The following is a 72,089-nucleotide window of genomic DNA, read 5'->3' as shown; positions in this document are numbered from 1 at the left end:
CATACTCACTACTAACTTTATTCAATGTAACTTTTTATTTTATTATTGCTGTAACTTCAAAACAGGAAATACTGACTTTATTCTTACTTAGATAACTAGACTAAATACAGTGCTAATTTTTTTTGCTTATATTAGTTTTCCAATAGTAGCAAAATAAGTATTAAGTTTGTTTAATAAACTTTTTAGTGTAATAAAAATAGTTAATTTATTTCTAGCTTTTTAGCTTTTGTGGTAAATAAATATTGGTGTTGCATTTATTAATCTCTGAGTTATAGCTCTATTTTTAATATGGTTTTCAAGCCTGTTATGAAAGCTTTCTGAATATTGTATAAATGTTTTTTTTTGTTCTTAAACTCAATTAATTAAGTTACTTAAGCAAAGATTATTGTATAATTTATGACTTTACTTTCAACATTTAAAACTTCTAGCTAATGATTTGTTAAAACAGACCCTAGCGAAGCCATTTCGCTAGAGAATATAATAAAAATTATATAGTACTTTTCTTTATTAAACTGTTAGCACTGTTTAAGTTAACACAGTTCGTTAGAGTTTTGTAAAAAATAAAAACTAAAAGAAAAGAATAAAAGGTAAAATAGATGAATAAATGTATTTACTAAAATAAAATCCATAATCACTGTAGATAAAAATTTATTTCACACACAAGCTAGATAAAAATGAAACTTTTTCTATTGAACTAATAAATATAGTTAATAAACTTAAACATCATTTACTTACTTTAAGTAGATGAAATATAGTATTACTCTTAATTTATATAGCTTTAAACATCTTAAACTGCAAGCAACGCAATAAAAAATGTACAGCATTTCGTAGTACTTTAGTTTAAATTTAATAATTAAATTAATGAAATAAACAATAATTTCGGCGAAAATCTACAGAGCTTAAGCCTAGACTTTTGTATGTCTTGCGTGAGACAAGCTCAAGTTAACACAAGGTTTGGTCATACCAAATTGATCATCAGACTACAAGCCTTTGATATACTTAGATCGGTTTTGTCCTTATAACTTATCATTCAGCCACAAGCAAAAATCTTGCGGTCATCAAACTACAAACAGCGTATGATGATAAAGTAAATATACAACCGTTTGCTTTAATTGATTAGTAACGTTAGAATTGTATTTTGCCGTAACGTTTAATTTTTGTCAACTATGCAAGACATTTGGTACGCTAGTATTGAATACAATCAACAAAAACACCAAGTCTACAGAGCCTAACCTAAGCCTAAGATCGATACCAGAAAACGGTTGCTCCATGTTTTAACATGATAAGCCGTTTGTAGATTAATGACTGCAAGTTTTTCGGTTGTGGCTGACTGATGAGTTCAAGTATGGACAAAACTGGTCTCAGTCTACCGAAGGCTTGTGGTCGGATAATCGAGTTGATATGATCAAACCTCATGTTAAATTGATAAATTATTAATAAGTACTTATTAATTTACTCCATTTTTACAGTTTATTATAGTTTCACATGTAATATATCTACTATCAAACAATTATCTATAGTGTTTGTTGCTTTTATTTTAGTAAATACACATATACACCTACTTTACCATCTGTTCTTTTCTTCAAGTACTTATTATTTTGTACAGAACTCCGTGGAACTGTGTTAACTTGTTTAACACAGAGTAACTTTTGTCAGTTCAATAAAGAAAAGTACTGTGCAAATCGTTTTTATTGTTTTTATCTTATTGATTTTAATATTCCGTTTTTTGGTTTTTAATAGTTAAGTTTCAGCTCTAGCTTAGCTTTTGATAATTATTTTTTCGGAATATTTTATCAATTGTTTTTTTTCTCTCAAGTATTCTTTTAATGCGAGCTGTTATAAAAAAAGCTTTACTTAATTTACCTTGTTTTTAACTTATACTTTTTTTTCATATTTTTAAGTTCTTAAAACTTTTAGGTTCGAAGATATAAGCTTTAGAATCTATATCATTAAGAACTGCTAGTTTTATCCCATACTAAGTTTTGTAGACTTTGAGTTAAAACTTTATATACTTAACAGAAGCGTTTCTAACATTAAAATTCAATCAGAGATCAATTGATTAGACGCTGATTTAGTTTCTATTATTAGTGTTTAAAATTTAATTAAAAAAAATTTTAGGCTTTAACAATGAAAAGTGCCATTCAAAATTAATTTATTGTAAGCACAACTTTATTCAAGTCAAATTAGAAATGTTCACTAATCTTAAATCGAAAAACAGATTAAAATGAATAAAATTTAGAGAAAAAAAATACTAAGTTTAACTTTTGGTTGCTTTAATTTCACAGAAAGTACTTGTATTTAACTCTACGACTCCCGTTAACTAAGACTTTTTAATTATATAAATAGTTGGATTTCAACTTGAATATATATTTTTAAGCACAGTCTGCAAGTTTAAAACCAGGCTTAGATTTCGTTTCTGTTGCTAAAGTTTTCCAGATAGTCTCTTAAAATTTTTGCAATTGGTGAGTTTGTGCTTGGAATATTTGTTTGCTTGTATTTATTAAAAGTAGTTTTGGTTTTCAGGCCTAAAGTTGTTATAAGTTTTAAATGTTGCTGATCTCTTCTCTCGTTGGTGGGCTCTTGATCCTGTTTGTAAAAAAATAACTGTTAATTTGTATTGACTAGTAAGCAGTATATAAAAAGACATTCCATTCGTAAAACTATATATATTTCACGCTATTTCGATTAGTGATTACAAAAAATTAAACGAAAAGACAATTTTGAACTAGTGATAATCATAACAAACACACCTAAATAGAAAAATTTGAACTTTATAAACAAAAAGCTTAACCAATATACCAACTATGATCAAAGCTATTTCTTTACAAAAAAAACATCTAAAAAACATAAAGTAAATAAAACAATATAATATTAAAGTCTTTTGGCCTGAAAACGGTAGGTTTTCTGTTTTAAGTACAGATAGTCTTTATATTAACAAATTCAAAAATGTTAAAACAACTTTTTTTATTTTAGTATGTCTAAATTCAAGTTTTCTGCATAACTTTAACTATTCACTAAGTGTTCAGCAATATATCAGCATTTTTATAGATTTTTTTTCTCAGAGTGACTCAGAAGCTTATTCACTCAAGTAGGTATATTTTCCTTGACCTTTTTCTTAAGCTGTCTTGTTGTTAGACCAATATAAATATTGTCACAATAGCAATTAAATTGGTATATAACCAAGTTTTTATAAAATATACCTATATATATATATCAGTCTAAATATAAGTTCAAAAATAGGCAAACAATTCTTAAACCTGATTACTACATCATTTGACGAAAACCACCCATTCCATAAAATATTCAACCGAAACACAATCAAAATATCTTACAGTTGCACAAATAATTTCAGAAGTAAAATAATAGCTCACAACAACAAAATATTAAACAAAAGCAATATAGACGATAAAAGCACCATAAAAGATAAACTTTGTAGTTGCCGTAAAGAACCTTGCCCTTTAAATAACGAATGCCTAGTGTCAAATATAATTTATAAAGCAACAGTAACATCAAATAAAACAACAAAGCAGTATATAGGGTCGACAGGAAATACCTTTAAACAAAGATACAGAAACCACAAATCATCATTCAACAATATTAACAAAAGACACACAACAGAACTAGCGAATTACATATGGAACTTAAAAGATAACAATACAGACTACAAAATTAAATGGGAAATATTAAACAGGACAAAATTAAAATTCAATACTAAATTCGGCTGCAAACTTTGTAACTTAGAAAAAATAGAAATCGAAAAATCAGATAAGAACGTAACACTAAACAAGAAAAGCGAAAGACAAAACATATGCATCCATTATCAAAAATACTTTTTTAACAAAATTAAAACCAACTAAATATTAAAACAAAATAAAATCGAAGCGGCAAACACGAGTATTTTATAGCATTTTATAACATCTTCCCCAACAGCCTAAAAAATTTTTCTAATAGCTTAAAACATTTTTCCAAAATAACCTTTTTAAACTTTCCTAAAAAGCATAGAATAACATTTACGGCGTATTTCAAATTCAACTAATCGTATAATAAACTGTACCATTACTACGTCATAATTACTATAAAAAATTCTAAAATCGAAATTTCTGTTCACTATTATAATAAACTACAACTCACTGACGATCACATGAAATTTTACATTTCAATGTGTGAAACAGCTGTTTGAATTATAGTTTTTATATAATTAAATAAATATATACCTATATATATATTTGGACTTTGTTTTTAGATTTAGAGATATAAAAAGGATTTGAGGTAAAAACTACTCTAGGTTTGAAAGAAAAAATGTAGTACCTAATAGCTGTTTAACATTTTTCTCCAAACTAGCAGATCCATATTTACACATGGTTTTTTTAACGTAAATACATATTTTCCGATTCAATTTGCTTACCTTGTTTAAAATTACTTAATTGAGATTCATGGTTGTACTTACCATCTCTGATAAATAAACATTATTCTACAATAATATCTTTAAGTAACAATTTATCCTTCATAGAATTTAAGTTAGGCAAATAAATCAAACATTTATGATGACACAGAGTCCTAATTAGGTTGATTTCGCGTTTCAAACCACAAAGAGTCTTGAAATTAAAATAATTTCCAGTGAAAGTTTATTTTCTAAAAACATTCGTCAAAAATTTAGTATTACGTCTTTTTACTAATACATTAAAATAAGATAAATCAATATTATGTTCTTTTTCAATAGTAAACTTTTTTGAATCATGCTGTTTATCTAATAGTTTATAGAATAATTGTGTAACCAACAAAAGTTATTCCGAAAATTTAAACTTAGACAAAATTAAAATAATTAAAAGTTGTTGTAACATTTTTAACTTAATTAAAATGAAGGCTATGTGTTATCTAAAATAAAAATATATTATTTGAAGGAAAAAAGGAATCTGATTATGGTGTTGATATATTATTTGATAACTTTTAAGGTAATTTTTTAGTGTTTATATTTTATATTTAATTAAACTTGATAATAATTAGTATATTGATTCTTTTTTTGTGTCATAAATTTGGTTTGTGTAAATAAAGTATGTTTATTATTATTATTGCTCTTTAAGTTAATAATTGCCATTTTATTTATTGCTCTGTAATTACTGATGAACATATTGCAATAGTTTATTGAACGACAAAAAATACGCTCAAAAGGTTTGTTCAAAGAACCTGGTGTACAAAAAACTTTTCGGTTATCGAGTCGTACACCAGAACAGTTTAACGTTATGCCCAGGACATATATAGCTTGACATAAATAATAGTTTATTATTATAAATATCTTTTTTTATAACTTAAAAAATATAAACTGGAATTTAAATGTTTGCCTTAACAATAGGTGCTTGTTTATTTTGTTTGTGGCGATTACACCTGTATTATAGTATTATTCTTATCTGCGTTGAAGTTTATTGATGACTATTTGTTTAAATTCGAGTCTTTAGTATTATTTTGAAGCTTTTTTGATAGTATTTTTTTAAATCTTTATGTGTTACTTTAAGTTTAGGTAGTGTTTTTTAACTTTGTATGTTTTACTTAAGAATCTTCGTCTTTTGTCCTTGTTCACTTTATGTCAGGCATAGTAGTGAAGGCTGAATTATTAATCTGATAAATCATTACTATGGATTTGTAAAATGGATGAAGTAAAAATACATCAACTTACTGTTTATATTTGTTTTGCTGTTTGTAATAAATATGAAAGCTGAAATATGAAGTTTTGAAATCTTATGTTTTTTATTTCAAAAAATACTAATTGCAAAGTTAATTAATTAACACAGCTAACTTTTGCAAATTTTTTCAACATTTGCACTAGAATATGTTTAAGATATGTGTTATATCTAAATGTTGATGACAAGTATTTTTATTTTTCAAGTTGCTTGGTGGTGTAGGGGTCCTAATGATGGATTTTAAAACTTTCACAGTTGAACCTTGCAAGAACAAGACCCAGTGGTCTACACTTACACAAAAAATAGCTTGTCTTATTGTAAACTTTTTGTTTTTTATTATTTAGTCAACTGAAAAATACGTAGAGTGGTGCTGCTGACTGCATTTTAAAACCAATTGTTAGGATTTTACTTTTACTTCTATACTAATCCATAATAGTTATAAATTTATATGATTATCAAAAGAAAAAAAAAAATTACCAAGTAGTGGTAAAATTACTATAAATGACATTTTTTTCTTTTACATATTAATAAACAATCATGAGTATAATCATAAACTTTAAAGCATTATGAAATCTAATAAAATATAAGGTCTAAAAAAGTAGAAATGTTTATTAAAAATTTGAGCTCTTCAGTAATAATTTAAGCTGACTTAAATAGATTTTTTTTATATTGAAGTGTCTTAAATGGCAAAACGTTGTTTTGTAAATAGAATATTTTAAGCAAAATATCATTGCTTGCTTAGACCACAACAAATCCTTTATTAAAAAGCTGTGGGATTAAAATATGTGTTTAAATTACAAGTTTGTAAGTTGATGCATAGTATTTTGACATAATTTGATGTTATTAATGATAGCTTTACACTTGCTAGTTCTATTTATTCCTACTCAATACAATGTTTTCAAAATAATTAAATTTTGTAACTGAAAGAATTGGAATAAGACTACTAAAACACTGTTGGGTCCCAAGTTTTGGTCCATTGTGTTGTAAGACTTTAGACACATATGAGTAAATAACTATAGATAATTTTTTAAAATTAATTGCTAAAAAGTGTGAACAGATTGTTTGTGTTTGTTTTATGTTCTTTAGTTTGCTGCATTTTATGTACACCAGACTGTGTTTAGTCTTTTTTGTCATTTAATTAATAGAAAACATTTGCTTGGAAGATAAAGCATTAAAATTCATTTTTTCTTTATTGGTTTTAATGTTTTCTGAATTTAATGTTGTTAGTGATTTAAAATAAAGTGCCACCAAAATTTTTTTGTTAAAAAGAAATATTTTTTTCTTGTTCTATTAAATAACTAAGTTTAATTCTAGAAGTGATAGGTGAAATAAAGAACCTATGAGATTTCTTGTTTTTTACAAGCATGTGGTGTATGACTCAAAGACTGAGAGGTTTTTGTTAAGGGCATAGGGGGGGGGGGGGGGTGAACATCCTTTTTTGGTTTTTGATCTTATTTTATATAGTTTTTACTAAGCTACAAGATGCTTTTTACAGATTAAAAAAATTCAAAATAATTTTTGAGATATAGCCGGTCAAAGTCGGAGGCAACAATAGGATCCTTATAGGAGGCGCAAACTAAAACGGCTAATAACTAGAAATCACTAAAAATCTATCTCCTCCTACGTTTTTTGAGATAACTACCTCAAATTTTCAGGAAATGTTCCTTGCAGTATTTAGAAAATTCTGTCCGAACAGAATTTAAGAAAATTTAAAAATAAAAATTTTATAACAAAAAAAAAAACAAAAAAAACAGTTTATATTATCTGTGAAAAGCATTTTGTAGCTTACTAAAAACTATATAAAATAAGATCAAAAACCAAAAAAGGGTGTTAACCCCCCTATGCCCTTAACCATGTCTTTTGAATAAATTTTTTAGGGTATTTATTTTATTTACGTTAGTTTTTAAAAAACTTATTATTTTATTTTACAAAATTTTATCTTAGTTATTAGACACTTTTGAAAGCTAAAAAATAAAGTAACTTTTGATACAAGCAAATAAAGTTAGTAAGTATAAATTTTATTATGAAAGGATCAAAACAAATTTACCAAAAAAAAAAACCATTACACTTAAATTCTATCTTCTGATAATTTTTAAGCAATCAATTTTTTCATTAAGTTAATTACTAATACTTGAATTTTTAGAATTCATAATCTTTTTTAAAAGTAGTTATTATTTTTACAACAATCAATTTTTTTTGTTTTTATCAATAAAATTTTACTTTTCTGATTTTCAAGTTCCAACATTAAAAATCTTCTAAACTAAATAAAGAGTTTTTTTTAACTATAACGACTCTTGCTAAAAAATGATTGAGAAAATTTTTTTTGAGTGATTTTTTTTTAGTGATTTTTTTTTAATTTTTGATATACCTTGACTCATTTGTTGCGTCAAACGCATCATTGACACAGAAATTAATAGTCAAATCAGTTATGCTCCAGGCACAGTTGCTCATCTGACTGCTAGGGTTTTAGAAATTTAAGCATTTTTACCAAGGCTAATTTTAATTGAGCCGGTTTATGTAGTTCTCTGCTATGTGGTAGTTAAACATTGTCATTTGTCTAAAATGCTGGAGAATTAAATCTTTCACCTACAATTCCTCTTTTGTATCATCAGAATTGATTAGTATTAAAAGATTATTATCAAGGAAGTGCTGAGATGCACCGATCTTGCCAACATGCAGTTTACCTTTATTCTTGCTTCTTTGTTTTAGTCATGTTCCAAGGATAAGAAAAGAGCAAATCTTACATTTTCTGTTATAACGCTAGTTGGTCAGTAGTAAAGGCAACCAGTAGTAAAGGCAACGCTATTTGTCTAGCAAATCGCTATCTACCATATACAAAAGACTGAGAGAAAAAAGAGTAGCAATATTTAAAGAAACTAAAGCAGACAAAGATATTTTATATCAATATGAACTTTACTTTGTTTATTTTTATTTATTTGTTATCTTCTTGCATTAAATTGTTTGTAATTGTCTTTACTATTGTGTATTCTGTACGTAAATAATCTTTTAATGAATAGTGTGCATAGCTTGTTTCAGCAAATAACTGGCATATTGTGTTGAAAGCCTTTCATAATTAAGTCATAATTTTTGTTTAGAATTTCCTAAACGTTTTTTATTCTATAATTTTTTTTGCTGCTTATAAATGTGTGTGAGTAACATTTGTATTAACTTTTTAACAAAGTTTTCAAATTACTTGGTATTTTTGTTTCTTGCACGTTTATTTTGGTTATGTTTAAATAACTGTTTATGTACATGAACTACTTATTAATATGTTAAGTACCAAATTTATATTATATGTGTTTTAGGATGCTTATAAATATAGTGACCTTTTAGTTTTCAGCTCAAAAAGTGTTTAACATTTAGCAAATACCATTAAAACACATTGTGCACAATTTAAGACAACTTAAGGAATTATTTGAAGACCACTGTGGAACAGTAAAAGAGAGTGAAATATTCGACCACCTACTTAGTTGCACTCACTGTCAAAACTCTGACATTGTACAAAACGAAAAAGCTTTGAATTAATGTAAGCAGAGCAAACTCTACAACCTTGAATCAATATTTTTTCGGAAGAAAGGCCTAAGTTAAACATGCAAATAAAATTAAATAGAAATGCAAAACTATTATAACATACTAATTAACTTATCTTTACCTAAGTTTTTTTTGCTACATTCTAAAAATTCTGTTTGTTCAAATCCTATACTCATATGTCATAATACTCTGAACTTATTTTTAAAACTGTCTACTAACTAAATTTAAAAAATTCATTTATCACTTGAAAATCAAACTTTGTGTTGTGAAATAAAATGAATAGATTAAAAACATATATATGTACCAGTATTTTTAAAATCATACTTTTCCAATAAATTATTTAAAAGCCCTTCAAGTGGGCTCTGTAGAAGGTGTTAAAGTTTGAACAATAACCTTATTTTATATATATATATTATATTTCAACGCTCCATTGTGCAAAAGTGTGGCAACACGGGTTGGGAAGCGCTTCCTAGAGATTGTGGACAAGAACTTTACTGAAAACCATCCATATTGTAAAGTTTTTAACAGGAAGACACTAAAAGTGTCCTACTCCTGCATGCCAAACATGAAACAACTTATATTATCTTAGCAGTACAAAGAGAGGCGAATGTGTGACTGCAAAAAACAAGAATGCCCGGTAAATGGAAGTTGCCTGATGGAAAATGTTATATATAAAGCGACAGTCATAACTGATAACCAGACCAAGTTTTATGTAGGGTTGACTGGACTATCGTTCAAGAATCGCTACACAAAGCACAAGTACAGCTTCAAACACGAAAAACATAAAAATACGACAACTTTATCGCAGTACATTTGGAAATTAAAAAATGACGAAGTTAATTTCAAAATTCAGTGGGAAATATTAACAAGAACGAAAAATAAATACAGTTTAAAAAACGGATGTAAATTGTGCAATGCGGAAAAAATCGAAATTTTAAAAGTTAAGAAATCTGAATCTTTAAACAAAAGAAACGAATTACAAACTGGATGCATACATTATAGAAAGCAATTTATCTAAAAACTCTGTTAATAATTTTGTCTAAAATCAACTATCTATTATTACGTAATACCTAATTTTGTATAATTTTATTGCTGTACTTACAAGTTTGCTTTTCATTGAATAAAACTTGGCTGAGGACGCGTATTAAACGCAGAAACAGCTGTACCAAGCAAAAGTTTATTTTGTGTATGTTATTTCTATATATATATATATATATAACTGTTCAAAATATAGATTTAATTGCTTGCTAACAAAAGATCCTAGTGAAACAAGTTCACTGGAATATAAATAAAAACAAATTATACAGTAATCTTCCTTTAACAGTCGGATTTAAAATTAAGTATTTTCTTTTAATTTTAATGAAAACATGTATATACCTACTTTATTATATGCTTCTATTCTTACATTACAGTAATAATTTTTTTACAGAACCCAGTTGAAGTGTGTTGATTCGTTAACACACAGAAACATAAGTTGGTACAATAAAGTAAGATTATTGTATAATTTGTTTTTATATATATATGTATATTTTAATTGCAAATGGCATATAAAAAGATTTAAAGAAAGTTTTATGGAGACACTTCTTAATTTGAATAAAAATGTAAATTTAACATTTTTTTTTATAGAAAAATACATAGATAAGAAGTTCCTTGACAAAACTTTCTTAAAATCGTCTTAAATTGTACACAATGTGCTTTTGTGATAATTACAACATGTAAAAATTCAGCTAAAAACTTTAAGGTTGCTTTTTCGGGTCCCTTACAGCTTTCATTGGGTTGGTTTTCAGAAAATCAAAATTGACTAGGATGAAAGTTTCTTCAAATCACCTAAAATTTTGCACAGGGCGTCTTTGTGGTATTTACCAAATGTAAAAACTTTTGAGCTAAAAACTAAACGATTGTTTTTTTTATAAGTAACCTTAATGTTTATACTCTTTCATTTTATTTATATCTATGAGTCACATATATATCGTTAACTTTCACAATAACTTAGTTGGTAACACAATAGTTTGTTGGTAAACCATTTTCAATAATGTACAATTAAAAAAATAATATGTTGTTTGTATTTAAAGTTTGGATAAATATTCATTACAATATTTGTGCTCAGTAAACTAGTTTATACAAACTTGACCAACAAAATTGAATTATTATTTTATATATTTCTACAATATCTATCAGAGCTGAACAGCACCTTTAAATAGGTAATTTCTAAATTTATTTTAAAATGTTTGCTTAGGAATTTCGTTTTTTAACAAAACTAGGAATTTTGATGCTAGTTGGTTAAAACTTTTCTTATACTTATAATAATATGCAAATTGAATATAAGATCCCAAATAATATTTTTGATATATTTTTTGTGTTCAGTGTTAGCTTTAACTTGTAAAATTTAGCTACTATATCTTCACTTGTACATAAAATAATGAAAATAGATGATTAAAAACAATTTTAGTTTTTGTGAACCTACATAATACAGAAAATGTTTGTTTTATTTTTCAGAAAGAATAAAAAGTTGTATAATAAAAAGTTGTATTTTTTTGTGTAGTAATGTCTGTGCAAAAGTTAAGTTTTTAAGTATGGTTCAGGTCTAGCTCGCAAAATTTTCTTAAGATTTTAGTATAGTATTTATTTAATGTAGAAATTGAGATTTATGGAATTTTTTGGTAATAAGTTAGTGCAAAAGAAAACTAACTTTTAATTGTGAGCAATTACATTGTACATAGCTGTAAATGTAAACCAACCGGCTAGTTTAAGGTAAGTAAGCATGAAGTTGAGAGATAAAAAAGAAGAAGGTAATAACGTCACTAACACAAATCATTTCTATTAGAAATTTGGGGTAGTTTGAAGTCGTTTAACTTTTTTTTTCCAGCTAAAAGTAAAGCGTAATATATTTTATACTAATAAAAGTTCAAAAGATTAAAGTGTAGTTTTATGTTTACAGTTATAATAGTTTATTTTGTTGTGGTACGTGACTTAAAAGCATATAGTGTAAAATTACTTGCATTTTGCGCGCCTACATGAAAAAATTGACAAAAACTTCTTTCACTTTAATTATCTGTTAACTCAATATTTTTATACATTTTTATTCTTAAAATATTTTTGATGAAAAACTTAATAACAGTTTTATCATTAAAAAACGTTTTAGTTTTTTTCTTTTTAAAAGCACTGTAATAAATAAAGTCTGTGTTATAATAGTCTAAAGTCTTAAGTTTAAGCTTTTTATAAAAAATAACTTTTGATTTTCAGTTTTTTATCTTTATCTGACAAAAAGAGTGAAGCAGTAGAAAAAAAATATTTTTAACTTTTAAACTATTCTAAAATTTTCATTAAATTTTATTTATTTACTAGATCATGGTATATTACTTTTAGATACATTAATTATTTTTTTTAAAAGCATGTCAATAGCGTTTAACATGTAATATTGTTAGTACTTTAATACATTAATTTTAAGCTTTAAGTATCTAAACCAATATTTGGTTAACTTTAATTGATAAAATTCATTTCTTTAAAACTATTTTACTGATGTTACAAAACAGTAGTAGGAGATTGATTTTTTGTGCATTTTAAACTTTTGAGAAAATGAGCTATATTAAGCTAAATAAAAGATTGAATTTTTCTTAAAAATAATTATAGTTGATACTACGTTTTTATATAACTACCCTAAAGATAATACTTTTACTCACTTTACTCTAAAAGCTAAATTAAGTAAATGTATTTTTTTTGCATAACATTTATTTAGTTTTTGTTTTTTAAGAATTTATAAAATTAAATGAATTAATTCTTATAGTAAAAAAATATTTTTTGAGCCGTACCACTTTTATTATTTGAGAGAAATGTTTATTCTCTTTTTTGCTCAATACTTTGCTCACACCTGTTTTTATCTTTTTTATAGTTCGTCATAGGTTTTGCAACATAACTCTTTAGTTTTTCTTTTCATTCTCTTTTATAAAATTTATGCGTTTAACAAAAATGTCTACTTTCATTCACTGCAAAACTTGACACAGTTAAGATTAGATTTAAAGTAAAACTCTAGCTTAAGTTCAGTGCTAATAGTTTTTAAAAGAGTGTATCAAATTAGTATAAACAGTTATGCCTTTAATATTTATCACTTTAATTAATTATTTTTTTCAATATTTAAAAACCTAGTCTTGATTAAAAAAACAAAAAAAAAACAAAAAAGCTATAAAATAGCCTTAAAATAGTTGTCTAATGAAACACAAACCAAAACACACTAATTTCAAAGCTTTCGTCATTTATTTAGAACATTTTCAGTGCAAAAATACGGCTGTAAAACAAAAATTAAAATATAAACATAAGATTTAAAAATATATATTAAAAAATGTTTTTAATTGATAAAATGACATCTATTTATTAACAACAAACAAAAGACTTAAATAATCTTTTTTTTACTAAATAAAACTACTAAATAAATTACTTTTTACTTTTTATTTTATTTTTATTAAAAAAAAAAAGTTTTTTGTTTGCTGTTTATAAATAGATGTCATTTTATCAAATAAAAACATTTTACTATATATATTTTTAAATTTTATGTTTATATTTTAATTTTTGTTTTACAGCCGTATTTTTGCACTGAAAATGTTCTAAATAAAGGACGAAAGCTTTGCAATTAGTGTGTTTTGGTTTGTGTTTCATTAGACAACTATTTTAAGGCTATTTTATAGCTTTTTTGTTTTTGAAAATTTTACTATAGCTTTGTCTGAAACAGTAGTTAATTGGATTTGTTTTTTGGACCACAGAGTACGGCTTATCTGTTTTCTAGCCTTGATTAATTATCTATTCCTATCAAATAAACTGTTTTCGTGCACTTTAAATCAATAAATTAAATGTAATAGACTAACTTAAACAATGATTCTCTATATTTTAAAGAGTTGATTCAAGTTAATATGTTTCAAGTCAAAAAGTTTTTTAGTCTAGTTTTATTATTTATAAATATTAAAATAATGTTTTGTTTTTTTATCTAAGTTTTAGATTAACTTAGTAAAAAAAAAAGTATAATATATATTTTTTAAATATTTAGATATACTAGCCTTTAAAATAGACTGTGTTTCGAATCAGTTTACTATTTTTGTTTTGTTTGATGAATTGCTTTTTGTTTTAGTATTTTAGAAATTATTTACATGCCATTTGATACTTACTACTTTAACAGTCTGTATAATCATTACAAATGCTTAAAGTAAATATTGAAAACTCTGTAATACTCTAACACTTCATCAATGTATATTTAATGTTATCGTATGTTATATTGTAAATATTTAGTTATAACTTTAATACACAAACCGTGAGTTACAAAAACGTCTTAATATCAATTCAATAGACATACTTTTTATTGTTTCTAGTCTTAAAGTTCAATTTATTTAATCAGACACTTGGCCTAAATCTTCTTAAGGAAACTAAAATTGATAATTAACAAAAATATTAATTAACTAAATTAACTAAGTTTGTTAATCTGTAACTTATGTAAGATTATATTTTTTTCTAAATTACATTTCAAAATATTTTAACTAATAGTTTTTAACCTAAAAAGTGCGTTAACTTAATTCCACAAATTATAAAAGTTTTAATATATTAAACTTACTTTTACAAAATTTGATACAGAGTCAAAGTATTTATTCGTAAGTTCCTATCAGTGTAGATGTCTTAAATTATTACTTAAACTTTTTATTTAAACTTAAGTATTTACTTGAGATTCTTTTGTAGTTTAAACTTGATTATGTATGCAGTTATAGTTTTTAAATTTTCTGATAGAATAAGCAAGCTATGATAAAGGTATTTTAATTAAGAACAACATGTAGATTTTTAGTTATTTCTAAAAAGCTCATAATGTTAGATTTATAGTTATAAAAACATGTAATGAAATTACTTATTTTTTAATACAGATAGAATATAAATTAAGAAATATCAAGAGTAGATCGCTAAACAAGAAATAATATTTCTGGATTAAAATTTCTATGAATTAAAAAAAAGCTGACTACAGCTGAAATGAGAGGATCAACTAATAAAAGTGCAAATGAGATTAATTCTCAACAAAAAAGAAGCAACAATGAGGTGATGAATCTATCACCAAAAGTCTCTAACCAGACTTACCAGCCTTATGTGAGCACTGGCTGGGATAGTACTTCTTCTAATAGTAAAGGTAAATATAAAAAAAAACTGGAATACAAGTAAAAACTTGTAATCTTAAATGTTTTTCAAGTGGTCATTGACTTTTTAGATGACTAGAATATTACACCAAATGTTTTAAATAGTTAGATAGAATTTGATTCCCTGTTTTCAGTTTTTATTAATATTTTTTGTTTTGCTTTAAGTATTATACAAATTAGGTAAATTTAAATGCATCCAATTTTTTTTGTTTTTAAGTTAAAAATTACGCTTAATAATGCATAATTTACCATAAAAGTAATATCTGATTATACTACAGAAAAAAAACCTAAAATGACTACATATATGACTAATTGTTTTACCACTTTTGTTGGACATATGGTTTAGAGTTTCTAAAAAATAAGACAGTTGTTTTAAAAATCCAAGTTTTTATTTTATTTTTAAGATGGTTGCTTTTTTTGGCAATTTTAAGATATATTGAGGGTCATATAATTCAAAAAAAAAAATTTAAACCTAGAATTTTTTCTCACTTTATAGCACATATGATAGGGCGACTAAACTTTTTTCTATCTAAAATTCTGCTGAGCAGTAGAAAACCTTTTTTTATATTTTTTCAAACACTATTTTTAACTTGCTTTGTGTTTTTTTAGAGTATTAATAAAAATGGAAACTTATTAATAAAAATATGTTTCTGTTTTAAGAAAAATGGTATAAAGAAAAGTTATAAATCTGTTTTTCAGATACTTTTGTGTAGATTTTGCAAGTCAAGTTTTTGATAATTGTGAGTAATTTTTAACTGATGAACTATAGAAAAATATGATTACATTTAATTTTGCATAACTTCTGAAATAATCGAAGCAAAAAAGATACAAAATCTTTTTTAGAAAAAAGAAATCCGATTCTATCCAACTATGTATAACAAATTTTTGATTTTCTAATCACCAAATGATCAATGACAGCATGACCATCCCTTTTCAGTCCACTTGTATTTCATTAAAAAATAGATACAATTTGAATGTCCTTATATTTTCAATTCCTTAAGTTTATAAAATGAAAATTATTATGATGTTATTTTAGTTCAACTTTATATATGTTTTATAAAATTTTAGATTTGAAAAAAAAAAAATCAAATGCAGATATGTTTTTCAATATTTCAATTTCTGATTAGAAGATTGCCTACACCTGACATAAATTAAGCTTAAAAGAAAAAAATCCAATATAAAATAATTTATTTAATTATTAGTCATATCAATAAAAATAAAATTTGTATACTTTTTCTACTAAGCAAATATAAAGCTAAAATGATACCATGCCTCGTTTATTAATGTTGTAAGGTTAAAAGCTCAAAAGCATGTTTATTATTTTAGAGAAATGTTAAACTTTGTTATTTAATTTACTATAAATTTAATATAAAACATAATTTTTTTATCTGATAAATCTGCATAAAATGTTTAAAATAAATTTTTGTTCATAAAAACTTAAGGTTACAGTTTTGTTAAAAAAGTCACCTTAATTTATTTTTCTAAGGTCGTCCACCACCTGCATTACTTACAAACACTTCAGAAGTTTTTCAATCACTTGGAAATCCTTTAGTCACGAATCAATACAGGTCTGCAACACCAGCCCACTACAACTCAACAAGTACATATAATTGCTTATCTGGATGGAGTGCTACAGCATCTCCACTGTCTCGAGGTTACTCGCTACAAAATTGCAGTTCGTTTACAACTTTGTATATTTTCTTTCTAGTTTATAACTCGGATAGTTTAATCGTAATTTTTATTGTTTTGTTTATTAGTTCATTATACTTATACAATATATAACAAAAAAAGTTGAAGAAAAAATATACAAAACATGGAAACTAAATTATCTGAGAAGTAATGCTGTTAATATTGAAAGTAGTTTAAATAGATTTTATCTTAAATAATTCAAACAAGTATTAGTGATTAGAGTTTTTATAAATACAATAAATATAATTTTACACGTATATATTTATCATGAATGTATGATTTTTACGTTTTTACCTATCCATTTTATGATTTTTAATTTTATTTTTCAATGGGTACTTAAACTTTAATTAGTTATTATGAATTATGTAACTAAAAATAGAGATTTATACTAGTGCTTTGATACAAATAGTTTTAGAACTTCATTTTGGTATAATGCTATGTATACAAAATTGTTTAATCGTTCAAAAAATATTGAACAAAATATTTTAGATAATGCAGTTTAGTATATTTTATTGATTAACAATTAGGTTTACAACATATTTTGCGAATCAAAATAGTATTAATTAAATTTATTGATGTTTACCAGGATTGCCTGTCAGTTACCAGCAACTATTGAATACTCAACATCAGAAATCTGTTGATTTTCATAAACAATCTACTATAACTACAAGTTTGTTTAATAAACTTATTATCCATCAATTACAACTGCTATAGTAATTTATGTTCATTTAGTTTCGTTTAAGCTTATAAGTGTATTAAGCTTTATAGATTGAAAAATGTTTCTTAAACACATCATATTAGTCGATTTGAATTGCTAAGAAAGTCTACTTTAAAAGTTCTTTGTTTAAATTACCAAACATTTATAGTACGAACTTGTTTAGACATAAAACTTAAGTGTTTTTAACGTAATAAATTTGGTTGAAATTTTTTGAACATACAAATCTACTAATTCTTATAGCTTTAAAAATATTTTTGCAGTATTTTACTGCTATTTAAAAACTTTTTATTGAAAATAACTAATTTAGTTTTACATAAAGTAATTTATAAGTCTGCTGTACCAAATTAAGATGAATTGTAATTTTACTAATTTCCAGAGTCAAAAATAAATAATAATAAAAAAAGATTAGTAAAGTTATCAGAATTATAAAAGTGCCTTACAAAGTAAATTTCTCAGTTTTTACCAAAAAATCCTTTGTTTTTTATTTCTTATAAGTTTAAGGCCATAGGGGGTAAGGGATTAAATAATTTTTTATTCAACTTGATATTATTTTGTAGAGTTTTAACTAATATAAGTTGCTTTTTTACAGATTTTTTAAGATTTTTTTTTTGAGATATATCCGGGTAAAAACTGAGAGTACAATAGGTTCCCAATGGAAGAAGAAAATTAGAACGACGAGTAAATAGAAATCACTAAAAATTTATCTCCTTCTACGTTTTTTGAGATAAAAACCTTAATTTTCAGGAAATGTTTCTCGCAATATTTAGAAAAATCTGTTGTAACAAGTTAAACATGTTTTTATTTTGATTTTTGTTATAAAATTTTTATCTTTTAATTAATTTGTTTTTATTACGTAAGACTTTTCTAAATATTGCAAGAAATATTTTATGAAAATTTGTATAAGCTGTGTATAATTTATGTTCATATAAAAACGTCATTAAACACTACATTTCCATAAACCATATAGGATTAAAGTCAAAACAAGACAGGTATGATATAATTAAGGGCATAGGGAGGTGTCCAACATTTTTTTACTAAAAATAACATTGGATCTTATATGAAAGCTTTAAGTACAAACTACGAGCTAGTTTTTATAGAATTGAAAAATCTTATTTAACTTTTGAGATATTGTAATTTTTATAAAAAGTTTCCGATACAAACGTATGGACCGCAAGTTTTTCGGGGTCAATTTTCTCAAAAATTTAAAAAATCACTAAAAACCTATCTTCTCCTTTATTTTTTGAGATAGAAACCTCAAATTTTCAGGAAACGTTCCTTTTATAGTTTAAAAAACTTTGAATGTTGGGATTTTAAAAACATTAAAAAATAAAAATTTAAGATAAAAAAAAACAAACAAAAGAGGTGTTTTTTTTTATAAAAATTTTATTTTTCAAAATTAAAAAATTTCCTGCGTGTAATCGTTTTAAAATTTAATAATACACTTTCTGTGATAATTTGAAGAAAATTGCTTAAAAAATGAAGAGGAAAAATATTTTTAGTGAAATGTTCTTTTTTTGCGTTTTTAGTTTGTGCCTTCCATTAGGAACCTATTGAGGTCACTGACTTTGACCGCTCATATCTCAAAAAATACTTTGAATTTTTTCAAGCAGTTAAAAATGTCTGATAGCTTAGATAAAACTCTATAAAATAAGATCAATTTGTAAAAATCAAGGTGGACCCCCATATGCCCTTAACTAACAGAAATTACAGAATTTTTACCTATAATTGAAAAGTAACTACAAAAAATTGTTTTGAATAAAATAAACTACTTTTATTATATATTCTAGGGAACTTGCTTCGCTAGGATAACAAACGATTGGCTTTAAATTTTAGATATTTAAAACTTTATCTAAGTTAGGGTTAAAATTTTTCTAAAATACGTCTGAAGCCTTTAGTTAACTTCGGGGAAGTAAGATAGTATTAATAAAAAAAAAAAGCATTGAGCAAATTTAAATTTTTAAGTATCTATAATAAACTTTTAATAACTGTTTTTAACAGACGCTACAAGTCAGCAGCTTATGAATAAGTCAAATGAAACCAAGCCACCAAGTTATACATTGCAATCTCAAAAACAAAAATATCAACCTGGTGTTCAGCATATTCCTTTGCCTAATCAGGCAATTTCTTCAATCCCATCAGCTAATCAGCAACCACTTACTGTTTCAATGCCGAATTCTTTAGATGGAAGTTTCCAGCAGACAAATCAACATTTAATACCAGTGTCGTTGCATTCTCACAATTCATTGTTTCAGTATTCCCCAGCCAAATCTTATTCAGGTAGTCTTTTGATAAGAAATAAATATTTTAATTACTAACAATAAATTCAGAAAGATGTGCTTTAAAATATAAAGTAAACATTTGTATTACAAATTGAAAAAAAGTAAAGTTATCAGAATTATAAAAGTGCCTTACAAAGTTCAATACTTTTTTCAGGTTCCCACATTATTGCTAATCACCAACAGCAATTTACAACGACACTAGTTTCACCTCCGCATTTGACGTCACATTTACCTCCACACGTTATCACTCCGTGTCGACCATCTTCCTCTGTTGCGTTGGCCAACTACCATCCTGACTATAAACTTGTTACTACAAGTGACCACATGAAAATGCATCGGAAAAGACGTGGTCTGGAAAATGTTACAACCTTGCCCCCACACATTAGCGCCAGATGGGTTAGTTTTTTATTTAAATTTTAGGTTGATTTGATGCTTCATGTTCTTACATTTAAGAATTTTAAATTATATGCTATTTTATTTATAAAAATTAAAAGTCACTTAAATGGTAGTAAATTCAAAATTCTTAGTAAAATATCAATTTAAGTTTAAAATTTTTCATTATCTTTTTTAATCATTATAACAGTATATAAAAGATGGAATAGCAGATTTTAATTAAAAATTTATAGAAAGTGATCAAAAGTTAATAGGTAGAACAGTGTTGTACACATTGTGTGATAATAGTTATTAATGTTTATGAAACTATAGAATTTAGCTTAAATTCTCTGTAATATATATATTTAGTGCGATAATGAAGTTGCTGTGGATTTTTTTGTATTTAAAAAGTTAGATAACTTCAACATTTATTTTCTCTCGTATTCTTTTAGCTATAACAATTAATTTTGTTATGTTTTACCAAATGTACGTTTATCTTTACAAACAAAAAATATTTAAAATATCAGAAGCGGAATAACTTACCTAGATTTATAAGACAGTATTATTATTTTTTAAATGAGGCCTAGCTTAAAGTTTTATATTCAAAATTTCAAGTTCAAAACTCAAAAGTAGTTTAAAACAAGTTTGGTTTTTCATCCAAAGTTATGTTCTTTAGAAAAAGGCTGTTAAATCTATCAAAATAAAACATAAATTTCATGTTTAAGTTTATCAGCAAATTGAATATCGTATTTTTATCAATAAAACTAAAACCATTTACTCATACTATTTGTGCGTAACACGTTTACATTTGTTTAGGGACAAATAATTACAGTAATTTTAAGCAACAATTAATTTTATTGTAGTTTTTTAAAACTTAAGTAATAATAAATTTTACTTTTTTTTTTTATAATTTTTTTTTTTGTTATGTTTGTTAAATACAATATTTTGTTCTATTTTTCATGTAAATAAATAAATAAATAGGTATTCTGTTAATACCTTAGTATTTTCTATGAGTTAAAAATTTTTTTACCGAAGTATCATCTTATAATTTTATACCAGAGTAAGTGTTTTATAAATATTTCTTTCATTTTTCAAACACCAAATTTACTTTCAAAAACTTCCACATACATTTTCTAATTAGTTTTGATTTTTGTTTGACTAGACTACTTTTTTAAATCAAAATCTATATATTTAAATACAGAAAATAAAAGTAATTTACTTGAAGTTAGAAATCAAAGTCTTTGTCTGCAAATACAAAACAAAACTAACTGTAAAAGCGACAAAACTTTATAGTAGAAATAGACTTAGTTTACTTAAATTAAAGATCAAAAGCTAAAATATCAAAACTAACTGAGCTATTTAGCTAGCTGAAAGTCTATTACAAAAGAAATTACATGTTGGAGATTTATTTTACTTTAAATACTATGCATTTTTATTAAAAAGATTGGTCATAAGTTAAAAATTAAAAAACTTATTAAAATAAACACTAGAATATATTTATTTTCGTTTACAAATTTTAAGCAGTACAACTTAATATTGCATCGTAACTAAAAAATAAAAAAAAGTTATAACTAAAATTATGTTTTTTAGAAACAATTTAAATTCTTTTAAATGTTTAAATTTTATTTAAGAATAAATCAGATGAAATCAATTTTTATAAGTTCATACAATTTTGAAAACCGTTAAGTCACCTAGTAAACTGTATAATATAGATATAAACTTTGGTAAGCTAAATTTAGCAAGTATACTACAGCAAGTTACTGTAGCGTGACTAAAAAGTTAGCTTGACAGACAATACGTAGTGAGTAGATATATTTTTGCTTTTCTTGTCAGTTTTGTTACTTTTTATTAAAGTAGCTGTAATATTTACAAACTGATTTTATTATTAAAAAAAAAAGAACTTAAGTAATATATTTGTTTTGTTTTAATTTTGCTGTTAAACATTAAATAATTTGCAAGTCTTACAAGCTTAAATCTTATGAACTAAAATTACAATAAGTCATTGTTACTTTATTTATAATTTATTTTCTTCTTATAGTATTTATCCTCAATTACTTTTTGGTAAATATGTATTTTTATGTTATTGATTTCAATATAAATCATTAAAGGAAAATTTTGAAGTATAATATTTTCTTACTAAGATTACGCATTGATTATGGTATAATATTTTATAATTTTAAGCTCTTACAGTAGTGTTTACTTTAAAACATCTATTTTATAAGTTGTGAATAAATTTTAATAGAATCATTTGCAACAATGTGTTGGAATGAAAGTTCTAGCTAGAAGAGGTGATACGTTCAAAGAAGGAAGACTTTCTACTGTAAGAAATGATGGACAGGTTTATAACAATTTTTTCTTGATATTAAGACTTATGAATTAGTCTAGTTTATAACCAGCTAGTTAGTATTATGTTAGAATTAAACTGAATAATGTATTTTTTTATTTAATTAAATAAAAAAAGGAAATTTATTAAAATATTACTATTTGTATTAAAATCTTATATATAAGTGTATATTTGTTTAGTCATAGTATGTTTATTTTAAACAAAAAAAAAAATTAATAAATCTCAAAGTTTAGTTTTTATATATAGAAAATATAAAAAAGTTAATTATATGTAATATTTTTTTTATTAATGTTAGTATACGTATTCACTAGTGAATTGTACTTGGTAAAAAATAGTTTTATACCAAGTGGTGTAACTTACCAGTGTTATTACATACTTTACTATCTAAAACTATGTGCTTTACCACCTACTTTATCATGAATTAAAACTAGAAAAGTCTAAAACTATTTAAGTTTAATTGTACAAAAATATAAGTCTAAAAATTACTCAATAATATCATGTTTAACTTTTTTTAAGATTGAAAAAAAAAGCATATATATATTTCGAGGGTAGGTATCAAATGAGCACAAAGACATTTTTGCACGGGTTGAATTTTTACATTTTTTTATAAACTTTAAGTTTAATTTTGTTTTATTTTTACTATCACTGTTACCCCTAACCCTTACCGTCGGTCAGTAACTTTTTCTCTTTTTTTTATGTTTTTGTTAATCTATTTATTTTTATATTTTTAATTTTTTAATAATTTTTAGTAGTTATTTTTTAGTTTTTAATCTAACTTTTACTGTTACCCCCAACCATTACCTTCGGTCGGTAATTAAAAAAAAAATTCTTAAAATTAATTTATTTTTATTCTTTTTTTCCCATTTTGTTTTTTTATAATTTTTAATAGTTAATTTTATTTTTACTATCACTCTTACCCCTACCCCTTACTCTCACCCTCGTTCGGTAACTTATTTTTTCCTCTTTTTATGTATTAATTTATCTTTTTGTATTTTGAGTTTTTTCTCGATTTTTTTTTTAATTTTATTTACTTTTTTACTCTCATGCAAAAGAACCCCTTCGTGCAAAAGTGTCTTCGTTCATATTTGACCCGTTCCTATATGTATAAGACATTCAAATTAAAAAAAATCAATAAAATCAGTTTCTTTTTTGATATATTTAGTTTCTTAAACTAATAATTTGAAAATTCACAGCTAAAGCACATTTCTTAAAAGTTAAAAATTTTAGTTATAAGCGTTTAATATATGCTTTAAAAAAAGTCGTTTAGGTTTAATAAAAAAATTCTAGGCAGCACAAGTAGGAGTGCTTTTCTTTGGAGATAAAGAAAGAGCTATGAACTATTTTATGGATCCAGAAAATACTAATCATGTTAGTTACATTTATAAGTAGTTTTAAGGTATTTTTTTTGTATACCATTTTTTAAAGTTTTGATTTATAACGTAAGTAGGTATATATGCTAACTTTAAATGATTAAAGATACATTATTCTTGGTGTATTCTCTTAATTTGGTCATAAGTTACTTTTTCTTAAACTTAATATTCAAGTAACTAAAGTCCATGATGACGTATGATTTTGTGAAACAAATTAATTGTGCAAATTGGTTTAACATAATTTATGAGACCTCGATTTTTACAATTTGGTCTCATGTTTTAGAGTTTAATCGGAGCTATCAGAAATTTTTAAACGCTATAAAAGATTCAAAGTAACTTATGAGATATAAGTTATCAAAGTCCGTGACCTCAATAGGCTCTTTATTGAAGGCGCAAACCAAAAACGCGAAAAAACACTGTTTCACTAAAAATCTATCTTCATCATATTTGAATAATTTTCTTCAAAAAACATCTTTTATTTATTTATTTTTATTTTTTTATTAATAAATTTTAAAATCACAACATTCGAAGTCCTTTAAACTATAAAAGGAATGTTCACCAAAATTTGAGTTCTCAATCTCGAAAAATAAAGGAGAAGATCAATTTTTAGTTAACTTTTAAATTTGCTATAAAATTGACGATTAAAAAATTGCGGTCCATAAGTTTGTATAGGAAAGTTTTTACAAAAACTTCTGTATCTCAAAAACAAATTAAAGTATTTATATCAAAAAAAACCAATTTTTAGTTAATACTTTAAGCTTTCATAAAAAAGCCAATAATCATTTTTATAAAAAAAAATTGGACTTCCCTATGGCCTTAATATTTTTTAATGTGAAGTATGATACCATACACATTTAAATTTGTGTATTTTTCTTGTTATTGTTTGAAAGTCTAACTAAATATTTATGAAATTTTGCGCTTATTTAGTTTCATTTAACAACAACCATTTTTAGGACAAAGTGAGCTGTGTGTTCCCATTCAAGCTTTTTTTAGTTGTATAATAAATTTAATTATTTTGTAATTTGTTATAGGTAATAGCAGACATACCAATAGCTAATTTACCACAAGAAAATTCGGTTATAAAGGGACACAACTTACTGGTTAAGCAGCACGCCAATGCTAATCATTACAAGCTAGCTACTGTCAGGGAAGTAATGTATGTAACTTCTTTAAAAAAATATTTAGTATATTTTTATTAAATGCTGTTATAATGTTATTTCAACTTAACTTCTTAATTTTTTGGCAGATCTGTCACTAACGAAAATTTACGAGTAGTACCTTTACATATAAATAGTTGTTACAAATCGTACTCAAAATAAGTTAATTATATTTCAATATATTTAAAAAGAATGTATTTAAATTCTTAATATAACTATATACTAATTTATTAATATTTTTTGAATATGTTATTGGTGTTCTTTATTGTTCAATGTTGTTAGACTCAAGCATCAAAATACAGCAGACAAGCCATTTAAACAGCAGACAAGCAAAGAGTAAAAATAAGACAAATAATTAATATCAAATAGACATCTAATTTTGTAGTTTATAAATATAAAATGGAAATAGATAAAAGATTCGTAAAAAACTCACGAAACATCGGTAATTATTGCTTTTAAAAAGACACAAAAAAAAAAGATTTACAAAACTGACCGTAACTCTTGAATGTGAGAACGGGTCAAAATTGCGCAAAGACAACATTGCATGAGGGCACAAAATTGCAGGAAGATAATTTGCACGAAGAAAAATTTGCACGAGAGGACAAAATTGCACGAGGGAACAAAATTTCACGGAGACAATTTTGCACCCAGGGTCAATTTTGCACGGAGGGTCATTTTTGCATGAGAGTAAAAAAAGAACAGAAAAAAAAAAGAAAAAAAAAACTAAAAGATAAATTAATAAAAAAACAAAACAAAAAAAAAGTTACTGACCAAAGGTAAGGGTTTGGGGTAACTGTGATAGTAAAAATAAAAAAATAACTAATAAAATGATAATAAAAAACAAATGAAAATTAAAAAAATAGGTTACCGACCGAGGGTAAGGATTTGGGGTAACAGTGATAGTAAAAAAAAGAACTAAAAAAATAAATTACAACCCATGCAAAATTGTCTCCTTGCAAAATTGTCTGCTCGTGCAAAAGTGTCTTCGTGCAATTTTGTACGCTCGTGCAAATTTGACAGCTACCCTTTTAATGTATCCAGATATTTATAAACATACTTCTGAAATAGGTAATATGTTCAGTCAAAACAAATGTCTTGATTAATAGTGATAAAATTTAGGAACTTTAAATTTTACTAAACTAGTTGTATTTAAAACTTTCAGCATTTATATTTTTGAAGCCTAAATTTAGATAGAAGTTTTATTTAACAGAAACGAAGGTGCGCTCTTCTCTGTTTCTATTGACAATGATGACAGAGAAATAACATACCATGGTCACTCAGTCAATATGGGAGGTTTTGGAGTAATTAAAGTTCCTCAAGAAAGATGTAGAGCCCTTTACGCTCCGTGGAAGCTTCCTCCTAATACCAACAAGTTAAGGTAAAACTAGTACTTAGTGTTAATTGAAAAATCTGGGCTTTAATAGTTTTTATTAACTTTCATAGACAAAAATAAGTAAGTAATTTTTCAAATTGAATAAAGTTATACATTGGTATGCTTTGTATTTCCTGCAAAAGTAAAAATAACCATTAATTTTTGTTTTTTTGTTTTGTCATCTGTGTTAATACTTTAACAGTTTTAATCAAATACTTCTATTTCATTTTTGTAGTCTTTTTATGAACATTAATTTTAAAAATTGAATAAATAAATTGCTTATTTGAACTTTATTTATTTGTTTTTTCAAAAGTATTTGATTAAGTTAAGATTAAGTGTAAAATTTCTCTAAAATACACCAAAAAGTAACTTCATACATAGTTTAGTATAAATCATTGGGACTTAAAATTGATATAATTTAATTGTTTAGTCTCTACTATTGAGTATTTTTGATTATTAGTTTCAACAAAATCAAATTTTCTTTTTTTCTTAAGTTTTGATATAAGTGAATAGTTATTACAAAGAATTCAAATTCACTAGCTACTGATGTAGTAGTATATTAACAGTTCACAATAAATTTAATTTTTTTATCAAGTTGCTCCTTTAACAATTCTTAGCACTTTTGTGAGTTTTGTATAGGCCTTTTTTATTAAAATTATGTCTAAACGTATCATTATAAAAATTATATTCCTTTTTAATTTTCTTTTGTTTTTGTATAAATTTTTCATATTCTGTTTAAAGTAATTAGACAAAACTATGAAAAATTTCGAATATATAAAAGTGAAAAGCAAAATAGAACCATTTTTCTTAGCATATATGTAGCTGGCTTGATAAAATTAAAAATAATAACAAATTTAAAAGTCTGAAAAGTTAATTTTTGCATTTAAAACATAAAAAGCAATTCTTTTATTTTATGTTATTATATTTATATTATGCTATAACTTAATTTATATAATTGCCTGAGCATTTTTCAACGTTTATGTTAAGAAAACGACTTTGGTTTTTTTTTTTTACTAATAATATAGTAAAATAATAATTCTATATATGTCTAGCTAAATTAAATGTTAATTTTTTTTTAAAAATGCCTTATATGTACAATTTTAAATTTTATGTTATAAACGCTGTTGTAGAGGGGTAGGTGTCAAATATGCACGCATACACTTTTACATGGCGTAAATTTTGCACGTGGGGTCACTTTTGCAAAACTTTTTTTTTGATTTTTTAAAATTTATCTAAATTTTTATTGATCTAATTTATTTTAATAATATTTTTACTATCACCGTTACCCCTAACCCTTACCCTCGGTTGGTAAATTTGTTTTAGTTTTTTTTATTTATTATTGTTTATTCTTCTTGTTTTTGTTTTTTTTATTATGAACTTTTTATTTTTAATGTCGTTTGCTTTAGTTTTTCGGCAATTCTTACAGAAAAATAATTCACTGTAGAAGTGTAAAGCTCGAAAAACGGTTGTAGCAATCAACGAAAGCAGGAAAGTGAAATGAATTACACTTGCTTTCGTTTCTCAGCCGTGTTTATTGAAGTCAGTGGATATAGTTTTGCTAAAAAATATAATTTTCACTGAAATTCTTTTGTTTTTTGCAGGAAATATTATATTAAACATTTTATGTAAAATTAAATTAAGGGTTCCGCGAAAAAGTTGAACTTTGGAAAAGGGTTCCGCCAGTAGAAAAAGGTTCAGAAGCACTGATTTAAGTGATATAAATGTGATTCTAACAAAAAGTAGTGAAAGCTGGTTCACTAAGAACCTAAAAAGTGCCTGCTAAAACAAAAGAGCGTTTGTTTTAATTGTAACTATGCTTGCCAACAATATTAGCTAGCCGAAACGAAAAGCGATAAAAAATGACCCTGCAAATGCAAAGCACACTCGCTTTAAACAAAAAGCTGCGAAGCTTAACACTCTACTCAAGAATATTCAAAAACTGTAAAAGAAAGACTCCCCTTTCGACCCGCGCTCGGCTTTATATAGTTTAAGCTAAAGTAAAAAAACATTTTCTTTTTTTAAAGTATCTCGGAACAAGCAGGTAATGCTTACACTGTTACCCCTAACCCTTACCCTCGGTCGGTTACTTTTTTATTCTTTTTTTCTGTTTTTTTAATAAGTTTATTATTTTATTAATTTTTTTATTACTTTATTTCTTTTTATTTTATGTTTTTTTTACTCTCGTGCAAAAGTAACCCTTCGTGCAAATGTGTCTTCGTGCAAAAGTGTCCCTTTGTGCATATTTGACCCGTTTCCGTTATGGAGTACATTTAAATATATTTTTTCATATTTAATGTTTTTAGCTCTATGATTTTAATGTTTAAAAGAAGAAAGATAGTCTTATGAAGTTTCTGAGAGATAATAATTTTTTAATTAAAATCTTACTGTTATCATGATTTATTTGAGTAAGTTATAATTTAATTAAAAAAGTATTGTTAAATATAAAATAATATAGTGAACAAAATAATGTATATTGTTTTTCCTAAAATAATTTGTTCATTAAATGTTTAAAAAAATACTATTTATAATATTTATAAAATGAAAAATCTCAAAAAAGCAGCTAAATACATGTAATAAAATTTTTAAAACAAGCTTAGTTTGTAAAAAGACAATAATGAAGTGTTTTAATAAGTATTTTATTTTAAAAAAGCTATTTTTAATTTTAATTTAGTTGATCTTGAAGCGAAGCATCTAATTCTTTTTTGATAAACTTTGCAGTCTTGAGGGAAGTTTGTCCACTCAAAACACTTCTAATCAACCTGATCATGCAAATGATGCTGAAGTTGCTCGTCACCACTACCATGGTAACCATCAAAAAATTACAGAAGAAGATGAAATGACTGATACTGCTTCAGAATCAGAACACCCTGCAGCAAGAAAGAGCTCTAACCTTCGGCTGACCCCAAAACCTGGGAGTCAAACTAACTACCACAAGTTTGTCCAACAACCAGGGTTGCCAAAAAACCTGAAAACCAGGAATAATATGGAAAAATTTGGAATTTTACAATTTAAGCTAAAAAACCTGGAAAAACCTAGAATTTTGAACAAAAATTACTGAAAAACCTGGAATTTTTAACTATTTTAACATGTTCAGTTGTAAAAATTCGATTTGACACAAAAAATATATTCTATAGGTAATATTTTTTTGTCATCATCATTTTTTTTAATCAAAAACACATTTAAAGTTGCTTTACAGTGCCTTTTCAACGTTTTTATACTATTTAAGACGGTTTCTTACCTTAAAAATAACTTTAAAATAAAATTAGACCCAAAAATGTGTACTTCTAAAAACCGGAGAAAATTTGCCAAAAAATTTTGGTAACCCTGAACAACAGTTTATGTTGTTTTATGTATAGTTAAATGTTTTAATTTCTAATAATACAACTTGTTGAAAGGAATAATTTTTAAAATTGCGTATGCTGTGCGAGAAAGCTTTTAATATACTGTTTACATATTTTTTGTTGGAAATATTTAAAACCTAATTAATGTTATTAATTTTTAATTAAATTTTACTAAAATTCCTTAAATATTTTAAGGTTTTAATGTTATATAGTTAAGTTAAGTTTATCTTTTAACTGAACACCAACATACTTTATTATCGTTTATTGTTTTAATGCTATTTATTCTAGCAGAAAATTTTCAGTTTAGTAGTATAAGACATTGAAGTTTTTATATATTTTTACTTAATGAATACTTTATTTTGTTGATTTCAGGGTTGCTAAAAACCTGGAGTCTTGAAAAAACCTGGAATTTGAAAAATTTTGAAAAATACCTGGAAAAACCTGGAAATTCGAACAAAATTCACTAAAAACCTGGAATTTTACAGCATTTTTTACATGTAAAGAAAAAAAAAGTTATTTTTTTTCTAAATAGACCAATAGCTTTTAAAGTAAAAACAACAGCTTTAGAAAACTGCTTAAGGAATTAGATATTTTTTTGTTTTAAACACTTTCAAAATAGGTTTACAGTATCTTTTGAATGTTGTTATACATACTATCTAAGACAGTTTTTTCCTTAAATATATTTTTATACTATAAGTTGACCCAAAATATTGTTAATTAAAAAACTTGGAAAAATTTCCAGAAACTATTCGCAACCCTGTTATTGTTTTTTTTATTACAACAATTAGTCGAAAAACTTTTAAATTTGTTCAATTTTTAATTTTATTTAGCTCTTAAACAATGTTTTATTTTTGGAAATACTAGTTTAATTGCAATAGCGAATTTATACGGTGTTAAGTTTGCTTTTTTATGTTAACATTTTTGAGTAAAATCTTAGTTTAAAGTTTTAACAAGATGGCCACAAAACCTTGAATCCTGGAAAAACCTGGAATTTGACTGTCTAGGCTAGAAACATGGAAAAACCTGGAGTTTTAAACAAATTTTACATGTTAAGTAGTGAAATATTGATTTGACAAAAAACCTTTTTCTGTCCATATCTAATTATTTTTTGTAAAAATACGCATTTAAAGTAACTTAAAAGTATCTTTTAGTGTTGTTATACAGTTAAACACAGTTTTTTACTTTAGACTTAAATTTAAACTAAAAATAAACCCAAAAGTGTGTACTTTCAAAAACCTGGAAGAAATTCAGTAATCCTGGAAGAAATTTCTCAAAAACTAATGGCCACCATGTTTTAAGTTTATTTCTACAAACGATTGAAAATGATCGATTTTTTAAACGAAACATTTTTTTTATTTTCTTCTAATAAAAAAATGTTTTTAACACTAAATTTATTTATATAAACTGTATCATTAAAGTTTTTTTTATTTTTAACATATATACTCGAAAGCTAAATTATTAAATAGTATCCAGTACCTAGAGCTACGTACTATACTGTTAGGATGATGTAATTATAAAAAATCTAAGAATACATTTTCTAACACAGTGTAATATATAGTTTAGAAAGTTTGGCTTCTAGAGGAAGAAATCAGTCAGGAGCAAGTGATAACAACAGCATTCCTAGTCCTTCACCTAGCAACACCACTGATGTTTGCTTATTTTTTAAGTTATATAACTAAGTCAAATAATTTTAAGATATTTTAAAATATATCAGGTTCATTAACTTTTCAAGTTAATAAAAGTTATGTTATATTTAACTAATTGAATTTATAATTCATCTAACTTTTGCTCAATACCAACAATGAAAATAATTTAGTTTTTTTAATAGTATTATTGGGTTTTTAAATTAAAATGATTTCTTTCTACACAATAAGTAACCAGCTTAGCGTCTATATGAAAATAAGTTATGTTTTCATGTATATATCTTTAGATTTTCCATTTAGTAAGTTTTATAAGTTAAAAATTAAATAAAAATTAAATTTACTCAGTAAAATAAGATATTGTCTGTTAAGTTTTGATAAATATTATTCAAAAAAGACTAATGTGATCCTTAGATTATTTTATTACATTACACTTCAAAAAACCTTAGAATATTTAATAAAAAACTTAAATACAGATTCTTAGTAGAAATGCTTCTAGAAGTACTTCACGTAATATGATGTCATCAGTAACTCCTAACATGTCACCCTCTAGACACCAAGTTCAACAATCTCACAGTGGTACATTTTATTTTTTTGTACAAAAATATTTTAAAGTTTTCATGCAAGTTTAAAAATTATTATTTAAAAATATCAGTAGTAAATACAGTAGTCTGCCGCGTAACTTTAAATTTGCAAATTTCACAATTTTATAAAAAAACTCTTTGGTTCAAAAGTTTATTTGAATGTTTAAATTTCCTTCTTTTCGTTACCTTTACAAAATATAACGATATAAAGTTAATGAAATAGTATAAAATTGTTTTAAAACAGTATATTAAAAAAAATAAAGTTTTTGTGTTTGTTTATTGTGTTCAATAAAGTTAGTTATAAAAATGTTAGTTTTTCTTTTAAGTTTAAGTTATTAATGAATATTTTGTTATTTATCAAAATTGTTCATTGTAACTTTATATTGAATAAAACTATACAAAAAATAAATGAAAAACAGGCTGATTTAAGGCCATAAAAAAGTGCATCATTTTTATTTCAAAGTTTAATCTAATTTTTTCATATATAACTAAGTAAATAAATGATTTTCACTGTTTTTGAATAAGAGTTACTGTTGAGTTATTTGAAAAAAAAAAGTAATCAATGTTGTAGAGTTAAATTTGTTTCTTATGGAAGGCGGAAACTAAAAATACTAGAATAGACTAGTTCACCAAAAATATATCTTCTAGAATTTAAATCTATCGTATTCAAGTTTTTAAAGTCTTTATAATATTTTTAAATTTATACATTCTTGCCAGATAAATTTAAAAAAGTATTTTTTTTTCAGAAATAGACAAAACAGGTGATAAACATAAGCATTAGCTAAAAACTATTTTTCTAATCTGAAATAATTTTCAGTTGCTTTATTTCTCTCACTTTTGGCCTGAGCTCAACATGCTAAATTACACGGCAGACTACTATGATAATATTTTTCAAATAAGCATTCAAAGTGTTTTTTAGTGCTTAAAACTAAAAAATACACTTTAAAACATATCTTATACAGTTTTATACTTTCTTTTTTAAGTTTTAGCTTAGCAGTGTTCGTTATAGGTATGGTCTCACAATGTGGAAGTGTGGTAGGTTCCAGGCCGTCATCTTCATTAAGTGAAGAAAGAAGTGGAAGTCGAGCAAGTAGCAGATGCAGTGAAACTTTAAATGTAAAGTACAATAAAGGAGAAATTGTTACATTGCGAAGTGGTGTTAGGAAGAAGTACAACGGTTAGTATAAGTATAGATGAAAAGTATTTATAACTTTGAATTTAATTATGTTTTATTAATAAAAAGACAAGTATTTAGGATACAAAAATTTTTTAATAACTTTTAACTAAATAAGGAGAAATGAGTTGATTATCCCAACTTAACTTGTTTTAATATCAAAAATTGTTAACCTTTTACAAAACATTGTAATTATTTATGCGTAAAAGTTCTCTACTTCAAAAATTAATTTAAATGTGTTTTTTTTAATAAAACTTTAGGTGTTTTATTTATAGTTTAAAAAATAAAACAGGAAAGCAGTGGAGGAAATTGTGTTCTAAAGGTGATTGCATGAAGGAGTCGCAGCGGAAAGGTTACTGCTCCCGTCACCTTTCTATGTATACCAAGAGTACCCCAACTGCAGGTGGAGATCCTCATTCCAGACCTGGATCACGACCTCCGTCTATTCTTTCATCTCCTTTACCTTCCAGCGCCTTTAGTTCACCTTCTCCATCGCCAATGGCTGGTACCAAAACTCATCCGAGAAATCAATACAATCATAAACTTATTTCCCCAGCTCCCTTAAAATTTCCGCCTCATCCTCCAGCTTCCATCAGAGAAGTTCAGATAATGGGAAGTTCCTTAATTACTCCAATTTCAACTGGTCAACTAAATGCTGGTCAGATGCTTGATGATCAAACACAAATTGCTGCTGAAACTCTTATATCACTTTGTAAGTATATTTTCATTAAAATATAGTTATCGGTGTTACAGAAAGTTTAAAAACAGTCAATTCTTTGAATCACTATTAAGAATTACAGCAATAAGCAAAAAAAAAACTTTATTTTATAACAAAAATACCTGCTATGCATTTAATAAACTCATTATTTTTTAGTGACTGATTAGTCAAGTAAAAATATGTAAATTATCAAATTGTATTTTTGTAATAATAAAGTTTTGATATTTAATAATGCATTATTATGCATATAATACTTATTGTATATCACTTTGTAAGTATATTTGCTATGTGCAATGAGCATTGTTAATATGATACATTTTAAACTAAAATTACAAATAATGATTTAAGTGTCAAATCTAATTAATTAAATATATTTGTTTACTGAGCAAATATTGATTTATACCAACAGCGGGAATAAAAGCACCTAATTCTACAAAATTATTCTCTCAAAGTAATTCTACCAATATTCAAGCGCCTATAATTTCGCAAGTTTTTGCACCTATTAAACCTCAGTACAACAACATAAGGCCTACACATGAACGGTGGATAACTCCCACGCAAAACATTGTCAATAACAGGTATCTAAAATTAGTTTAATAACAAGTTAAAGAGTACTGTAGTATTATATAAAAATTCTAAAATAAATTGCGATTACGTTTACAATACACTTTGTTTTTAGGTATTAATTTTACTTCTAAATTATTTGTGTTATTATAAGTAAAGGAAATAAAACTATTAAATAATTTTATATTTTTAGCTATTTTACTAAATAAAACTGCTTTAAATACAGGGTTGCCACAAAAATTTGGAATTTGAGAAATTAAAATAAAAAACCCTTGTATTTTAAATAAAAATCACTGAAAAAACTGAAATTAAATTTTCTTTTTACATGTTTAATAGTAAAATTTTGATTTGACACGAAAAATCTATCATATAGATAATTTTTTTTGTCATCATCAATATTCCTGAAAAAAAAATTTAAAGTAACTTTACAGTATCTTTTCAATGTTGTTATACTACTTAACACAGTTTTTAACCTTAAACTTAACTTTAATCTAAAAATATACCCAAAAACGTGTACTTTTAAAAACCTGGAAGAAATTCAGAAAACCTGGAAGATATTTCTCAAAAACTAGTAGCAACTCTGTAAGTATTAAAATTGATCATATTTTGTTAACAATTTTATCTAGTAAACATTACCATTTATAGTTTTGGTCAAAAAGTTAAATGAAAAATGCTTTAGTTTGTCGTAAAACTCTTACGAAATTTATAAACTTTTTAAATGTTTATCCTACAAAAATAAATATATTTTTTTCTCTATAACCTTTGCTTCTATTTCAGAAGTAAAGTAACTTTGAATTCCGGCCAGCAGGCAGTAGCTACACCAGGAGCGAGTAGCAAGTCACAAACTTATCAAAAATTTGCTAGAAACTACCATGTGCAGTCTGGAAAAGCTGAAAACACTGACTCTGGAGTTGAAAGTATAGGTATGAGCTTAATTTTTTCACTTTGCTAGTTATAACATTTTATTGTAAACCCAAACGATTAAAAATTTAAATTTCAAAAAATTGTGTTATAGTGATCTTTAAGCTAATCAAAATCTGAGCAAACTAAATTGTAAAAATAGAAATTCTGTGCACCAATAGATTTTATAAAGTGGACCCTAGTGGTGGTAATACGTAAACGCATTTTGTTGATTTTATTAATACATTTTTGCGCGTAGATATCATTAACTCAATTTTTTTTTACATTCAAACTTTATATTAACTCAAGGTGAATTTTATAAATAACTTCGTCACTTAATCCTCTTTTTATAGAAAATTTATATTTTGTTAACCTTTTTTCCACAATGATGTTTTATTTATATTGCTTTTGTCATAAATACTAATTAAACGAACACATTTTCGCAACCCCTACCAAATCACCAGTACTCTTAAAATGCATTATAGAATATTTACTACATACTTAAATTAACTCTATGATTTTTTATTTTGTGATTTATGTTTGTATTCAACAAAGATGTTGGACAAAAAGAAAATGAAAGAAAAAACAAATTAAAAACAGCTAAGTTAAAAATTTTATATATTTTGTTGCTCTTTGCTCAATATTTCTTGGTTCCAAGATCTGCGTACTTAAAGTTGATATTTTTCATTTCATATATACTGAATTTTTGCACTCCATGAAGTTTAGGATTGTGTAAGATTGTCAATTTTCTCTGTAAAACAAAATAAAAGCTGAAAATTAAGCTATTATCAAACTAAACATGTCCTAAGATATAATTGTGTAAATTTATTATAAATAACTATATTTGACTTACAAGGTTGACACATTACATTTGCTTAAGACTTTTTGATCTTTAACTTACATATGTCAATTAAATTTACTACTTGAATAAGAACTTTTTGTGAAATTTTGAATTCTGGTGATCTGTTATACTGCCGTAGTGAAACTGTACTAAGTACACAAAATCTTTGCAGATTTTACTTTCTAGTAAATGTACAATTGTCTTATTTGAAGGGTAATTTGAAAAAATGTGTGTATATATCTATAAGTGGGAGAAGGTTACGTTAAATGCATCAGTGTGGCTGTAGTTATAGTTATTGAAAAATATCTTGATTACTTAAGCCAGCAGTTGCAACTTTCATAAAACAATGTTATAAAAAGACTGTTTAGATTACTTAAACTAGGCTAATGGGTCCTGTTGTTTCAACTGATTATAATCCTAACTGGGCGCAGACCAACTAGGTTTGGAGAAAATGTCACAAGGTTCAGAAAAAAAAAGTAAGACCCAAAAGTTTAGCTTAGAGTAAGCGTAGGTTTGGTCAAGTGCCAGTTTCTGCGGCACCTATTGAAAGCTAATTATTAAACTTAGCTTTTAAAGTTTCAGGCTGAAATTCTAAATTTTTTGTACAAGCTCGGAGAAATAGTATTATACTTTAAGTTGGCTGTAAATCTTCGGGTTTATTAGGCTGTAAATGTATATATAAAGAAAATATTTAAACGTAAACTAAGTATTATTTTTTTCTACTATTTAACTTCATTATATGAAGTTTTTGTATGCTTAAACATTGATTTACTTGATATACATAATCTAGTTAGATTTTTATTTTTAAAGATTGAAATTAAATTAAATAACTTTTTAACTGATATTTGATTAAATTATTGACAAATTTAATCATATTAGGACCAAATAATAAACACTCTATAATTTTTATGAAATAAGTTTCTAAGTAGCTTATGTGTTTTGTGAGCTTAGTGTTTAAAAGATTTGATAATTAATGATAAGTTTTTATTTCAAACTAGAATTTTTCTTCGAAATTGTATGTTGATTTAAAACAGCAAATTTAGTGTTCAGGTTTTAAAAGTTTTTTTTAAGATTAACATATATGTACAGTTGATATTATTGATAACATCTAGTGTTTATATTAGAGAGTTTAAGATTGGAAACAAAATAAATTGCCTTAGTTGACTGGAGTTTTTGCAGTATTGAATTTATACATTACCTAGGTTAAGTACTTTTCTGACTTATAAATGATAATTTTTTATTGACAAATAGTTATTCAGTTTAAATAGTTGTTATTATATATGATTCTGTTAAAGAGTTTCTTTAACTTTTAATGTGACTTAAATTTCATTACTTTTTCTGACCTGTAAACATCGCGTTTTCTGCTTTAGTATCACGCTGTTAGCATACTTAAAGCAGCTTGTAAACTATGCAGTATTAAGAAAAGAGAAAAATGCGCGCAGTGAACGTTGGTTGTTCATGTTTGAATGAAGCAAGAGCTCTTGTTAATTTGAATGAATGACGTCACAATTGATTATTTGATTTTAAAAATTGCTCCCTGAGAGTAAAAAGAGAGAGACTTAAATGAGCTCTAATACATAGTCAAGTTAGCTTTTTCGTTAAAATTTTCAGGTTTTTTGCCAAATATTAGTTATTCTGTAACTAAATTTTTATTGTAATTAACTACTGACTAGATGTAATAATTATTTAATTTTATATTTCATGCAATCTTGGATTTAACTAGGATTACATGTTTGTTTTTTTCTATATATATATGTATTTGTCAAATAAATATGAAAATAGAGAGGTAGTAATAATTATGAACAATAAAAATCAAATTTAGTGTGTCTACTTTATTACTGAATATTTTGATAAAGTAGTAAGATATAATCAGTAATTTCAATATATTTATATGGGAAAGCGCAAACTAAAAAGACAATATTTCACTATTTCACTATAAATGTATCTTTTTCTTTAGTTTTTGAGCAGTTGTTCTAAAACTTTCTCAGAGTAATCTTTAGTAAATTTTTAACAACTTGTAGAAAATAGATTTTAAAATTTTGTTTAAGAAAAAATAAACAATAAAAAATAAAGTTTTTTTAATTTTGACTTTAACTTTTTTTTTCAAAAATTCGCCTTATACAAGTTGTTTTTAATATGAAAAAAAAAACTTTCTTAACTTTTAAGTTAATTATTTAATAATTTTAATGATATAAATTTTTAGTAATTTTTCTAAAATTCTTAGAAAATCAGTCATGAAAAATGTATTTTCTACAAAACTGGTTATCTCGAAAGTTGATTGATTTTCTTGTTCTATAAAGAAATTGGACCACTTTATGCCCTTAATAGACATTTTATTTTTTAAGGTTAATATTAAGAATGTTTTTTACATATCTTTGTCGTACAAAAACTACAAAAAAAATAAAATTTGCGATATTTAAGTTATTATATATGCTCAGAAATTAAAAATAGATAAAACAAGAAAACAGCATTTCAATATTTTTTTTTTTGGTTTATTCAACAACACAATACCAGAAGATAATGTTTTATTGTTAAAAACAGGCCATCAGGACTATGATACACCAAGTTATCTCACTAATGTGCTTATAATGCTGTAAACGGTTGAACTGTTTTAGCTAATGATCTTTTACTTTACTAAGAATTATGCACAATAATGCATTGTAATACTAATCGTAACTATTTAGTACTTAGTGTAGAAGTATTTACCTAGTTTAAGTTATGTTTTGTATTACAGACTTTATCATTCTTGTAATTAGTTTGTGAATAAACTCAACCAAGAAAGATATATTTATTTATGATAAAGTCAAGCTGAATTGAATCAACAATGCCTGTGATTAAATGCCCTCTTGAGAGTTGCACATATGAAACACCAGACGTCGATGCTTCTGTAGTTGCCTCTTTGCTTATCATTCACAACAATGTACACATTAATGCAAATTCTTCAAAACCAAAGCTTCCAAAGATGGACCGTCCTCGAATAGGGACAGACTGCAATGAAGAGGGTTGGAACATATTTGTACAAAAGTGGACTATTTTTAAAGATAGCATAGAGATGACAGATGTAGAAAAACGCCGTCAACTGTACCAGTGCTGTAAGGAAGATCTATGCAATGCTATTATATTTATTTACTTAGGAGAAAAGTACTGTTATGAACTTATAATCTCAGTCTACCGAAGGCTTGTGGTCTAAAGATCGAATTGGTATGATCAACCCTTATGTTAAACTTGAGCTTGTCTCACGGCATACGAAAGTCCAGGCTTCTGCTCTGCAGACTTTCGCCGAAGTTTTTGTTGATAAACTTATTATTTTCAGATGGTTTTGTAATATTGCTGTGTGTAATTAACAATTTTTTTAGTTATAGTTTTTTTTTGAGTATTATTTCTAACATATAAAAATGTTTTAATATCAAACCATAATAGGACATACTCCTACGCCGACCACACCAGGACTTCAAAATCAATCTGCTAACTATAAGCTACGAAATTTAGTCATGACATCATCTATCGTTACATCACCACCTAAAATTACCTCCTCAGTTGTTGTAACTATGCAACGCGGTCAAGAAATGGGAAAACCATGTGCGTCAAGAACGGTTTCAACCGCTAGCCACCAACAAAAAAATGACCACTCAGGTAAAGTCTGGTGGTATCTATTATCAAAAAAACTATTTATCAAAATTATATAATACATGTAATATAATATGTATAATATAATGTATAATACAATGTATATTGAAAATATATAAAAACTTGGTAGTATTGTTTGAATAATTGCATTTGTTTCTTCTAGAAAAGTGCGCATAATTTAGATTTTAGATGTATATAATAGAGTCAGTGTATATTTTTACAATAAATCAGGGTTGCCAAGAACCTGGAATACTGGAAAAACCTGGAATCATGGAAAAACCTGGAATTTGACAATATAGGAAAAAAAATCTGGAATCTGAGAAATTTTGATAAAAATCTGGAATTTTGAACAAAAATCACTAAAAAAAAACAGGAAAAATTTAGAATTTCAAACAACTTATACATGTTAAGTAGTAAAACTTCGATTGGACAAAAAATCTATAGTATAGATCAGTGGTCGTCAAGCTTATCAAATTATGTGTACACCAAGCTGCAAAAAATAAAATCGGTGCACCCCAAGATCTAATTTTAATAAGCGCCGCTAGTGGTGGGACTACCTAAACACTTATATTAGTGGACTTCTCCTTAAAAGTCATAACTCAGTTTGTATTTACATACAAACCATTTAACAACTGAAGCTGAAACTATTTATTTGATCTTCTTTTTAATTGACCTCTTTATTTGTTTTACCTTGTTTTCACATTGATATTTTAGTTAAATGGCTTTGTCTTACATACTTATTAACTGAACACTTCTCCGCAATTATTACAAAATCCCCAGTTCAGTATTCTTTAAATACTTTATTAAATTTTAACTACATACTTAATATAACTCTATGTATTTTTTTGTAATCTCAAAATTTTGTGCAACTCTAAAGGAGTTTCGTGTACCCTAAAAATTTTGTGCACCCTAAAAAAAGTTTCGTGTGCACCAGTGTACACCTTGACGATCACTGGTAGAGATAAAAAATTTTTGTTGTAATTATTTTTTTTTTTAAATAAACGCATTTAAAAAAGCTTTATAATATCTATTTAATGTCATTAGACTATTTAACACAGTTTTCGACCTTTAACTTGATTTTAAACTAAAAATACACTCAAACGTGTAATTTTAAAACCTGAAATTTTTTTTGAAAACCTAGAAAAAATTTGCAAAAAACATTTGGCAACCCTGAATAAATATTTAGTATTTAATTTCATAATTATTATTAAACAATACGGTAACCAAATAAGTTTTTATCAAGTTTGCTGAAAGAGAAACCACAAAAATACAATTTAAATTTTAATATCATCAAATGGCAATGCAAACTTTCTTTTTACTTTTTTTTTTGTTTTAGAATTTAACTTGATTGTTGTCCAATAAACACATACATTTTTTTATTTATCTAATTTACATTTGTTGCTAATTTTGTCAGTTAGTTAGAACATGCTTTAAGTTCATTATTAGTTATCTAAGATTTATACTTGTAAAACTCACTTACATTATAGACAAGTTAGTTTAATTTTCTAAGTTACATCAGGTAAATACAGGAAGTAGCAATACGCTATGGAAGACTGTAAGACAATTTTTGAACTTTAGATATTGATTTTTAGGGTATTAAGTTGATTAAAGATAGATGGGAAGTTTTACAAATTTTACAACTTATTATATATAATTGTAATAGTTTCAGTTTTCTTATGAAAATAAGTATTTTAAACTTTGTGCTAAAACTATATCATAGTTGTTAGTTAATTTTTATAGTACGAAAAGCTTGGTATGGTTGTTATAACTAAACATTTCTGATCGTTTTTTAAAATCTCAAGTTAAAGTATCTAACTTTTTTTCATAAAACTAAGTTTTAAAGTACATCATTATATAATAGAAGCTATCAGAAACTTATCTTGAAAAATACCGCATAGTTTTTTAGCAGCCATATTTTATGTTTACCTTAAAGTTTAGGTAAAATTTTAAACTAGTAACTAAATTATAAACTTAGGTATCAGTTTTTAACATATACCAGTTTAAAAACTGCTACAAAAATATTTCAACAATGACTAAATCCAAAATCAATTACCAAATTTTAAGAGTTACTGTTTAAGGTAATTTTATAAAAATAGTTCGTTTAGTTTGTATTTATGGTCTATACCAGTGCTTCTGAACCTTTTTTCTGGTGGCGGAACCCTTTTCCAAAGTTCAACTTTTCCGCGGAACCCCTAATTTTAATTTTACATAAAATGTTTAATTAAATAAATAATCTTTTTTAAATTTTGAAAGGCTTCGCGGAACCCCTGAGAGGCGTCGCGGAACTCTAGGGTTCCGCAGAACCCCATTTCAGAAGCACTGGTTTATACTGTGAAGTTCTAACAATTAAAAAAAAACAAAAAAAAAACTTTACGTCTTAAAACTTATATGCTTATGAATTGTAAATACATTAAAGGTGTAATTAAAGTATGATTAAGCAAAAGCTAAAAAAAGTACTAACTAAAAAGTTTACAAAGCGAATTTTGACATCGAAAGTTCATCATGTTAAATTGTTTGTTCAAAATTATTTAATTGTATTACAGTTTGTAGGTTACTTAAGAATTATTATTTACTAGCAGGTGAAAAATTGATCAAACAAGAAAGTCAGTTTACAGTAAATCATCCATCATTTGTTTTTCCTCCTTCTAACTCCTCTTCATTTATAGAAGTCAAACCCCAAACTACCGGTAAGTTTTTTGGTTTAACTATAGTTTATAATGAAAAAATTATAAAATGCTAAAATGTTGTTCAAGTCTGAATCTAAGAAATTAAATTGATCGTTAAATTAATTTCGACCCAAAAAAGTAACTAAATTACAAAGTTGTAACTTTATAGATGTGTTTATTTTATTGGTTTACTTTTACTTTTTTGATTTATTGGTTTTTCTCGTAAGTTTTATAAGTAGCCAATTTTATTCAAACACAATTTTAGGAAGTACCGATGTATCAAATTCAACGTTACAAAAAGAAAAATACTACCGTGACACTAAAAAGTCACCGATGAACAGCCATTCGTTATGTCCACTCGACGTTCTGCTCAATGTAGCTACTGAACAACTGAAGGCTGAAGGTAAAATTGTTCTTTGTTCAACGATTTGTGTTTGATGTATTTATTTTAATAGTGATAATTTGTTTAAATTATGAAAATTATACTGTAATTATAGTTTCCTGTGCGCCATGTACATTTTTTTAGTTTAATACCGTTAAAATAGCATATAAATAATTTGAATTTTAATTTTAGTGTTAAACCAAAATTTTAACTTAAAAAAAATAATTATTGAGTTTATTACGTATAGTTAGAACTGTTTGCAGAGCAATGAAGAAAGTCTTTGATTAATCAGAAAATAAGTCCGTAAAATTTTATTTACTTTATTTAATATTAGTCTCTTTTATAGGACAACTCCATGGATTTTGACTTTTTTTATTCATATATGTTAAATATAATTTAAAAAGTACTTATAGTTACTTTTAGCTACAGCCGTTAGAATTGAAAACTATAACTTTACTAACATTTATATTGTTCTAGTCGTTACGATGTGGTAATGAACTGTAGCGTAACTAGTATATAGAGTTGCGCAACTTGAAATATAATCAATAAAAGTTATCTTCTCGATGTTCAACAGTTTTATTAAAGATTATTTATCTCTAATACATTTTTAGTTTAGACAAGAAGTCTATTAAGGCTAGGATTTTGTTTAGCTAAAGAATAATGATATATTAAACTTTATTTATTAAGTTTAATATATTTGATATAGTTTAAATTATAAGTTATTAGTTTTGTTTTTATAAATTTTAATACATCTAAATTTGGTATGTAGTTCTGATAAAACTTGAACTTTCTATTAGTAAGAACAAGTCAATTTAAAAGATCAAAAATAAGTAATTTGTTAAATTGAAAACTTTATCTAATAAAAACTTTTTAGTACTGAGCTGAGTTTGCTTTCAGAATAAAAACTAGTTTTAATCTATATTTATGTATAAAAGTCTTTAAAAGTTTTAAGATTTATTAATAAATGTAATATCCATGATTTTTTTATTTTAACATCCTAAAGGTTACTTAATGTATTGCAGATTCAAGAGGTGCTTCAGTTTCTCTAAAGGCTTCTCTGAATAAAGCACATCAACAGAAACCAAAGTTTAATATTCATCAGCAAAAAAATAGTAGCAAACCCAATCAACTAAATTATCAGCAGCCTAGTTCAAATTTTCAGATACTCGATTACCAACGAAATATTAACAAGGTGACTGAAAATAATAGATGCTCATCGGTAGAAACTTTAGTAGCTCCAGAAACCATCGAACAGTTATCAAAAGAACAGAATAATAGTTCATCTAACAACCAACAAACTCCGATTTTGGTTCAGACCGGACCCGCATTTTATCAGCAACCTGCTACAAGTGTCAACTCACAAAACATTGTTCCTTCTTACCACTATGTTTTAATGCCAAGTAATTTTTTTGTATTATAAATTGATAAAATGAACATACAAATACACAATAATTACAAGTATAAAGTATATGGGTGTTAGTTATAAAACAGTTATTTATTTGTGTTTGTAAAGGTTAAAGTAAATTAGGTATTATTTTCGAAAAATAGAATGTATTTTGAGGAAATAAAAATATAATGAAGTTGTTAATATTGTAATTTAAATAATTGTTATATAGTGCTCAAAAATAAATTTTATTCAGCTATTATTAAACTTCTTAAATTGATTTCAAGTATCTAGACCTTGGCACTTCGCAAGCACATCATTTCGTTACAGGTGCAGTTCAAACTCCAAATAGTATTGGGGCAAATCAGGTTGTTCAGTACCAACAGCAACCGTCATCATTAGGAAGTAGCTTGCTTCTAAACGCGCAGAAACAATCGATTTCACTAGCATCTAACTTGCACCGACCTGAACAATCGGTTGTTTATATGGCACCGCAAAGTATGGCTTCAATGTACCAAACTGTACAGCAACCTTCTGTGCAGCTGGTGCCTGCTGGTTCGAATGAACAAATGCGATTATTACAACAAAGGTACAGCTTGGTGTACCCTGCTATGACTGATCAACAACAAGTGTTGGTTCAAAATCATCCAACAACTGAAGAACCTGAAAAAAATTTAAATGAACCTAATAAACTTTCTAATACCAATGTAAGTTTACTATTAAGTTGCATACAAATATACTTTAGTCACAATAAAATACTATTTTCCAATTTTTAGTTATGTAGCATATAAACAATCAAAAATGTTTTAAGAAACTAACAAAAAAATCTAAATTCTTAAATATTTAATAAAATTCATAAATAAAGTACTTTTTTTTGGTTTATAAAAATTCATGTTCTATGCAAAATCTTGCTAAAAACAGGATGAAAGAGATGTCAAAGTTTTGCCTGCTATAAAAAAAGAGCCAAAGGGCAACGAAACTAATTGTAATTTTAAATCAGATCAAAACTCAGATAAAGACTTAAATGATAAAGTGAGTTTTTAAGATGTTTTGTTAAGTCTTATTTATCCAATTACTAAAGTTTTATTCAAAACTATATTGTGACTTAGTTTTGTTTTACTTTTTTATTCTGAAGCTAAATATCTAGGGTGATCAAAAAAAAGTTATTTTTATTATAGTAAGTTTGAATCCAAAAGATTATCCAAAGTTTCTGGAGGTGCTGATTTTTAATTCTTGTTTTGCATTTTCGTTTTTAATCTGTTGATATATAGCTGTTCTTTACCAATAGTTTGATTCTGTACTGTTTTAATAAGTGCTTACTTGTATGATTATATTTGTGAAATAGTATACATTTACCGATAAGTTATAAATTATATTGATTCATTAAACAGACAGTTTTAAAAGGCCGTAATTGTAAAAAAAAATTCTATCTATTTTCCGTTTATTTTATAGTTTGTTACTAAACTGGTTTTTACTTATTTGATACTTTATTTTTGTTTGCACTTTTTCGATAAATTCAAGTTTTTGCATAATTATATATAATACAAATATTTCATAATTTTAAATTTGTCTAGAGATATAGATTCACAGTTTGAAAACTACTGCTTAATATATTTATGACTAATTAACAATTTTTAGTTATACAATTTTTCTAACCTTAATTGAAAAAGAAATTAGCTGCAGTTGTTTAAGAGTTGTCTTTTCTGTTTTGTTTCATTGATGCGTCAAAGTATTTTAATTTTTAGAACTTTTTGATATTTAAAACTCTATTTTTAAACTTTGCTTTTTTTATTCTATTTTTAGTTGTATTTAAATTTTTAGAACTTAAATTAAAATCTTAAGTTGCACATATTCTTACTTATTAGTTTCAATTTTTGTACAGCAGCAGTCGAACAGCTCAACTAGCGAGTCACAGTCGGTGTTTCCATGGCATCAACTTGTTCCATTTTATAATCATTCGGAGCTAGCGAACAAGTCTAAGCCAATCACCATTAAAACAGAACCAAAATCTCCACCTCCCCCTAAAAAGAGTAGTGGTGAGCATCATACCAATAACTTGCATAGCAAAGATCAAACTAAAAACTGTTCAAAAGGAGTCTACTATCAAAGTGATCCAAAAACTAGTCAAAATACTGGAAAAAATGTTTCATTGCTTCGAGATAAGTTAGTAAGATGTTGTTGAAATTTATATATTATTTTGTAATTAACCATTTTTATTGTAAAAACTAAGTTGAAATTATTAATTAAACTGTACTAAATATTTATTAATTTAAACTATGTAACTTTTTTTTTTTTAAATATGTTTATCTTGATTTTTATTATAAGTTTATTTGTTTAATATTGCATAAATAAACTATGCGTTCAAAGTAAGTATTTGTATTGAAAATTATTGAAGTTTACTTGAAAAAATTTAGATGAACATTAGTTTCACCACCAAATGTTATAGTTTTTTTTATAAAATAGTTTTTCCTGACTTAAAAAGCATATTAGTTTTACTAAAAAATAAAAGAAAACGTAGTGTTGTAATTAGATAAAGATTTTGTACGAAATGTTTTTTTTTCAGCGAAAATACACAATATTTTAAAGAAAAAAGTTGCTCAGTCCCTCTGCAAAAGCATCAAGATAAAAATGATTACAATATAAAGAAAGTGGTTTACAATCATAAAACGATTATTTCGGAAAATGTTACTTTAAATCATTCATTGATAAATGGAGAACATACTTTTTTGAATAAAACAAAATATGTCGGAAACTGTAATAAGGTTAACTTACCAAATAGTTCTATGTCATCTACAATAACCTCAAGTTACAATATTTTACATCAAAATAAGGATGATACCGTTACACCACAACAAAACCATAATGGTGATTCGATTAATAGACTGTTTTCTTCACCAATTCACTTAAACAGCGATAAAACAATTAACAAAGTTGTACAAAAGTCAGCTTTGAAACAGCTCACAAATAAAGCGGCTATACATCCAAAAGAAACAAATAGTTCTGTGATTACCAATCATGTTTCAGATACACTAGTGGATGACGTGTTAGTTGAACTGTTTGCTGTATAATCATATATACAACTTGTTTTATAAAATCTTAAAAAAAAACTATGTTTCGAGTCGAAAAAGTAGTAAATTAAATGTAATTTATTTTAGTAAATCATAAGTTTAAATTAACTTTTCAATGCTACAGGTTTGCATATTCTTCACCTGGGCCGAAAACTAAAGTGACTGAAAGGTTTTCTGGCTCTAACAGTTACAGCAAAACTTTGAATGGATCAAACCAGAATAGTATCACAAACGGGGAAGCACAAAGCAATCACGTGACGCAGCAACCACTACCTAGTACGCTTGCTCTCGCCAATCAGCTTAAACGGAGCACAGCGTCGTCACAAGACGGTAATCAGTACGGAAATGGTTCAAACAGAAAAAAGTCTAAAGAAGACAAGGTCAGTTTTTTATAAATAGCCAAGTTGATTGAGAATAAGAAAATGATGTTTGTATTTAAAATATTAGTCTATTTATAAAAATTACATTTTAAAAATCATATAAGATTCAATCCTTTAGAAGTTTAAAACAACACTATGTTTCTTTCCGTTACAATCGTCAGTTGTAATACTTCTAACTGAAACGTTGTGTTATAATATGTACAAAACGTTTCTTATAACTCTGCTTTTTAGTTATTCTTTTTAAGTCTTAATAAATATTTATCATTTGTTACTTACTAAGGCTATTTCAGAATTAAAAAATTTTTTTTAAAGTAATTAGGCTAGCTTAAACAATTTTTTTTTGCAAAACTCCGGCTAGTTTTTATTTTAACTTTAATGAAGTTCTTACTAAAAATATAAAAAATACTTGTTATTTTAAATTCTAATATTTAGATTTTATTAATATTACATTTATAAGGAAAAGTTATCAATTAAAAATTTAACTATGCGGCTATCAATATTCAAAAAGTTGATTAATTAACATAACGTAGCAAACTGATTACATAATCAGACAGACTCAGTCCAATTTTCCTTTCCTAAATGAACTTTTTGTATGAAACACCATCTGAATTATATTAAAAGTTTTTTTTTTAATTTCTGTAATTTTAATAATCTAACGTCCAAAAAAAAAGTAGTTTAGACAATTTACTGTGCATATTCTCTTTAAAATTAGGGTAACAAAGTTAGTATTTCTTCTGAAAATTTAGATCTTAAGAACATATATTAGCTATGTTTCTTACTATTATAATGTGTAAATAAATATTAATTTTTAAAGTGTTTTTGATTCAAAGTTATGATACCTGTTAAAATTAACTATAACATTAAACAAAGCTTTTGAAAAAAGTTGTTCATTTAAAAAGTAATAAATAAAATTTGACAAATGAAAACTAATGGTTCTATTCAATGAAAAACAGAAGTCAAATTCAAACAAACATATAAGAAGACCGATGAACGCGTTTATGATTTTTAGCAAACGACACAGGGCAATGGTGCACCAGCGTCATCCAAACCAGGACAATCGTACTGTTAGCAAAATATTAGGCGAATGGTGGTATGCTCTACCACAAGAAGAAAAACAAAAGTATCATGATCTTGCTCACCAGGTGACTTAAGTATCTTTTGTATGCTTTAAAGTCTAAGGGCATAGGGAAAAATCGCTTTTTGTTTTGAGGATAAGTAATTAATAAACGAGTTATGTTTTATAATGATATGAGGTTAAGGGCATAGAGGGGGGCTCTACCTTTATTTTTACAAGTTGATCTTATTTTATAGAGTTTTATCTGAGCTATCAGAAATTTTTATTTAAATTTTAAGATATGAGCGATCAAAGTCGGTGACCTCAATAGGTTCCTAATAGAAGGCGCAAACTAAAAACGCGAAAAAAGACCGTTTCACTCAAAATCTATCTCCTCCTTCATTTTTTAAGCAATCTTTTTCAAATTTTCACAAAAAATGTATTATTAAATTCTAAAAAGATTAAATGCTGGAATTTTTTCAGTTTTGAAAAATAAAATTTTTATTAAAAAATAACCATGTATTTTTTTTCTTCTTTTAATCTAAAATTTTAATTTTTTGTATATTTAAAATTACAACATTCAAAGTCTTTTAAACTATGAAAGGAACGTTTCCTGAAAGTTTGAGGTCTCTAACTCAAAAAGTGAAGGAGAAGATAGAGTTTTAGTGAATTTTTAAATTCCAAGAAAATTGACCACGAAAAATTTGCGGTCCATATGTTGGTATCGGCATTTAAAAATTTAAAAAAAATTATAATATCTCAAAAGTTAAATAAGATATTTTAGTTCTATAAAAACTGACTTGTAGTTTGTACTCAAGCTTTCATATAGAATCCAATGTTATTTTTAGTAAAAAAAATGTTGGACACCCCCCCCTATGCCCTTAATAAACACTTACAACTTAGGTTGTAGACTCACTTACTCAAAAACTGTTTACTTATTTTTACTCACCTACAAAATTTTTTTTTTAGTTCATTCACATATGCTATTTCAAACATTAAACTTTAAAAAATGTTTTTATAAAATTGTAGAAAAGAGCATTTAATTAATAAACTCAAAATTCCTAAACTCAAGCGGCTCTTATGGTGGTTGGCAACCAAGAGCTTTAGAGAACATTATAGTGTTATTAGGTCGTGACAACCCATTAAACCATCTAAATAATATTATACAAGGCTAAACTTTTTAATATATTCTGAATAGCGTTTTTTCTTAGATTAGCCAAGTGTTGCTCGAAGTGTTTATCACAATTTATTACTCAATACAAAATATGAAATGAACACACTACAAAGCAATACATAAACATAATAGTAGACTAAACAATACTCAACTCATTAATAAATCATCAGGTAACTCCGGTAGTCACAGTTTACCAAAAACCACGTACATTTAAAACAATATGTTTTAAGCAATGTAAAGTGAATGCTTATAAAGCAGTTAAATACTCGTTGCCGCCATAATTTAGTTTAAAAATTTATATTAACTTTTAGTTAAAACCCATCAAAGTTTGATAGTTTTATAAAAAGCGCATGTAAGCTATTTCTACATTTTGTCTAAGAGAAAATTAAAATATTTGTTTGAAAAAGTATGACCGATCGCAGTGAGAAATGTGTTCAGTTTTAGTCAAATTGCGACCTTTTTGTTCGGTTTTTATATAACTACGTAAAGCTTTGTGTTATTAATTTCGGCTTCTAAGATAGTTTAATTCTCCGGAAACTTGAGTGCTGTTGGTTAGAATATTAAACGAGCAGAAACTTGGGTGTTGAGCTATTATCACTACTCCACTAAATCGGTCTTTTTCGGTTTATGCACCTAAAGTTAGCGATTTTTGAATCTAAACACTGATTTTAGAACGAGTTTCAAAAATTATAAAACCGTTTGTTAACAGCATTACTCAGTGGCTTATCAGCTCTAAAATGATACATAACAGTGATTGTTTTTGTTATAACAACATTTAGAGTTGAATAAACCAGACTGCTGAAACTTACCATGGTTGTAACATGTAAATAAGAGTTTCCCAAACATATTTTCATAATCACCAACTTGGTAAAAATTAAAAAATAATCGGTATTAGGTATCGCCTCTTTAATAGATGATTATCCATGTATTTTTCCGACCTTTATACTTTTTAAACCCTGATAGCTAAAAGTGCCCACTTAAGAGACCCTGGTATAAAACACTTTATATAAAAAGATCAATAACTCTTACATTAAAGTTATTGATATGCTTAGTTAATGTGCTTTTATACCATGATTTCCTGAAGTGGGCGATTAGAAATTGGCAGTTTAGTACTTAAGAAACAAATTCTTGAGTACTATCTCTTAAATAAGAATTAATACTAAAGAGATTATTCTTAAGTACTAAGGAAACAACTCGTATAAAAGCAGTGTTACAGATAGGATATTTTTTATGTAAATGATGTACTACAGTAACTAGAAACCGAAAAATTTATCTTCGTGCAGCCTCTGTAAGATGGTAACTAAGCACGAAATCTTAGAAAAAAGACTTCTTGTTTAAATAATACTTCTCACAGAAGATATCCTGAGCTAATAGTAAAAGCAAACCAGCAAAATGTGTTAACAAAATTTATATACAATTTAAAAAGGGGGAGAAAAACTATTATACTAAAAGTTCAACTTGTATATTTTGTCAGAAATGTTTAAAAAAGCCTCTCAGACAAATCTTGATAAAATTTAGAAAAATCTGTCAGAAGGATTTAAAAAAGTTGTAACCAAATGTTTATTTTGCTCAAAAAAAAAATTTATGCCTTTGAAGCAGTACGATAAAGTGGTAAAGTTTTTTTTAAAACTAAACTAATCAATAAGCATACAAAGTTTCCAATATAACTATTATGAAGTTTATATTCAAAGTATACCAAATTATGTTTTCTTAGTTTTTGACTTGTATATGTATATTTATACTAGGTAAAGGAAGCACACTTTAAAGCACATCCTGATTGGAAATGGTGTACGAAAGAGCGAAAAAGCAGCGGTGGCTCTCAGAACATATCTACAAGTACTGTTGTCGACACCAACACCCATTGCTTGCTTGCTGGTTATTCTATTGATTTAATTTAAACTTGTTATAATAAAACAAAATAAAAATTTAAATTTGTTTAGTTTTTTAGTCAAAAATTATAAGTTTTTGTATAATAAAAATTTCATTACTTGTTTATAATGTTGTTGAATTAAGTAAAAACAAAAGACCCTGGGATCATTATTTTACTTCTTAAAAACTGGAATCATTTTTTTTTATTCGATCTAAGTTTTCTGGTGTAATATTTTTTACTTGTTCAAACTTTTAGCGTAGTTTCTTTTACTTGATCAAGTTAATAAATTCAATATAAAACGTTTGCTTAAACGTTAAAGCAATTATGTTTTTAATCTTTTTAAATTATTTTTAACGTTTTCTATATGACGTAGTGATACATTTTATTTTTTTTTACTACCACTGTTACCCCTAAAGCTTACCCTTGGTCGGTATTTTTTTCTTATTAATGTTTTTTTTCTTTATATATATATGTATATAAAATTTATTGAAATGTACGATTTAAAAAATACTGGATTATATGTTTCATAAAGACAAAAATGATTGTCTTTAAACTTCAGCCAATAATAATATTCAAATTATTTAAAAGCCTTCAAGTGGGCTCAGTAGAAGTTGTTCAAGTTTGAATAATAAATAACCTTATTTTATATATGTATACATATATATATATAGAGATAACATACACAAAATAAACTTTTGCTTGGTACAGCTGTTTCTGCGTTTAATACGCGTCCTCAGCCAAGTTTTATTCAATGAAAAGCAAACTTGTAAGTAAAGCAATAAAATTATACAAAATTAGGTATTACGTAATAATAGATAGTTGATTTTAGACAAAATTATTAACAGAGTTTTTAGATAAATTGCTTTCTATAATGTATGCAGCCAGTTTGTAACTCGTTTCTTTTGTTTAGAGATTCAGATTTCTTAACTTTTAAAATTTCGATTTTTTCCGCATTGCACAATTTACATCCGTTTTTTAAACTGTATTTATTTTTCGTTCTTGTTAACATTTCCCACTGAACTTTAAAATTAACTTCGTTATTTTTTAGTTTCCAAATGTACTGCGATAAAGTTGTCGTATTTTTATGTTTTTCGTGTTTGAAGCTGTACTTGTGCTTTGTGTAGCGATTCTTGAACGATAGTCCAGTCGAGCCTACATAAAACTTGGTCTGGTTATCAGTTATGACTGTCGCTTTATATATAACATTTTCCATCAGACAACTTCCATTTACCGGGCATTCTTGTTTTTTGCAGTCACACATTCGCCTCTCTTTGTACTGCGTGTCTAACAACTAAAATTAACGAAAACAACAGTTAATTGACTATAAAATGCTTCAAAATTTGTTGTGTTTTAAGAGAAGCTTTTTTATATGTCTACAAGACGATATAAATTCGCTTCTCTTATTTAAACAACCTTCCTTTTTTAACGCATACATAACGGCTGTTGATTCTTTTAAGCACAGCCTACAAACACTGTTTTTTTGCATAACTTTTGTATCTTTGTTTAGTACAGTGCTTTTTATTTTGAATTTAACTGGCTGATGATCAAAACTTTATGAAAAATTAAGGCTTTGTGAAACATATGTTCCAGAAATTTTAAAATCGCTATTTGAATAAATTATTTAAAAGCCCTTCAAGTGGGCTCAGTTGAAAGTGTTTAAGTTTAAGCATTAACCTTATTTTATATATATATATATATATATTAAAGGTTTTATACAAAGTTCTGATCGATAGTGCTCGACAAATCAAATTGGAGCTTAATATTTATTTATTTAATTATATAAAAACTATAATTCAAACAGCTGTTTCACACATTGAAATGTAAAATTTCATGTGATCTTCAGTGAGTTGTAGTTTATTATAATAGTAAACAGAAATTTCGATTTTAGAATTTTTTATGGTAATTATGACGTAGTAATAGTACAGTTTATTGTACGATTAGTTGAATTTGAAATACGCTGTAAATGTTATTCTATGCTTTTTAGGAAAGTTTAAAAAGGTTATTTTGGAAAAAATGTTTTAAGCTATTAGAAAAATTTTTTAGGCTGTTGGGAAAAATGTTATAAAATGCTATAAAATACTCGTGTTTGCCGCTTCGATTTTATTTTGTTTTAATATTTAGTTGGTTTTAATAATTTTTCCCAACAGCCTAAAAAATTTTTCTAATAGCTTAAAACATTTTTTCCAAATTAACCTTTTTAAACTTTCCTAAAAAGCATAGAATAACATTTACAGCGTATTTCAAATTCAACTAATCGTACAATAAACTGTACCATTACTACGTCATAATTACCATAAAAAATTCTAAAATCGAAATTTCTGTTTACTATTATAATAAACTACAACTCACTGAAGATCACATGAAATTTTACATTTCAATGTGTGAAACAGCTGTTTGAATTATAGCTTTTATATAATTAAATAAATAAATATATATATATATATATTTATTTATTTATTTGCTATAACTGTTACCCCTAACCCTTACCCTGTTCGTTGATTTTTTGGATCAAGTTGGGGTTTGGTATTTGATTTGATAAATTATGTAAAACTGAACAAATTTGATTTATTTGAAATAATTAATTTTTTGCTAAAGAATATCTAAGGTTATTATTTTTTTATTACTTAAAACTTTCAGGGTCATGTTTTTAACTTGATCCGTGTTGTTTAGTGGCGTATGATTTAAAAAGCTTAACATACTTTACATACTTATAATATTTTATTGCTCATAAGTATTGTATTAAAAATAGAATATTTTTAAATGTTTTTTTTTATGTTTTAATCAACCTAAATGATAAAGAAAAAAAACTTAGTTGTTTCTTATTAAATTATAGTTTAATAAAAAATTAACAGATCAACTAGAGCCAGCAACGGAGCCTCCGCCATTTAAACAAGCTATTTCTAATTTTCCGGTTATAGTTTGTTTATATAAAATTATAGTTTTACTCTAATCTTTCAAACCAAACTTTAAATTTTAATGACTTTATATTTTTAGATCGATTCTCATGGAACAAAATACAAGCAACCGGTAACGGTGCACCAGCCAATCCCTGCCAGCTGTTTGAACCAATCTGCTATTAGAGTTCCCGCTCGGATGCGAGACAAGCACCAGCGAAAGCAAGCTTACGAGAAAAAGATTGGTCAACAACAAGCAAAAGAAAACGGATCGAGCTGTGAAAAATCTGCAGATAAAGACCACGCAAGGACACCTTCTTTTGAAATTGACCTAAAATGCCGTGAAGAGGTTAACAGAAGTGTAAATTTAAATAACTAATTGTAACTACTATTTAACTTTTTTTACTTCGACAAATATAATCACATTCTCCACAATCTAGTTTTATAAAACAAATTATATTTTTTACAAAAAATTTGAACTGTTATATTTAATACTAAAGTTCAAATTGTTTAATTATAGTATTTCAAATTGAGACTGAACAATTTTGAACAAGGTTTTTAATTTTTAGAACCCACCTTTAATTTAGTTTGTTAAACAATAAAATACAACCTTGTTTGAGAGTTTTACTTTAATGAATATTATTTAAAAGTATGACTTCTGTTTTTAAAATTTGTTTAATATAAATTCATTAAATTCTTTCTGGTCTATATTTGTCAGTGGTATTTTATTTTTTAGTTTTTATTAGCATTTATCAATAAACATTAAGAGCAACTCATCCGATTTGAAAAAAATAAAACTTATTAGCAACCATTGCGTCTTTAAATAATAAACTAATTAAATGAAAGTTTTCATAAAGTTAAATTTATTAATTGTTAGTACAAAAGTATAAAATAAAAGTTTACTTAAACTATAAAAAGTACTTTATTTTATTATAGTTCACTCTTTTTAGTTAGTTTCAATAATCTAATAAGCTAATCTTTGATTGGTGTTTTCATTGCAAAAATTCAAAACAAAGTTATAAAAAAAAAAGTAAATTATGTTAGTTTTATGATTCATTATACATAATTGTGATAATAAATATTTATTTCAGTTTGTTTCGGATTTATCCGATGATGATAAACCACCAAAGAAGAAAACTAAGAAATCTGAATCAATTTCAAGACAAGAAGTTTACGAGTACACTACCCAACCAGTAAACACTTCAGCTATATTCCTTATAAATAAATATGTATTTGTATAAGTATGAATTTTAGTTATCAACAAAATATTTTTTTACAGCAAAACGATTGTGCCAAACCAAAACCTATAAAGGCTAAAATGTTTTCCAAACCAAACGAAACAACTTCAGTTTGCCACCGGGACGGCAATGTTGTAAATTTTAAACCTTTTGGTAATTTTTTGTATTATATACTATGACATCAGCTTTTGTATGTACATTATTGTGTGATGAATATAGTTTAAGGGAACGGTGCACTATTTTACAAAATTTTACATTGGTTCATAGTAATAAGTATAAACTTTAAATCTAAACTTTACGTCATTCTAATAAATTTAAAATTAAAATTAACTCATGAGATATAGTCGGTTTAAAAAAAAAGTTTTTAAAATTAACGTATGGACCACCGCATATTTTATTCATTGATAATTTTCTCGGAATTTTATAAATTCACTATAGATCCTCAAAATTTTTAATTTTTAAACTGAAGACCTCAAATATTCTTAAAGTAGTTAAAAAAATATATGTTGTTTACGTTTTGAAAGTATAACAAAATTTTGGTTTTAAAATTAAATAACAACGATAAATTTGTTTTTTTAAAGTTTTGATAATATTTTTGGATGATAACACTTAAAAAAATGTGTAGTTTTATTTACTTTATCGCTATATATATAATTTCACTAAGTTATTTATATATACTTTATATATAATTTATATATTCTAGTCGAAATTTTAACATTTATATCTACTCGTTTAGTATGGCTAATTATACTAATTTTTATACATAAAATTTAATTTTGTTCACATAGAAATAATGAAAAACAAAACTGAACGTTTTTTTTTACAGTGTTTGTTTAAAATAATGTTTAAGACAAAACTAAAGTAAAATACATTCGAATAAAAGTAATAAATAAGATAGTTTTGATTATAAAATTACATGCTATTAGGTTAAACTAAAACAGTTACAGTTAAAGCAGGTAAAACTATTTAAACAACTGATATATACTGCTTAGTAATGTCGTTTTTTTTTTATACATCCAGGAAACCACATTAAAACTAAATTCGTTATTAAAATATGTAATAGGTGGAAATTTTAAAATCCCATCAAACTACAGTAAAGTCGACTCTAGTGCACCAACTAATTTAGACCAATTAAATAATGCTAACAGTGTTCCGTTTATTTCAAAACAAACAAATGAAGTTACAAACAAAGATTGTGTTAGTTTTTACTATTATATTAGTTTTATTGTTGTTTAATATTTTTCTATTAAACTGTAAAAATTTATTTTTTACTTATTGCTTCACAAGTTATTTCATAAGTTAAACTCGTTTTTGATTTAAACCTATAATTTTTTATTTGAATAGTTTACCTTAACATACATATATATATATATTTTTTTTTTAATGTCTTATGTGTCTATTTTAGACTGCACATATATTTCATTACTCCTATCAATATTTATCAACTAACCAAAAGTTTTTGTTTAGTTTGAATTAACTTTTTCTTTTTGTAGAGTCTACAAACTACAGTGAAATCATTCACTACTTCTTGCAGTAAATCACAAATTGTTAATTCTATTTTGCAAGTTGACATAAAAACCAAGTTAGTTTCAAGTGTTGCTTTTTGTTAAGTTTACTTTATATTGTTAATTAAGTATGAGGTTGACAAAAATTTTTAGAAATGTGTTTTAAGATATTTTTAATGTTTTATTTAGTCTCCAAGCTATTAGATATCTTTTAATTTTTAAAGTTTAAGAATTTTGATCTCACCATTTTTTAAAACTTAGAATGAAAAGACATATAACTGACGAAAACAGTCAGCAAAATATAAAAAAAGTCAACCGTCCACTAACTGGCCCTGAGCTTCTCGGTCGACTTCATGTCAACAAGCCTCTTAGCACTGAGATATCTCCTAGCCAGAAGTTTGAGCCTCTTCTAGCTGCCAAAAATGGAAAGTTAGCAACTGAGAACGTTGACTTGTCTAAAACCAACATGCCTTTGGTAGCTCCAGATGCCTTGAACGGTTCAACACCTCCTAGGTGGATTCTTCAGCAACATGGTATTAAGGCAGAAAAAGCAATGAAAATTGCACCTTCTAATACCAAAATTCCGCTTCCTTCCGCCGCTATCAGTTGTCATAATAATAATAATTTTGCTGGATTTGTAACGCCGCAAATTAGTAAAGAAAATACAAAAGTTACGACTTCAACAGTAACCGCTCAACAGCAGAACTCAATGGCTAGCGTACTGGGTGCGGTTAATTTGACACATTCGTACATCATGAGTATAAGTGGAGGTTTATGTTTTTAACTACTATTTTATACTTATATAACTCATTCAGGGTTGCCAAAAATCCTGGAAACCTAGAAAAACCTGGAATTTGACAATTGAAACTAAAAAACCTGGAATTTTGAACAAAAATCACTAAAAAAATCTGGATTTTTAGTAGTAAAATTTGATTTGACACAAAATCTCTATTATATAAAAATATATTTTTTGTCATCATCAAAATTGTTTTTATTAAAAAATACATTTAAAGTAGCTTTACAGTATCTTTTTAATGCTTGTATACTATATAACACAGTTTCTTATTTTAAACTAAAAACTGACCCAAAAATGTTTACTTTTAAAAACCTAAAGAAATTTTGCCCAAAACATTTGGCAACCCTGCTCATTAATTAAGTACTTATTTAGATAGGTTTTAACTTTGTTGTGTTTATGTTTAATGTTCAACGCTGTGGTTATAATTTCAGTTTGTTGCTGATATTGTTATAACTTGTTTTTATATGAATCAAGCATTTGAAATCTGATTCATGTATTCATATGTAAATTAAAAAAGTTCTAATAAAATTTAATAGCTGAATTAGAAAATTACCAGACTTAGTAGAATTTTTAGGTCTAAAAATATTCAGAATTTAGAAATAAGTAAAAGTTATAAATGGTTAGTAACACTTGTTACTTTTGTGTTCTTCAGATACAAGATAATTATTCTATCAAGTAAACGAAAAAAAATTAAGTCTATTTATTTTTAAATATTACAAACTCGAGTATTTATATAATTGTATATGTATTTCTTACAATAGTTGAATTATTTGCTAATTAATACACACTTTTTGAAATCTTGCAATTTGATTAACTAAAAATAGTATTTTCAAAAAATAAAACAATTATTTAAAAAATCTGTCTAAATATCTAAGTAAATTCTACAAAATTGTTAACTTCATGAAGTTGAAATTATTTACTCTGCAAAGTGAATCACAAATTTTGATTCCATCTATAAGTGTTTAAATACATGACCTCATCTATTTCCTAACTTCTTGAAATGTTATTTTAAATGTTATTAGTTACTGTAGATATTAATATAAGTAAAAATAAAGATTTATGTTAAATCAAACAAAAATTTTTTTTTTTTTTGATGAGTTGTATTCGTAAAATACCTAAATATAATACTTAGCTGAAAAAAAAAAGTTATCTTGGATTAGTTTTTTTTTTCAAATGTTTTTGGAATTGAAAAAATGTAGTTTGAATTACAGCGTTGGTACTTACGTATAACGACTTAGTCTAGTTTGATATCTTTTTAGTTTTTTTTTTTTTAAATTTAGGCTTGTTTAAGGTTTTATTTTTCTCGATTCCTGGGTTATTTTTCATTGTTATTACAATGTCTTAAATTTTATAAGTTTATTTATAGATAATTAACTATTTTAACATTTAGTTCATTTTGTGAAATAACGCACTGAATTCCTTATTTTATTTTTATTTTTTGTTTCAAATATTTATTTTTAAGATGGAAAAAAGTCAGTAAATGTTTACATTTTAGAATATTGATTACACTTTTGAACTAAAAGTAAAAGGTTTTGAGAGTACTGGTTTATTTTTAATATTTTATTTCTTACCTCTACTAACTAAGAAAATCAATAACAAATATAATTGTATCTTTTAAAACTGTATTTTCAGGTTCAAACAAAGATATTTCTCAAACAGCAAATGCACCATTAAAAACAAACGTGTCTTGTGGAAATAATTCACATTCAGATGAAGACGTTAACCAAGTAAGTTAATCAACACTAGTTTTTTAAACTTTTTTACAAAAATTGGTTATTAAATCAATTAATGAAATTATAACAGTAAAATTTCTTCATTGTACGGGTGATTTACTGCTTTCCTTAAAAAGAGCTAAAATCGTATATTAAACGCAAGCTGAATTTTTTTTACCTAATTATCTATTAGTCTAACATTGACTGACGCATGCCAGTTCATAGTAGTTTAAATTAAAGTTAATTTATAAGTATTTATAACTAAGTTGAAACACATTTTTGTTATACTAATCTTATTTTTAATTAATGATTTACCGCAGGGGTCAGCAGCATATACAACTTTTTCTAGAAAAAGTTGCTCTCGGGCCGCATTGTATAACGAAAAGTTTTCCGTTGGCCTTTGTTATATAAAAAAAAATATTAGTAATTGTTAGTGCTTTACTATTACATATTTTATCACTTTTTAGGTCAAGAGTAGTATTTTCAAATAGGTTCTTTTTTTTTTATAAAAAAATTCCATATATATATATAGCATATACAAATTACATCATACAATACTAAATAACGATAGAAATACAACAAACTGACCTTAATAAAAGTAAATTTATACAGAAATTTAATAACTAAAAGGTAATTAACTCAACATAGGTCTTTTCTTAAGTTAAAAACTATACACATAACACAAGCTCGATATTTAGAGATTTGGTAAGGTCTATGCAAATAAAAAATATTGTGTGTAATGTTTATTGTTTTGTAAGATTTATTTTAAGTATTTGTAAAATTGAACAAATTAACATTAAATGGCTTAAAAAAAGCACAACAGTAAGACATTTATTATTTTTTTTAAGACGGTTAATTGTTTTGTGCTAGCCTAACAGTTTATTCACTGATTTTTAAACAATCGTTACAGCGCCTTTCTTTTGAATAAAATAAATAATTTTTATTCTTATTTTTAAATTTATTATTTAAAGATATTTTTAAATAACGGTTTTGGAAATTTTATAACAAAGTAATAGTTAAGCATTAAAAAAAATAATTTGTACGGATATTTATATCGGTTTATTTATATTTGTTTTATTAAACACTAAGACTTTTTGCATAACTAAACTAAAACAACAGGTTTTAACAACTTCAGTTAATAACACAAATCAAGTCAACACAATTTTTAATGAAAATGGTACCTGCCTCATGAAGCTTGATCCTGTGCCGCAAAAGTTTCCATCCAGAAGGCGACAAATATTGATGCGTGAGGATTCTAATGATTCTTCGAAACCACAAAAAGAAAAAAGCATGATTGTTAATTTACAGCAGATTAACAAGGCAACTATGAAGGAACATGATGTCACTAGAGATAGGTTTAAATTTTATTCTACTGTTAAATTCATTTTTACATAGTCGGTATAGAAGATTTTTTACGTCAGTTATTAGCTTTTTATTTTTTGTTGATTCAAAAAGCTGGATCTGGATCCGGCCGTATCTTGATTTCTAAAATAGATCCAGATCCCTAATGTAAAAAGTCTTTTATAGAAACAAAACGTCTATATTTAACATTCCAATTAAAAAAAAAGTAGTATTGAATAAAATTATTCAAATAATAATTTAAAAACAACTATTTTTGTAATTCGCAGTACAAAACTTTAGTGTTGTATTAGACTAGGGGTGGGCAACGTAAATAGTTGACGGGCCGGATCCAGAAAAATATAGTCCTCAGCGGGCCGGATCATTTCAAATTAATGATCTTTTGGATTCAGCTGGATCATTTTTTAGATCCGGATCCTATTTTAAACATATTATCCGGATCCGGCTAAATACTAATTTTAGACAAAGATCTGGATCCGAATGGAAGCTAATTTCAAAAAGATTTGGATCCGGTTAGAAGCTTATTGATCGGGTATTTCAGTATTTTGAATCAGTACATTAGTTACCAAGGTTCTCAAGTATGAAATTTTATGTTAAATTTAGTTAAGTATTCATAATTCTATATATATTATAACTCTGGAACGAATTAATACTAGTTAGTCCTAAAAAAATTATAATTTGGTTACTAAAAGTTACTCGAGCCTAACATTTCAAGCTAGAACATAAAAAAATTGCTTACTATTCGAAATTAATTAATTTTGGAAATCCTTATCTGGAGTTTATAGTGATAATATTTTTTCAAAAATTAACAAACAATACAATATCAAACTACTGTTATTTAATTTAACTAAGCTAAAGCACATTCATTACATTTTTTTGCATGTATAAAAGAAACAAAACAAAAAATAATTCTGATATAATAAACATTTTTACCATAAAAAGCAAAAATAAATAAATAAAAGAGCTCGATAAAACACTTAAGGTTGATCATGTATTAGAGTTTTTTAAATCTAGTTGCATAAAAGTTTTTGAAAATCTGCAAGTGCACTGAAATACCGATTAGGTTTGAAGATAGCTTATCCTTGTTAATGTTTATGGTCGGAAATGTTTGTTTTTAAATGTATGAAGTATCGAACAACACAACTAGTTCCATGGTCATCTTTAGAAGTTGACAAACTTTGGCTCGATGTATAATACATAATATCTATCAAAAATCTTATAAAAGCAACAAAATTTATATGTTTGATTTCAAGTATTCTTATTAACTTATTTAAAAAACAGCTAAGCCTAGATAACAAATTACTTTGGCTGGAAATTTTAACACTTTTACTTTCGATATCAAATAGTTATAATTAAGTTACGAAATTTAACTAAATTCTGTACTTTAAAAATATTAATCAAACAGTGCACCTAAAATACTTTAACAAGAGTACTAACATAAAGTAACGAAATATTGAAACAAAAAAGAAATTAATAACAAACATGTTTAGCATAACAAACATTTTAGTTTAGTAGACTTTTAGATTAAGATCGATTTCACTAGTGAAAATATTACTAAACGAAAAACTAAAACATAAAACTGTCACATTATACTTTAAATGTTAAGTTTAAAGAATTTAGCAAGAATAAATGCACTAAAAAGAAATCAATGAGGCATTTCTGGATCATAAAAGTTTTTAACAAGTTTTTTAAAATCTGGAAGTTTATTTGAAGTAGATATTCTCAGTAATGACTGCAAATTGGTATCAGTAAGATTTGAACGCAGCTTACTTTTGTTTACATACATGGTTAAGAATGCTTGTTTGCAATAATATGTTGACTCAAACTGAACAAATAATTTCATTGTTATCTTTTTTAAATTAACAAACTTTTACTTTTTAAGTAAATCATAAAATCTGTCAATTTTTCAGTTTTGAACTTTTCTTTTTGTGTACTGCCACATCAAAGTTCAACAGTTCTAACAATATTACTAAGTACATTTTCGGTGTCAAACGTCGACGGTGATGAAATAATGTCGAATTCTTCACTTAATTGTTAAAAGTCTGCAAAACGACGATCAAACTTATTATCAATTGAAACTATTGTCATCAATTGGTCATTACTAAACTTAACCATATATTTAATCAAAAAGTCCTTAATGAAAAAACAATAGCAGAAAAAGTGCAAATGGTAGTCTAAACTTAAAAAATTTGTCAAAAATTAAAATTTGAGCAGTTTGACTTAAAAAATTTGTCGATGTTTAAAAAGATATTTTTTTTTACTTTTTTAAACATTTAAAAAACAACTCAATACTTATCTGGAAAAGACAGCAATTTTTGACATGTCTATTTTTTATGAAAACATTATGGTAGGTAAGATCATCAAAGTTAGTTCAGCAAACAATTGCTTTTAGCTAATTTGAGAAAGGATCACTTCAACTGACTTGAAACAGAACAAGAAACTATAACAAAATAGTGTTTTATCACCACAAAATAATAAGCCATTTTTACAAACGTTTTCAGGGTCAAAGTCTTACAGTTTTGTTTAATGAAATAGTTCAAAAAAGGTTTTGTACAAGTTTTGTAATAATTAAATTAGCTGGCCGGATTTTATATAAATTTTGAAAATGCTTAGCGGGCCGGATCATTCACTTGCGAGCCGGATCAATGTTGTCCGCGGGCCGGATTCCATTTAAAATTAAAAAAGGCTTGGGGGCCGGTCATTTTCACTCTGCGGGCCGGATCCGGCCCGCGGGCCGTACGTTGCCCACCCCTATATTAGACAATATCTTATCGGGTCTTACTTCTACTGTTATTAATATTATAAAGCTTGTAAAGGCAAAAATTAAAATATAATAGTAAACTGCTATTCTTATTAGAAATAACAAATTCTCGATACATTACAAAAAGTTTGTCATTATTTGTACATTGTACAGTTTTCTTTACACAAGCTATAAATTACTGTGCTCTAACATATTTAAATTTTAAAATATATGATTTCATAGAGATAATTAATTAAAAGTTATTAAGTTTTGTATTTAAACTTATAATTTTAGTTAATACTCAGAATTTTTTTTATATCAGGATTTTAAATCAAGTTAATTTTGAGAAGAAGTTTCAAAATCTCCCCCAGTTAAAACCTGAGTTGATACCAACACCTGGAACACCTAAGGAACTTCCGACCACTCCCGATTTACTACTTAAATCTTACAGAAAAAAACGTAAATAGTTATATTTGTTTATAGCCTTATTACTTTTTTCTAATTACTTCACTTGAAAATTTCTTTTTTATTTAAACTCAAACATTTATAAGAAAGGTTTTAATACAATTACTAAATCAAGTAGTGTTTATATACATTTATAATTACATAAACTTATAAATTAAATAGATTCCTTACCAACGGCTAACAACGGTCATTCTGGGGGCTGTAACTCTCCAGTTAATTCTTCACCTAATAAAAAAAATAGGGTTAGTAGACAAGAAGATCAAGAAGTTACTGAGGAAGTTGCCAAATGCGAAGGTGATGTGTTCACTTTTGAGGACGAAAAGTTTCCCAATCAAACCAAAAATAGTTTGTTTATTTAAATTGTTCTCTATTTTTTTTAGATAAGTTTTTTTTTCGTTTTATTTACTTTAAGTTTATTGTTTTAACTAAAAAAAAATTATAATAGTTAATGTATTTTTCTAAGTATTTTTGTCTAGATGACGGAAGCCAAATCCAGCCTGAAACTCCTGATTCAAAAGGTAGTGGAAGTTTACGTCATTTACTAGATAATAGAAGGCGCTTAATTGTCGAATTATTTCAAGAAAAGGGCTACTATCCAGATGGTTTGAATTATTAACTTGAATTATTTTTACTATAATAACACTTATAACTTATAAATAACTTCAAAAAAGTAGTTTGTAACAGAGCATACTCGTAGGAACAATTTAGCAGGTGTTAATTATATAAGTTTTTTGGTACTTTTTACAATTTTACTAAGAAATACTAAATCTTGATGCTTTAATTGATAAAATTTTTCATAAATGAACATTATGTAAGGCTTGCTTTAGTTTGCAGAAAAATAAAAGGTTTAAATTTAGATAAAGTACGTTTAAGTTTGACAATGATAACTATTAGAATTTTGAAATACAATCAAATGGTAAAAGTATAGTAATAGCTAGTTGATTATAATATAATCGGTATTTTTAAGAAACTATTGAACAAAATATTTTCAAATATGTTTGCTATAGTTTCGTTTCCTTGCTTCGACCAAAAGTTTGAACTAAAAGTAGTGTTTTATCAGCTATCATTCTTTTATACTATTTTTAGTTTTATTAATTAGGTAATAAATTTTATTGTAGTATTCTAACGATTTATTTAATATTTATAGTTAAAATTAAAATTTTGAGTATACTTTTTTAAAACATTTCTTTGTTATTAATAAGTTTAACAGAACTCGCATATGTTATAAACACGTATGTATTCATTTATTAATTATTTTTGATTATCGGAAAGTAAAATATTTGTAAAAAAAATTTATAGTAATGATTTTTTAAAGAAAAAAATAAGTGATCAGATTTATAGGAATCTTTAAACCAGACTTATTTTTTTATATATAAAGATATGTATTGAAGTTTAGTTGTATTGGTGGTAGTTTTATGTTAGGTTTAACAAAACTAATAATTAAAAAATATTAAAAAAAGTTTAATCTAAAAATTAGTATCTAAATTAAACAGCACAAATCATTGCGGATTTTCAAGAAAAACACAAAGATGCATTTCCAAAGCCAAACATTTTGACATTAAAACTTCGAGAGGTTTGATTAAAGTTTTAATTCTATCAATTTCTATGGAACAATACTGTTCCTTATCTAATATGATGATTAAAAAAGTCATTTAATTACAGGTCCGTCAAAAGATGTTTCAGATTCAGGATCAAAGCTCTGTAGATAAAAAGGTTTATGAAAAGGGGACTAACAAACAAAATTTGCTTGAAAAATAAGAAGTTTATTGTCTGTTTAGAAGTTTTAGGGATTGTTGTTGAACAGTTTAACTGATATGCTCGTAAAAACAAAAAAAAATATATAAAGGGCTTAGTGGTTAAGTATGTACATATATAAAACATATCTTACTTAATCACAATTTTTTTATATATATTTGCAGTCTTTATATGGTGATTTTTATTAATTTTATTTAGTTAATGTCGCTTTTTTTCGTTTGGTTATACTACAACTATTTTGGGTGCTATGTAAAAAAAAAAAAAAAATATACTTTAAACATTTTCAGCATATTTACAAAGCGACATAAAACTTCAAAGAATTTTTAATATATATATATATGTAATTTTTCAAATATGATGTATATACATATATTAATGAATTTGCTTTTCTTATAGATGTCATAAAGTTTTTGTTTTATTCTTTTTGCTAACCGAAAACAATTGTTTAATATTATTTGGTTTAACCTTGACATAATTCACAATTTGCTGATTATTTGGTTTTTAGTTATAATTTATGATATTTTAAAACTTTTAGCTAATAGTTATTTGTGAATATTGTTTGCGTAAGAAATTTATAAAGTATTAAAAAAAGGTCTACACTAGTGTCCAGTTTAATTATTTAAGTAGCTAGGCGTTATATCTGTTTGAATTAATTATTTAAATTTGAAAAAAGATCTTATTACTGTAACTTTGTAAGGAAAAAGCTTTTAAAAAGTTTTTTATTGTTATCTAAGCCCTTATTATTTTTTAGTTAATTCGAACATTAGATATACACAATTTATTTTAACTTATTTGATTCGTCAATAAAACTTTTTTTTGCAGAATATTTTTTATTAGTTTTGTTCTAGTACAGATGCTAGCTATCTAAAAATATATAAACACTTCTAACGTTATATTATAATTTTTATACTATTTTTCAAAAGAAAACCTACTTTTTACTAGGTTTCATTTAACGTATTTTATTTTTCATTGAAGATAATTGTCCCTAATTAATCATTCCCCGAAAAAAAACTTCCATTAACGAAGGTAAACATTTTCTTAACCATGAAAATAAAGTTGTTTAAAAGTAAACATAGAGATACTCTATGCAGGGTTCGTGCGCGTCAGGCTAAGTCAGGCTAAATCAGTTTTTTTGAAAAAAGTTAAAAACGTCAGGCTAAATCAGTTTTTTTATTTAAAAATTTATATGTTTGAAAATTTTTGATTAAAAAAAAAGAGAAATCTTTTTAAGATCAAATTGTGTGAATTTATTTGTAAATAAAGATTTAGTTATTAAAGACAAAATCAGTCAGTATTTGTAAAAATGAATGCTTAAAACCTTTTGTTGAACCTCTAAAATTTTTAAAGAATCTTCATTATTTTGTTTTTAGTAGATTATATACGTCATAATTATAAAAATTCGTAAAAACACAGTTTAAACATTACAGTTTAGTTCAACAACTTAGCTGTTTGTTTGAATTTGTTTACATCAGCTATGTTTTTTAAAGCTTAGTTGGTTGAACTGTGTTAATTTCCAATTTAAAGGCTTTATAGTTTACCAAATACTTTTTAGATTAAAACTCTTAACAGTTTATTCATATATTTTACTGGTTGTTTAAAGTTATTAGAGATATTCACAACACTAAAACTTAGCTTTAAGATATAAGTACTAAGTTTTTAGGGAGTATAAATTTTAGATACAACTCATTTTTTTATACAAGAACAAAATGTTCAAGGTTTTTTTATTATTTTAACGTAAGCTTTTTAAACCTGATATGACATCAACAATCACTATATTTATTTAGAGTTTAGGATTTATAATTATGTATCAATTTTAAGTATTAGTCAAAATACTATAATAAACATTTTTTATACTCGCGTAAGCGCTTCATTTTAAAAGAACACGACAATGCATGTGTTTTATTATAAATCTTCATGGTTATAATGTTTTTACTTAGTGCTTAATTTATTGAACAATTGTGTTTAGTAATATATATTAAATTTTTACAGTAGTAATAGATTAGATAAAACACTTAATTTAAAACTTATCAATGAATTTGTTATGTAAGGGCATAGGGGGGTTAATCATTTTATTGAGTTGTAACTGTAAGCTATGAGTTGGTTTTTGCAGATTTTATTTTTGCCAATAACTAAAATGACTTCTAAAGGGAATTTTCCTTACTTTGAAAAAATGTCAAGCTAAATTAAAAAAATTTTGCGCACGAACCCTGTCTGCGAATTGTAATTATATGTTAAACGTTAGCACTAGACTGCACCGCTTGACCATCAACAATACTCCTTGTGACAATCAGCCACATGGTTTTGTCCTTATTAGGATATATCAAACATACATAGCCACGATTAACCGTTGCATAATTCAAAACCAAGCGTGATAAAGTAATTTTACAATAAAGCGTTCGTTAGTGGGTACAGCCAAAAGATTTTACATGAAGACAGTTTTGCACCGGTTGAAAACTTTTTATTAATTAATTTGATCATTTTTAGTATCACAGCTACCCCTTACCTCTAGTAGTTTTTTCTTATTATAATCTTTTAATATCATGATTACCCCCTGATCGGTATTATTTTTATACTATCGTTCAAAAATGATCCTTCGTGCAAAAGTTTCTTAAGGCATATTTGACCCGTCTCCCTATAAAAGAGCACTAGAACAAAGTAATTGACAATCTGCAACTTGGTTTTGCCCAAAAGGACGGATGGCGTTACATCTCAGCTTTGCTAAGATATCTGAAATAGCTACTAGTCAACTGTTTAACAAAATAAACAAGCTTTTTTTAACATGATATAATAGCAACAAAGATTTTGGTGAATAAAATTTTACATACTAAATATTTTAGATTAATTTAGTTTTTTTAACCAGAATTTTATTCGAAATGAGTAATAACTTAAACTTTAAATGTGTTTTCTATAAAAAATGTAACAGTGATAGAAATTAAAAAAAAAATTAGACAATATTTATTAGATATATTTTGCGTAATATCAGTTGAGATTTCGTAGATCTAACTATTTTATGTACAAAACTCTTATAGCATCTCCTAATTATTGTATTTTAACAGACACAAATGTATCTCAGGGAGTTTATGAAATAAAGTGATGCGTCTTTATTTTAATCCTATGTGTATGTAATTATAGTTGTTTAAATCTTAGTTTTTTCTCAATTCAAAATCAGTTTTATTGATACTTTTTAATATTTTTTTTTTGATATTCGTATGGAAACTTTGTCTATATGTTTATTTTGCAACAAAGTTCTTTCATATTTAATAAAATTAAACAAGAAAGAGATACCAAAAAAAAGGTAATGAAAAAAAAGCAGTTGGTTCACAAAATTATTTAAACATAATAAAGTATAGTGCAGCTTATATCAAAAAAGTTCATAACTAAAACAAACGTAAAAAATCTTTATATACTTACATATTTTTGAAAATTTCTAACACTGTGTTGTCAAAAAGGAAACGGGTCTAAATTGCACGAATAAAAAAATGCACACGGTTAGTAAATTGCACGAGTGGACTAAATTGCACGAGAACAAAATTGCACGAAGACGATTTTGCACCAAGGGTCAATTTTGCACGAGTTACATTTTTGCACGTGAAAAAAAAATAAAAAAGTTATTTCATAAAAAAAAATACTGAACAAGGGTAAGGGTTAAAGGTGTAAGTGGAAGTAAAATAAAATAAATAGCTAATAGAAATTATAAAAAAAAAGAAACAAGTTACTGACCGAGGGTAAGGGTTAGAGGTGTAAGTGGTAGTAAAAATAAAATAAAAAGCTAATAAAAATTAAAAAAGAAAAAAAACTACCGACCGAGGGTAAGGGTTAGGGGTAAAAGTGATAGTAAAAAAAAAAAGAAAAAAAACTAAAAATAATAACAAAATTAAAAAAAAAAAACACGTGCAAAATTGTCTTCGTGCAAAAGTGTCTTAGTGCAAAAGTGACCCTTCGTGCAAAAGTATCTTCGTGCATTTTATCTTTGTGCAATTTTATCCCCTCGTGCAAAAGTATCTTCGTGCAATTTTGTGAACTCGTGCAATTTTGTACGCTCGCGCAATTTAGACAGCTACCCATTCTAGAAAGCTTCATTAAAATATAATTCCTAACACGAAATTAATAAAGAGTGAAAGTTGCTCCAATCTAGAAGTCTTAAAAAATATCTGTAGTACTATCTTGTCATTTAGGTCTTACAGACACATCAAATGCCAAATGCAATTTTTCATAGTTTATAATAATTGCAGGTTTTTTTTTTGCTGATTACAACTTTCTTCCTAAGACTAAATGTTTTCGCCATAGTGCATACTAGATAAGTTTAGGTTGCTTGTATCAACATCCATTGGTTTATATTCATTTGATGATATGTTTTCGTCTTAACATGTTTTCTAAACTTTTCAAAATACTCGCTTAATCTCAGAAATTTACTTTAGTTTATTTTTGCTGTAGAAAATAAATATAGCATACTTAAAGTATGCAAATATCAGCTAGACTAAAAAATAAACTTATTTATTTAACAACCATCCAATAAAATTATTTATAAATTAAGAAAATAACTGTAGCTTAATTAATTTAACAGCTGTTAATAAACTCAATTTAAATAAGTTTTTTATGACTTATGTTCATTTTATATTTTGGGAAGTTTTAAATCACCTCATAACATTAGCAACTTCAAACCGAAATTCAAAACCAAACATATTGAGTTCGCGCTTTTGGGCTTTGTTCAAGTCTGTTACTAGCGAAGACTACTATTAAATGTAGTGTTACATATAAAGGTACCACTAAAACAAGTGAATAAAATGGTGCAATATTTCAAAAAATGTTTATAAGCAAGCCAAATTTTATAGTTGATTCTTTATAAAGGTATCACTAAAACAAGTGAATAAAATGGTGCAATATTTAAAAAAAATATTTATAAGCAAGCCAAATTTTAGAGTTGATTCCTTATAAATGTTGATCAACTAACATTTTTAGCAATTAGTGTTTAATAGTAAAAAAAAATATCGATGAGTTGACTTTTGTAAATCTTAATATTTAAAATTTAAAAAGATTGATGCTGATATAAGCATAAAGTGTTCGTTAATTATTAAGTATTATATCTGTTCTATTTACTTACTAGTCTGTAGAACGTTATGAGAGTAACAATCTTTAAAGAAATACGTTTTAAGACAGTATTTAACTTTTTTTCTAATTTTTTATGCATTTGTTTAAAAACATCCATTTCAAAAAAAAGTCTGTTTAGTCATAATTTTGTAACTTCATCTTTTATATCAGTAATCAACAAGCCTATGATAAAAAATATGATAAAAAGGTTTTTTTTAAATCCTGACAAGTCGGGATTTGTGTCGACCACTGGGTTTCTATCTTACAACGTTCAAGTCAGAGAGTCATTAGGACCCTTACGCAGTCAGTCCACTTGAAATATACTGTACACTGTTTAAAAAATTATATGTTGTATTTTTATAATAAAGTATCTCTACTTGTTTGCGAGAATTAATATTCCAATGAATTCCTAACAAAATAAGTTATGTAAAAAGAACAATGTTGTTATTAGTCAGACAAATTATTATTTTATGAAAGGCTAGATTTTCTGAATAAAAGAATCAAC

At 25.8% G+C, this 72,089-nt stretch overlaps 1 protein-coding gene across 4 annotated transcripts; it reads left to right on the top strand.

The window, feature by feature from the left end:
* Positions 1-15,106: 15,106 nt before the first annotated feature.
* Positions 15,107-67,100, top strand: LOC145849844 (uncharacterized). Of its 4 annotated transcripts, none has more exons than XM_082954931.1 (41): positions 15,107-15,357; positions 16,851-17,039; positions 17,640-17,723; positions 19,770-20,048; positions 20,205-20,446; positions 22,665-22,760; positions 24,054-24,134; positions 25,168-25,292; positions 26,504-26,671; positions 29,384-29,599; positions 31,565-31,655; positions 32,123-32,225; positions 33,240-33,407; positions 33,697-34,116; positions 34,532-34,700; positions 35,464-35,609; positions 39,848-40,060; positions 42,634-42,741; positions 42,986-43,123; positions 44,125-44,502; positions 44,817-45,193; positions 45,408-45,518; positions 46,369-46,649; positions 47,050-47,529; positions 47,679-47,934; positions 48,888-49,076; positions 51,908-52,037; positions 54,885-54,943; positions 55,027-55,275; positions 56,018-56,119; positions 56,206-56,317; positions 57,228-57,361; positions 57,658-57,746; positions 57,931-58,439; positions 60,098-60,192; positions 61,297-61,532; positions 64,599-64,735; positions 64,904-65,086; positions 65,218-65,343; positions 66,235-66,314; positions 66,404-67,100. In XM_082954931.1, exons 1-41 carry the CDS (start codon positions 15,204-15,206, stop codon positions 66,497-66,499), a joined length of 7,599 nt encoding a protein of 2,532 aa, XP_082811057.1. In that variant the 5' UTR covers positions 15,107-15,203; the 3' UTR covers positions 66,500-67,100. The 4 variants fall into 4 exon arrangements, 3 of the variants coding, with proteins under 3 accessions (XP_082811057.1, XP_082811066.1, XP_082811049.1); XM_082954940.1 differs by having other exon boundaries at positions 42,631-42,741; positions 46,372-46,649; XM_082954923.1 differs by having other exon boundaries at positions 42,631-42,741.
* The last annotated feature ends 4,989 nt before the right edge of the window (positions 67,101-72,089 follow it).

Source organism: Thalia democratica, chromosome 1 (genome assembly GCF_965202585.1).
Source record: "Thalia democratica chromosome 1, ktThaDemo2.hap1.1, whole genome shotgun sequence".
Lineage (NCBI taxonomy): Eukaryota > Metazoa > Chordata > Thaliacea > Salpida > Salpidae > Thalia > Thalia democratica.
This window is presented reverse-complemented; position numbering and strand designations above follow the sequence as displayed.

Excerpts from the sequence above, each read along its gene's own strand:
- LOC145849844 (XM_082954923.1), top strand. The coding sequence starts at position 15,204 with ATGAGAGGATCAACTAATAAAAGTGCAAATGAGATTAATTCTCAACAA. Across the intron at positions 15,358-16,850 it reads TACTTCTTCTAATAGTAAAG|GTCGTCCACCACCTGCATTA; the intron begins GTAAATATAAAA and ends TATTTTTCTAAG. Across the intron at positions 33,408-33,696 it reads TGTTAGGAAGAAGTACAACG|GAAAGCAGTGGAGGAAATTG; the intron begins GTTAGTATAAGT and ends AAAATAAAACAG.